Raw genomic sequence first — 72089 nt, forward strand, 5'->3', positions numbered from 1 at the left:
AATTCAAATTTGAAGTCATGTATCTATTTTATTTAAAAATAAAAAGGTCAGATGTTCAGCTTAGCGGTTCAGAAGCGCACATCCCACGGGGGAGTTCTTCCCTTCAGTTCGCAGCCCAGCTCTTGGACCCACCAGGTGGGGTAGCAGTTGTGTCTCTAAAGACTCCATTCAAATTATTTTAATTATCCAAGTAATACTTTTGATATAAACCAATTACTTGCAAAATTAAAAATATAATGCTCAGTCCCAACAGTTTTGAAAACAAATTTTACCTAGATTTAAAAAAATGATTGTTCTGAGTTTTCTCTCACTATTGAAGCACGTTGATGATACATAGTGTGCATTTTTTTCTGTTTTCCTAGATACAATCTTTAAGAAAGTCATTTCAGGGTCTTTTATATATAAAAGGTGTATAAGTCTTGTAAAATTTCCTTATGAGCTAAGTGATCAGCTATTTAAGAAGTCAAAATCAAAATCTTTCCTAAAATATACTTCTAAGAGGCTCTGAGGTGACAAAACACAATAAATTTAAGTTCAATATAAAAGATTTACCCTTTGTTGAGTGGTTTTAACTTGAAGTAATTTTATTCTAAGACGCAAGGTAATTGCTGTATATCTGATTACCTCATATAAATTTCATAACAAATCAGCACAAAAATGTATGAAATCTAATCAAAAATCTTTGTTATGTTTTATTTGTTACATACTTGTATTGTCAACAAATAACTGACTTTGAAATTTATTATAAGTTAACATATTATTCATATCTATATAAAATTTATTGTTAATATCAACACAGAAAGACTACCATATGAAGTGTTCAATGATTTATTACTCTGGTTACAATTCTGAGAAATAAAATATACTTCTATTTGTAACATCGGGTTTATTACACCAATCAGGTAGAACAAACAAAAACACAGAAACAGAAATATTTTAGAAGTCTAGATCAAGTTATTCCTTAGTCAGTAGAAAAATGTTTTAAGCAGAACAAGAATAGTACTTAGACAAATTATAAAATTAAGCCACAGAAATATATTTTGTCTTGGCAGCAGATGTTTAAATAAGTATAAAAATAAAATTTTATGGAATTAAAACACCTTCTACACACTAATGAACGGTCCTTTATTATTCTAAGAAATATAAAATAGATATTTCATTTTGAATATTTCTAAATTACATAGCTACTTTTTTTAACTCAACTCTAAAACACACAATTTCTTATAGACACAACTATTAAATTGAATTAAAAAGCAACATTTGTGTTGCTTCAACTCAATAACTTTTAAGTACAGACAAAATTAAAAATTGATGCCATATTTATAAATTCAGCATCACGAAGACATCGTGTTCTTCTAAAATGTATTTGAGGAGAATTATTGTTAATGTATTAACTCTTCTAAAAGGAGTACTTGGGTATTTATGTACAAATACAAGAGCATAAGAAATTACAAATAGGAAAGTTATAACTCCTGAAAATTTAGAAATTCAGCTTAAAAATTGGGGCAACAAATTTATTAGAGGAAGTTAGCTTTACAAGTGATAAATTTATACATTAAGATTCCATTGTTCAAGGAGAATTGAATAAAGACAAAAATGATATAACATAAGCCAGAAAACAATTGCTGAAATAATTGAGAAATATATTTAAAATATTTGTAAATATGGAGATGAGAGATGACAATTGGTTTAACACAAGAGAAATGTTTCGTAACACTACAAGGCTGATGATGGATAGGATCCCAGAGGGTGGCACCTGGAGAGAGAGAATAAGCATTTCAAGTGGAAGGATACGTCTTGTGATACAAATAGCCTTGTCACTTTTGATTTGCTTCTTCCAGTTGCACATAACAATTTCATGGTTAACCTGTAAGACTACTGAAAAAATCGTAAGAACTGAAATGTCTGTAGACAAATACATTGGACTTTCTATTAAGTCCTAATTTTTTTTAAAGATTTATCTATTTTATTTGCAAAGTCAGATATACAGAGAGGAGGAGACACAGAGAGGAAGATCTTCTGTCTGAGGATTCATTCCCCAAGTGGCCTCAAAGGCCAGAGCTGAGCCAACCTGAAGTCAGGGACTAGAAGTCTCTTCAGGGTCTCCCACGCAGGTGCAGGGTCCCAAGGCTTTGGGCCATCCTCGACTGCTTTCCCAGGTCACAGGCAGGGAGCTGGATGGGAAGCAGGGCTGTTGCGATTAGAACCTTTGTCCATATGGGATCCTGGCACGTGCAAGATGAGGACTTTAGCCATTAGGCTATGACGCTGGGTCTGAAGTCTTAACTTTACAACTTAAATGTTCATTTAACTTGATAATGAATCGTTCAGTGTTTAGAAACACACCATTTAGGTATATTTTATTAATATATTAATAACTAAATTGTAGATTTACCATTATCATGATGATTAAAATCACAATTGTATAATTAAGGAACAAATAAAAATTCTAAAATGAATTTAAAACTCCAATAGCTTTACTTTCTATCAAAAGCTTTAAACATCATTCACTACAAAACTTAGAAAAATTGGCCTTAAATGGTGTCATAGTAATTATCTCCATAAAAACAGAAGCTAATTAAATGTTTCACAATGAAATTCTGTGTCTGGTTCTATTTCATTAGGATCTCTTTTGAACTGAGATAGTTAAGCTACATAAGGAGACAAACAATGTTTCTTTTTCCATTATTTTTATGCCTTTAGATAACAGTAATCCAAAGAGATTACTTTCACTTTAGGAAAACAACATTCACAAATGCCTTATCATTTATGATGATCTTTTGAATTTAATCCCTTCTAGGGAACAATGGATTTGTCAATAGCTTACCGCATTGTTTAATAATTTAATGGGCTGTTAGGCAGGCAAACTTTCATTTCACAAATGACTACTATTCAATTCCATTTATGCGTGTATGTATACTTCCCCTGTTGGATCGGACGTCTTCTTTATCTCTGTGTATTTTACGGAATAGAAGTTTCTATTTTTTCTTCTAGTCGATTTCAAATAGAGCCTACAAATATCTTAGTAGAATAAATAACAACACAGATGCTAAACAGTCTACATATCTTTCCAAGAACAGACTTCTGTATATTTTCCCAAAGATGGGTGACAAATTTGGGAGAGGGAAGAATGAAATGTTGCATGAGAAAAATATGATAAAGGCAAAGAAAAGTGAGTTAATAATGTTTAAAAATTAAAAGCATGTCAAACTTTAAAAATGGAAAAGAAAAGTTGAATCAAAATCTACAAGATGCTGTGGAAAAAAGAGGAAACTAGAAACACTAGGAATCTTCAGCATTATCCTTGTGTTAAAACTATTTACATAGTTTACATATATGTATATGTATATGTATACATACATGTATACATAGCATATACATACACATATATTTTAGTTACTTATGCACTGGCTCAGGAAAGAAGAAGTCAGCTAAAGAAAAACAATATTTTCAATATGATTATATATGTGTTCACTGACAGCCAGGAAGGAAAGGAAAAAGGGAGTAAGGGGGGAAGAGAGAACCAGAGGCAGGAACAGAGAAAAACAGCAGCCAGGCAGGCAGAAGAGACAGAAGACAAACTCCTAATTAAAAACTAATCAAAACCAAATTCAGTCCAGCATTATAATGACAGTTGGTCAAGATGGAGACTAACCAATCTATGCAGGTTCTTGTATTTCTTGGAGCATGATGGAGATACTGCTAGATCCCTTAAAACCTTTTAGATGAAGGGCTAAAAAAAAAAAAAAAAAAAAATAGAACTGAAGCGTAACCTGTTGTTTTCATTACAGGTTTTCCTTTGTGCATCCAGAAACGAATTCTTAATATTTATGGCACACTGAACTCTTTTACCGACACAAAGGGATCAAATCTCATGCCTTTAATGTTTGTAGATAGGGCATATACAAACAGAACTGTGACTCCAATTTCCTCTGCAACCCAAGCTCAGTCAGAAATCATCAGTCTCTGAACACTGGTCTGGTCAGATCTGCATGGCCAGATAGCAAAAGCTCACGTGTGGCTCTGGATAGTTTTAAATTTCTGTAGAAAAGTCACTGTTTGTGTGTAGCACCTGGTCTTGCCTCATCTATACTCTCTGCCCCTGTGTTATAGATGGCCAGTATTCATTCATAGGTCAACAGCAGTTTGTCAAAAAGGCCTAAAAGGTAAGAGGTTCAGGATGTGACACAGTATGTTATCAAGCTATGTATCTATTAAAATAATCAATATTTGCATTAATAGTTACAAGATAGTATGTTCCATGTTCTTCTACAGATTACAAATCCCAAAAGCATTGTTGAAAGATATTTCAATATGTTTAATCTTAAATTCCAATATGCTGACTACACACTACTGAGAACTGTTCATTTATAAGAATCTTTTCTCATTGAGGCCATGATAAATTATCTAAGATTCCCATATAGTTATTTTTGCATTATGAAACTACAGACGTTCTGCTACGTCCCTGATAGCTCATCCTTGATATTGTAATATTTAAGATCTTACCAAAAATCTCATACCAAAAAAATAAATACCAGCTCTCCCTAATTTTCACTAAGTACTGAATACTTTAACATCATTCACAACTTTTCAGAAAGTCATATATCAAATAAAGCTTCCTGTTAAATATGCAAAGTGAAAACAACACTAAGGCAAATCAGAAAATGCCATTAAAATTACGTTGACAACAACACCACATCTCCAGCAGTGTTTTCAGAGTCCTGACTGTGGTTAGAGCTGATACCAGTGTCAGAGTCAGTGTCATTTGTGTAAGTGTTAAGCACTCTTTGAGTGAAGGGAGGGACCTCCCCATCACTGTTAAGAACCTCAGATTCCTTCACTACACTCTCCTTTAACTGACATCCATCCTTGTTGCTCGTGTGTAGTGAATTGAGCTCCTTGGCCAAAAGTTCATATTCCTTTGCTTTCATTTGAAGCAATGAGTCACTGTATTTAATCTCTTTCTGGATGCCGCTCAAATGAGAGTGAATTTTCAAACCAGCTTTCATGCTTTTCTCCAAATCACACTTAACACTTTCCAAATTACAGCTTTCCAGTTCACTTGCAACTGCCCCTTCTGTGTCTTCATTTATTTCAAGGCAAACATTTTTTACCTCTTTCTCTATCTCAGTAGAAAGCTTATCAATGAGCATTTTATAATATTTTAGCCGCTCTTCCAACTGTACCATCCCATCACTTTCATTCAGGTCTTCCAGAAACTGGTTTTCATCATCTTGCAAGTCTAGCTTTTGCTCAACTTCACTGAAACTGGGCATTAAATATGCATCCTGAACGTAATTTTCTCCATCATTTTCTACCCGGTCAAGATGGAACTTAGCTTCACACTTCTCAATTTCCAAATCCAGTTCTTTCATTCTCCTGACTTGTTGATGAATGGTGTGGTCCTGGGAAATAATCAGATGAACTAATGTCTCCATGTTATCTCGATCATGAGAGAGCATATCCTGCTTAATTTTAGCCAGCTTCCGGAATGTTTTCCTGACTATTCTTTTTTGCTTATCTGGTGGCAATGTCTTCATGTAATTTGCTGGGCTGAGCTCCCACACTTTTTCTGTGTTTTGCACTAATTTGGCCTCTGCTGTCCGCCACAAGGGAACGGGAAGAAAAGCATCTGCCTTCACCAAAACAAACTGCATATTGGGCTGCTCGTCTCCCCAGGCTTTCCAAAGTTTCAGGATTCGAGTCAGTGGGGGAAGAACCCGTTCTGAGCCCCTCCACTTCTCCAGGATGCAGTAATCACTGGGATTCCCCAGAAGAAATCGTTTCTCTCCAAATGTTGTCTGGTGTTCTTCAAGCAACGCCTGAATGACATCGGCAGAGGTGGTGCGCTTGGTTAACCCGCAGACAATCTTTTCTTCTTGGCAAACCCAAACCACAATTTCCCTTTCTTCAGAATCCACGTCTTTAGTGGGAGATCTGAAAGAAAAACAAACACACTGAATGTCAGTCATCACTTGTGCAAACTTAGAGTGATTGTGTGCTGTTCATACTCCATCAAGGATTCTAGATACCCTGGAGGGAAGATGCAATTTTAGGTGGTGGTTACATTTAAAAAAGAAGAAGAAAAAGAAGAAAAGAAAAGAAAAACAAGTCCCAAGAAAGGTTTTGAATGTTTTTATCACATTGAAATGGTGTTGAGGAAACAGTTATGTCTACTTGTCTTGGACATCGTATGTTTCCAGATATGAAAAAATCACCATAAATAAGTACATATTTTTAAGTGTGTCAGGTTCAAGCAGGACCTGAAAAATTCAAATTATAAAAGATAAGTAAACCTGTTTTTATTTATTTTCCTGAAGTTAGGATATAACTCCAGTTAGAACTACTGGAGTTAAGAATCAAGGATAAGATGAATCAGAAGTGATGCTATAAAACTATTTTTGTTGTTGTTGTTGTTGTTGTTGTCTAAAGCTTGGAGAAGGACCATGAAAGCACAAGTGGGAAAGATGTGTTAGTGTCAGAGTGAAGGATTGAAAAATAGTTTAGTATTAAAAAATAGTGGCATTTTCATTCAGTATATATTTGTTGTAAACCAAGTGTGTCAAGCTTATCTGAAGATACCAAGAAGGTATTAATAAATAAAGATAAGAATGCACTCAGGAATATTTTACTGATAGCTGTAAGTACAATGAAGAAACTAAAATGGAGTGAGGGGACAGAAAATAAGTTGAAAGAAGGGGAAGTTGAAAGAAAGCTTTCCTGGTGTGGAAACATTTGAATAAAGATATAAAACATCTTAAGGAGATACACAGGGATCTTGGGGGAAAATTCCAAGAAGAGTGAATAAAAATAGAAGTGCCATAATGTGTATTCGAGGAACAGTAACTAGATGTATGTAGTTGAAGGCTAGGGATAGTGAATCCGGGGCTGTTGAGTGAGCAAGAGATCAAATAATCGGCAACTGAAGCCAAAGAGAAATGTAAAACCTTGAAGGCTACAAAAGATTCACTTTTGTTCCAGTTTAGTGGGAAGTCAGAGTAAACATTTAACCAAAGGAGGAATAGAATCTCTATGTATGATCACATCTGACTTCTGTTTGTGGCCTGGGCTATACATAAAGCACAACGGGTAAGCTGGGCACTTACTGCATAGCATTTTTTGAGTAGCAATTGGGTTTATTGTGAAAATCATTTAAAGCTTCATTTATATAATGCCTCACAGCATATAATGCTATGACACACATATCAAAATAATTTGTGCTGATTTCTGTCAGCTTTTAATGCTTAAATTTATGGCATTTAGGAGAAAGACGATTTCTTGATCTAAAGTTTTAGCACTATAGACACAGTATATGAAGGAATTTCGTTTGAGGCACATAGGGACAAGGATAGCAAAGACCAATTTTCTAAAGAAAGTTTTTAAAGATCACATTTTCTGTCATGATGACAAATGAAATTGACAATGTCTTTCGTAACACCTCTTTAAAATAATTCTAAGAAATAAACAGTACAAAGTGACTTATACTCCAATATGATTTACTATGACATAACCTGAAAGATTAGATCCAATTCCTGATCAAAGTATCTGATAAAAACTCAATGTTTAACTGTGGATAGTAAAATTTATGATTACACAAAACATTCTTAGAGTTGTGATGATTCTCTTAATACACTTGATCTTAGCCAAAATGCTGAGAAGTGATGATGATTCTTTTATAAAATGGTTTGTATTTGATGACTCAATATTAAAAATATATATATATTCTTCTAGATTTGTTCATTTTTAATTTATTTTTTAAAATATTTTTTTCTTTTCAGGATTGGCTTATTTCATAATGGTCTCTAGTTGGGACTAACTGGTTGCAAATGGTATAATTTCATTCTTTTAATGGCTGAGTAATATTCCACAGAGAAGATTCTTTATCCACCCCTCTTTTGATGGGAATCTGGATTGTTTCTATGTCTTTGCTATTGTAGATTGTGCTGCTGTAAATATAGGAGTACAGGTCACTTGCTCATATGCAGTTTTCATTTCCTTTGGATATATTCCCAGCGGTGGAATAACTGGGTCACATGGCAGATCAATTTTCAGTTCTTTAGCACTCTCCATACTGACTTTCATAGTGATCGAATCAGTCTGCACTCCCTCCAACAGTGAAGAGAGCTTTTTTACTCACACCCACACTAGCAGGTGTTGTTAGTGGAGTTCTTAGTATAGACCAATCTCACTAGAGTTAAGTAGAACTTCAGTGTGGTTTTCACTTCTATTTCCTTAATAGATAGGGAGTCTGAATATTTTTTTTCATATGTCTATTAGCTATTCGAACAGCAAATTTTCCATTTGCTGGCCCACTTCTAAATACCTACAACAGATAAGACAGGACCAGCATGAAGTCGGGATCTGGAAATTCAGTCCAGGTCTGACAAGTGGGTGACAGGGGCCCTTGCACCTGAATCAGCACCTGCTACCTGTCCAAAGGCTAGACTGACTTAAACTAAAAACACACAGCTTATTTTCACAAAATAAATAAATATTTAAATCAAAAGTATAGGAAAGAGATGAAATATTCATTAAAACAAAACCAATTTACATCTTAAATAATTACAATTTTATGGAAATAATAATTTCCGTGTAAACTTCATCATTTGATATCAATAAAGTAAAATGTAACACCAAAATTGGAACCAATTCAAATGTTCCTTTCCCGATATTTATGCTTTTGCTATCTAGCAGAACTGATGACATCTAAAAATTATATAATAGACAAGCTTAAAGATATAAACATGTACTAGGTAACCTAGACTGTTACATAATACAGCAAACATTTCTTATCTAATAGATTCAAATCCAATGGCTGAGAAACAAAAGCTGCTACTCTAATGCCACAGGGGACTGTCATTACAACATAAAAATGTACATACATATTGCAAACCTGAAAATGTAGTCTGTCTTCTTTTACTTAGCTTTTGTGCATGTTTGCTGGAGGTGAGTAGACACACACTTTACAAGTCTTAAATCGCACACATCAGCAAATTCAAAATCTAGTTACATTATTCCTCTATGAAAATCTCATATTCTAAAATGTTCTAGTTTTAGCTAGTATTTTAATTCCATTTATAAGCAATCATACTGTCAATGTGATAGTTACTGTTGATAATCCATTGAAGTTATTTCTCCTGTAGATACGCCTTGCTGGCTACTAATATTGCATTTTGCAGACGAGGAAATGAAGATAACAAGCAAGGGGGCCAATAACGTACAGTCACAATGCTCGAAATTGTTTCTTTCAACTAACCTGCAACAAATGCCTGAAGATAAGCTGCCATTTTAAAAGAGCCGTGATACAAAGCATGATGGTAGACAGGTTAACACAGTTGGCAGTTTCAGGAAGGGTTCTGTAGAACTCTGGGGAGAAGAAGTACCAGGAAGATGGGCATCCTGACAGGAGTCTGCACAGAAATACTACAGGTGTTTGAAAATTTAGGCTAGTTTTAAATTAACTGAAGACTATCTGGATTATAGGATTCAAAGTTACTTTTTTTGTTATAATATCAAAGTAACATCACACATATTTAATTCATACTGGTTAAACTGGCAACTGTTCATTCCTACAATTAGAAAGTGGATATGCAATTTTGTAAGCAAGAATGCAGTTGCATCACAGCTTCAATCTATCATACTTAGCATTCCTAATATCTTATTGACTGTGAATGTTCTTTGAATAAATTATATCACCAGAAATCTTTCAGTTGTATGTATAACTACATATCATAAGATTATTTACCAAAGACATATCAAGCAGGCAGAAACCATGAATAGATGAAAATTGATAATACTGCCTTTACAGTGTTAAGTAAGGCATTTTACATTTTGGTTCTCATTAAAATATACTATAATCAATAAAACTTAAAGAACTTTACAATTTAAAATAAAATTGCCACTAGCATGAAACTCTCTCACATCTTTTACGGATTCTAACAATAAATTTTACAAAAGCAAACACATTTAAAGACCAGGCTTAATGGCTCAAGGGCTAAATCCTCACCTTGTAAGCACCAGGATCCCATATGGGCACTGATTCATGTCCTAGCCACTTCACTTCCCATTTGGCTCCCTGCTTATGACCTGGGAAAGCAATGGAGGATGGCCAAAAACCTTGGGGCCCTGTATCCAAATGGGAGCCCAGATACAGCTCCTGCCTCCTGGCTTCAGATGAGCTCAGCTCTAGTTGTTGTGACCATTTGGGGAGTGAACCAGCAGATGCAAGATCTTTCTGTCTCGCCTTCTCTCTATAAATCTGATCATCCTTTTCAATAGAAATAAATAAATGTAAAAATGCAAGCAAAATTATTTAATGAAGATGACTTCACCTATCATTATACTCAAAATCATGTTCTATGAGATGCACGTGGAATAATTTTGTTGTTTCATTCAATCTGTAGTCAACAGTTATATTTGATTTTTATTAATCCTGGCCAACAGAAACTCTTTTTGCTAGTTCCTGAATTGGGTCTTAGCAATATTGTGAACTGCACTTAGGTACAGTAAAAACACAAGCATCTAGAATGAGAGGGTTTTTAAAAATTATACTCATAGTCTAATAGCTCATTCTTGATAATGAAGAAACTGAATTTGGACATCTGGCCACTGAATATGGAGAGTTGGCTGTTGGGGGGAAATAATTTGTGTGGAATTAATGATGAGTTCAGTAGGTTGGGAGTCAGCAAGTGGTCAGCTATTTTTCTTTCAATATGTCCTTGAAGTGTATTCTGTCCTGGAAGTAAGGTACAGTCATAAATTAAAATTAGGAAGGGACGTGGTCATGTTCCTAAAGATTAGCAGAGAAAGAATGCATGACAATACTTTGTATCTGTACAAACTGAAGAGGCTCTCCACAGGGACAACTGTGGAAATGAGAGAAAAATATGTTTGTGTTACGTATAAGTGACGGGAAGGTATAGGTAGGGAAAAATGGCCTAAGTAAATCAGTAGCAAAACCTACTCTGAATAGGACAATATTTTCTTTTTGCTCAGAATGCACTTTGAAATCCAACACTATAAATAACATCAGTATTCTCTAGACCTGACAACACTTTAGTAAAAACTGAGTGATTGTTTGTGGTCTTTGATCACTGAATACTAAGATTACTAAAAAGTCCATATTTTATCATCTTTCAGCTAAAGAGACATAGTGTCACTGAATGTCATTCTCAACTTCCATAACACTTTGCAGAAAATCAGATAGGAAGAGAACTGAAAGATAGTTAAATTAGAGTTAGGAGATTGATTTGAATGTTGCCTGTCTGGAAGACCCATTGAACTCAAGGCTTAACGTGATTACTATGGATCTGATAACTAAAGAACCAGTACTTAGCAAAATAGCAAAATACGGGGAGAAAAGAACAGAAGAGGATGTGTAAAAGAAGAACCTTGCAGGGTGGAGAATGGGACTGGTTTGTGGCACAGTAAGTTAAGGTACCAATGTGATTTTTTTATATCTTATTAAAACATTGACTTGAGTGCAAGCCGTGTTGCTTGTGATCCAGCTCCCATCTAATAATGCACCTGGGAAAGCAACAAAATATTGCCTAGATACTTGGGCACCTGCCATGCACACGGGGACTTGGAGTTTCAGGCTGCTTGCTTTGGCCTTGCCAAGCCCCAGCGATTGCAGCCATTGGGGAAGTGAACCAGTAGGTGGAAAATCTCTTTTCTTTTGGTATATGCGGCTTTTAATCACTCTGCCTTTCAAATTAAGAAATCAAGTCTTTTAACAGACTACACTAGATCATAATAGTTGCATTTATTTCATGCTGAGTGTGTATCAGCCATTTTACTAACTGCTTGCTGCTAACAGGAATACTCTTAGAAGCACTTAAAGGGTCAAGGAGTTGTGTTGCTACCACTCACAATGGAGACCTAGATTGGGTTCTTGGCTCCTGATTTTGACCTGGTCGAGCTGTTGTATTTGAGGAGTGAACGAGCAGCTAGAAGATTTCTCTCTTTCTGTCTCTCTTTTTCCCCACTTTTTCATTCAAATAAAAAAAATGAATAAACAACAAATTTGAAATTGCATTAAGTTTTAAAAGAACATATAATGAATTAATATATGTTGAAACAATTTCAGAGAAAATTGCAAGTGTTTTTAAAGATTTAGAGAGTTGGAGATTGGCCCAGTGGCACAGCCAGCTAATCCTCCACCCGTGGAGCCGGCATCCCATATGGACACAAGTTCATGTTTGGCTGTTTCACTTCTAACCCATCTCCTTCTTAATGGCTTCAGAAAGCTGTGTAGCATGGTTCAAGTCCTTGGGCCCCTAAGCCTATGTGGGAGACCCAGAGGAAGCTCCTGACTCCTAAGCTTTGGACCTGCCCAGTACTGGTTGTGGTATCTATTTGGAGAGTGAATCAGCAGATGAAGTTTCTCTTCTCTTACACTCTTTCTTTTTCTCTCTCACTCACTCTTTCTCTTTCTTTCTGTAAGTCTGAATTTCAAGTAAGATAAATATTTTTTTTAAAAAAAGAGAATGGTTCAATTTGTTTGTAGTGAGCTCTAAAACATGAGGCATTCCTACTTGAATTTTTAAAGTTATATTGATTGCTTAATTCTACTTTAAGTTAGGATTTTTCTTTTTCTTTGGACTTAGAAATGATTTCAAGAAAAGTGAAAGCATTTTTTTAAGTAAAGTAAATATGTTGTACACAAAGTAGAAATAGCAATGTTTAGTGACAATTCTGATTCTTTCTTGAAAAGTCACACATCTGGAGCTGGGGTTGTGGTGCGAAAGTCTGAGCCTGCACTTAGGATGCCAGCATCCCACATCAAGGTGCCAGTTTGACACATGCTGATGGCTCTGCTTCCAGTCCAGCTTCTTGCTAGTGTACCAGGTAAGGCGTCAGAACAAGGCCCCTGCGATCCACATGCAGACCAGGAAGAACTCGGCTCCCGGCTTTGGCCTGATCCAGCTGTTGCAGGTCTGACTTGCCCTTTATGTTTTCCTCCTTCTCGTCCCTCTGGTTTCCCTTCCCTTCCCTCCATTCCTTTTCCTTCCGTTCCTTTCTTTTCCCCTCGTTCCCACTTTTCCTTTTGCTTTCTTCCCTTTTGCCCCTCCCTTCCTTTTCCTTTCCTTTTTTTTCTTCCCTTTCTTCTCACTGTTGCCTTCCAGACTAGCAAATACAAGAAAATATTTTTAAAATGCATACATGTATATACATATCAATAAAATAAAGTTTAAGTAAAATTAAAATCAATGCAGGAGCCAAATGGCATTAATGCTCTGGCCCACAAAATAACTCCAGCCAGTCATATCTAGAGCGCAAGCAATGTGCTCTGCACATTTTAGCTCATGGTACTGCACTTCCAGGAGGAGATAAATACAGATCCTTCACCCAGAAATCATACAAATTTTTCTTAGGTCACTAAGAAAACAGAAATGCTATTTTGACACACCAAGAATAAAAAAAAAAACTGTTGTAAAAACATGCCTCCAAATACAAACCACTAGCATTTCTCTTAAAAGAGTTTGAATATAGGAATTCACCAAAAATGTTTTCTAATAATTCAAAGCAATCAATGATTCAGAAATACAAAATTGAAAATTTAATGTGTGTGTTTTATCCTCTTATCATGCCAGTTTAATTTTCTAGGCAGTCATGGCAAAAGCAGTCATGCAGGATTTAAAAAAAAAGAAGAAAGAAAAAAAGCAGACATTCCATAACTGCAGGGAAGTTGTGGTACATAATTTCCATAAACAGACAAAAGGGAAGGGAATGTGTAAAGAATGTGCATTGGAGACTACTTGGGGTTAAGTAAACTAAGCTCATAGCTCGGATTCCGGAAATAGATTTATAATACAAGTGTAAATATTTAACATGTAGCATTAACCAGGTGAAATGCTGAGAAAATATCTAATTGCATTGGAAATTCTGGTTTTTTCTTTCCAGTGTTATTTGTGCCTGGCAAGTACCTAAAATTATTTTCACTGTTTTGTATTTTGTAGAGAATTATTCTGTAACAAAACAGGAATCTACTTATTAAAAGTACAGCTATCTATCTTCAATATTTCATTTAATAGTACTCTAGTTATTTCAACCACTAACATTAGTTTTCCTTTTAGAAGAAAAAAATCCATAATTCATTTTGTCTATGTAATAGCAAATAAATCCTAATGATGCTGAGTTTATGCTCTTGGTTTCTGTGACCACCTACACTTGCTCCACTACATGTAACTTGAGATATGTTGCTATGTTTGAATAGCAATAACAATGCGCAAGAATTCAAATTTTCAAACAGTATGGGTGAAAACATAAGATAATTTCTTGATCCCTTTATCATCAAGGACAATGAAATGTGACTACAAATGGAGGTTTTGTCTAAAATGATTAGTTTTTTACACTAATCAAAAACAAGCTATCTAGACGGCAATTACAAATAGGGGCATATAGGGGTCTGTCACACCATTCCACTAAGTAAAAATAAGAACACTGGAAAGAACTATAAGCAAGGAAAAAAACCAGACATCTACATCAAAAGTAGTTCATGGCATTTTTTCCTCCAAAGTTTTAAACTTTCATCTATTCCGGATATTACTTCCTCTGGTTCTGTTAGGTCTTTGTTTCCTAACTGGTTCCTTACTAACCCTCTGGGTCTTTCTACTCTCTGTCCATTACTGTAACGACTTTGCTGTGCCCACGTATTCTTTTCTTTGACGTAAGTGAATGACCACCAGAACTATCCCTTAACAACAGATTTCTTACTAGAAATATTCAAACTGTTCAAATCAACAGTTATTTTCAGAACTAACTTGATATGATCTTCTGCCAGGAATATATGTGGTTGCTTCTGTCTCCTTTCCATGGAGCTCTTCAGTCTTGATCTCTATGACATCATTCTCGTATAATTTTTTCTTTACTTTCCTAGCTTTTCCTTCCTAGTAGCCACCGGAAATTCCTTCTTCCACTCATTTGACATAGGAAGTTGACACACAGGAAAGATTCACATAATGATAATTTTTTCTGTGGTTTCATCAAAACAAGCAGGCTTTGTAATGAAGGAATCATGACTGGTTATGAACTGTACTACTGCAACAATGTGGAGGAATCCAATATGGGGAGAGGGTTTGGGGAGGGTGTGGTGGAATCCCAGAGCCTATGGAACTATGTCATAAAAAAAAAGCAGGCTATTTCTTCACGCCTGGAATAGACCTTGGTATATGCTAAAATGAATGGAATATTACAAAATCCTCATGGTGCTCTGCCTTCAAAAAGCCTTTCAGTCTGCTTGTTTCCTTCTGGGATGCTCTCCTGAAACTTCTGTGTGAGGAAAAAGCCTGAGATGAAAAGTTACATGTAGAGAGAGTTGGACAGAGGGGAAAGGAGAGCCCCTGATTTCCGCCAGCCAGCTGCTTAGGCGGTAGTGCAAATGTAACCAGGAGAAACACTCCGGCCAACTTGCAGATTCAGCAAAACTAAACTGACATTTTCTTTCAGACCCTAATTTGGGATAATGTTGCATTATGCAAGCTGCATCTGATACAGTGCATCCCTTAGGATTCTGTGACTCAGTTTTTTGTTTTACTATACACGTTTTTCTGAACAGCTGTGACAATATCCACAACACTGGCTATCAATTTTATGACGATGCACTCAAATGTAATTATTTTGCCCTTGAGACCTACACCTATTATTTTCAATTCCCTATCTTGGTACCTTTACATGAAATTTGAGTTTGTAAAACCCAAAGACAATTCAAATCTGTCCCATTAAAACAAACTAGTCTGCCTCTCAATCTAGTATCCCAAACTGTTCTCCCTATTTCCTAAACTTCAATACTGTGTCTCTAAACAACTGACCTAAGTGTCTGCTCTTCTGTTTTACTCTGTTATCATAGTAAGCTACTATATTATTATGAAATCTTGAACCTTCATATTTGTATCCCATGGTATTACCAGACTGCCATTTTTTCTAACTGCACATCTAGTTTTGAAGCTTCCCTGATTAAAGTCTTTAGATGTTTCCTGAGTCCATTTTAAATCACTCCCCTTCCTCCTTCTTCCCACTATCATCATCACTTTCCTTCTCCCTCCCTCCTTCTGGGATTCTTTCCAACACCTCATACCATCCCCAACTCACAAACAAGAAGGCTTTAATACACAGTTCATGCTAGCCATTCCGAACTTGTTTCTGATGTGTAACAGATCTAATAGGAAAACAGCCAGTTGTCACATACATCACCTAGCTGATGGTTAGACTGGATTGAAATGAATCAACTATGCTTAGAGTTTGACTCTGTGCTCTCCTATAATGTGCTCCCTTGTTCTGCAGCACCTTTTCTTCCCATTCTCCACTGGCTTCTTACTCTACTTCAAATATTCTTTCTTTTGGGACAATTCCATGAGCCTCCTAAATAATCCTTCCCACAAGCAGTATAGAAATCAACGCCCATTTTCAATGCTTCTACAGAATCTAGTGTATAGCCAGTAACGCTCTTTCTGTCTTGTGTAATGCTTGTTTGTTGTTTGTCTGTTTGTTTGGGTTTTCAGTTGGTTCTGTGATAGCAGCTTTTACCTATAAAATTTAAAGGTACTTATTAAATGTTGCCTTTTGGGAAGATAAAAGAGAGAGGTTGTGAGAGGAAAACTGAGTGAACTTCTCAACCAGTAATCTAGATCAGGGATCTGAAAATTATGGCCTGTTTATTATTATAACTGTCTTGCCACCTGTTTCCATAAATACAATTTTCTTGAGAAACAGCCATGCCCATTTCATTATGTATTATCTATAACTATTTTCTCACTGCAATGACAGAGTTGTTGAGACAGTAACTAGGGAAATCTAAAGTATTTATTATGTAGCCTGTTTTGATTTGTTTTATTTGAAAGTAAGGGAAGGAGGCAGAGTGAAAGAAAGATTTTCTATCCAGTGATTCACTGGATATGACCACAACATCTAGATCGAGAGCAGGAAGAAGCCAGGAGTCAGGGGTTCACCTCTTCCACAGGATGCCAGATGCCAAAACACTTGAACCATCTTCTGATACTTTCTCAGGCACATCAGCAGCAAGCTTAATTGAAAGTGAAGTAGCTGGGGCTCAAATTACACTCTGACATGAGACAACTGTATCACAATAGGCAGCATAACCCACTGTACCGTGTTACCAGGCCCTATTGATGGACTTTTACTCAAAAGCATCACCTATGACTTATAAATTTTAATCACTTTCATTTTGTTTGAAAAGTAGACATAGAAAAAATTGATACACAACGACAGACAAATTTCCTTTGGTTCACTTGTCAAATCCTTGCAGCAACTAGGGCTGGACCAAGCAAAAGCTACGAGTCTCAAATGCCTTCAGTGTGTCCTATGTAGGTGGCAGACACCTAAGCATTCCAGCTTTTCTCCAAGATATGCATTGGTAGGAAATGGTATTGGAAGTGGTGGAGCAGGGATATGCTAAATCTGACCTATATAATTAATCTACTCCCAAAATTTCTGTAGTGCAGTTCCTCAGGCTCAGTATCTATCCAAGTATTCTGCTCAAGGTTATCTACATTAAAAAGCAACTGTGAAAACAGCACAATTTTTATACAAAAGATACTTACAGTCTAGTTGAGGTAATGGCCATGCTTGGGTGCAATTTCAATCCACATTCATGATTAAATTATCTTTAAAAGGATAGCTGTATCACGTGGACTGATTGGAATTAATATAGGATTAGTCAGAAGGAAGGCCTGGATTTTTTGCCTTCAAAGTCACACTGCAGGTGCACAGTGCTCTGTATTAATCAGCCCCATATCAACATCAGGAAAGGCGAGAGCAGGTTCCATAAAAGGCTGCTTTCACAGTCCTGTCTCAGGTGCAACATATACAAACACCAGGTGTTTGGAGGTGGAATATTTGGAAACAGTCAAATAACACATTGAATTTTTCTCTCATCATCCTGTTCTTCTCTCCCTAAAAAATTAACCTGCTATTTTTTTTCTGTTCTTTATGATGGCATTCCTATGTTCCAGTTACTAATAAACAAAATATCAATGACATTATTTTTCCATGCGGATATTATCCCCACCTATTGACTTTTTGTTTCCTATAATTTCTGCCTGTATAACTCTTGTCTGTATCTTCTTCCCTCTATGTGCAAAACATATCTTTAACTCTTTCCTAACTATCCCACTCTTATTCCTTCTCTACTTTCTCCAATATTTTTTTTCTCAAATAGGCTTATCTCTATGGCACACAACAATCAAATAATCCTGTTGCTGATAGCTCTTCAGTGGCTCCTACCACAAAATGAAATAAATTTCATTATCCGTTTGACCTTCCGCAAACTGCACTGATACTATCACACTGAATACTTTCTCACTCTTGTTTCTTCATCACCTGAAATATTCTTCTCTTCCTTTTTATAGTCAAATCTCACTTCTAATTTCAGGCCTAGCTCAGCTGCTATTCTTTGGAAAACATAAAGTGATACTGCTTTTTCCTTATCTCTGTTGCTCTAGTCATAAGCCCCAGGCACTACTATCATATAAAACGTTTCCTTTGGATATTTAATAGGCATTTGAAACTTAATAAGGCCAAGAAGGAATCATTAATTTTCAATATATTCACTTCAAACCTGCCTTCATACATGTATTTCTTTCTGGGATTGATAAAAGCACACAGTTGTTCAAGTCAAAAACTTCAGTTATTCTACATTATTACATGCTTTTCCTGTTTAACATGTTAATAGGTTCCTCTTTCATTTAACACAACATCAACAGCCTAAATCCACAAAATGCATGCTCAAGAATCACGTCCCCATCTGGCTCCCCAAGTGCATCTCCCATGAATAAACTCCTTTCAAACTGCTTTTCCTTCTTTGCTCCCACAGCTCCAAGCCCTATTTCTACGATGTGACTTTACGTTTTCTATTCCATCCGTCTCCCTTCAGGTCCTTACGTGTCTGATTCCATCCAAGTCTTAAATCAAAAGCTTCTTCTTCATGATTCACATGACAAGCTTCTGATTTCTTTCCTCCTGTTTGAAATTTCATAGTCACAATTATTGCATTGCTTAACACTGTACCATATACTGAAGGAGATAACCAACTTTGAATATTGTTATTACTACTTTATCTCTAGCTCACAGAATAGCATGTGTGTGACACATATTACACAATAATGCAAGTATTTTTGGTAGAATACAATGGATTTTTATTAGGACTCTTTAAAATTTCAGGTTTTGATTTTAACAATTTATACATAAATAATATATAATATAGAATTATATGATATTTATTTTATATATATATATATATGTATGTATAATGTGTCTGTTCAGCAAGATCCTTAAATTGTGACCCATATCTGGTTGAAACTTTCATAATGTGTCTAAAATGAGGAATTAATTTAATATTCATTTCATTTTAGTATTTTAAAGCATCAAGCAATCATTAACTTGCATTAAAACAGGTGCAAGTTAGTGAATGTTTTTTATTTCTCCTTAAAATTTTTTAATTATTTTTTTTATTGGAAAGTCAGATTTACAAAGAGGAGGCTGCTTCATTCCCAAAGTGGCTGCAACAGCCAGAACTGAGCCAATCTGAAGCCAAGAGCTTCTTCCGGGTCTCCCAGGCAGATGGCTTTGGGCCGTCCTCTATTGCTTTCCCAAGACACAAGCAGGGAGCTGGAAGGGAAGTGGCGCAGCCAGAATATAACCGATGCACATGCATGGTGAAGACTTTAGCCACTAGGCTACCCCTCCAGGCCCACTCCTTAAATTTAAAAGATTTATTTTATTTCAGAGTTAGATAAAGTTAAAGATGAAAGACTCAGAGAGGTCTCCCCTCCAATGGTTCATTCACTAAATGCTCTCAACAGCTGGAGCTGGGCTCGTTGACAACAGGGAGCAAAGAACTCAACCCAGCTCTACCATGTGAGTACTGAAGACCTAGCCTGGGGCCCTGAGCAATGGCTCAATGGCTAAATCCTTGCCTTGCAGATGCCAGGATCCCATTTGGATGCTGGTTTGTGTCCTGCCTGCTCCACTTCCCTTCCAGCTCCCCACATGTTGCCTGCGAGAGCATTAGACGATGGCCCAAACCCTGCAATAACATGGGTGGGAGACCTGGAAGAAGTTCCTGGCCCCCAGCTTTGGATCAGCTTAGTTCCAGCCATTGTGGCCATCTCTAATGGATGAAAGATCTTTCCTTCTCCATAAATCTGATCTGCATCTGCCTTTCTATTAACAATAAATCTCTTTCCCTCTCTCTTTAAGAAAAGCCCCAGCCTGCAGTGTCTCAGGACATATTTTAGCTGGAAATTGGAATCATCACCAGGGCTGAGAATTGAACGAGGCATCCTGAAGTGACACGTAGGTAGCCCATGAAATGTCTTAATTGTTTGGCCAAACATCTGCTCCATGTTTTCCTTCCAAATGGCAAAATAAATTTAAAAACCAGTGCTACATAAGGTAGTATGTTCTGGACATGTGAAATATTATTTTTTATAAGTTGTCATTTTACTTAACCATTTCTTCTGATTTAAAGTAGAACCACTAAAACCAATGAGCGTTTGAAGTAAAATAATCTTTTTATATCTCATGGCTATTGTTAACAATTCCAGGAAAAAACAACAACAAAATCTTGAGTTACTCTGCTAGAGTACACAAGTCAAAAAACAAAGGCAATATCTTCCCATTTACCCCAGATACAGAAAAAGAAGAGAATGTGGAAATAATAGTCTTACCCACTTTCCTGCAGCCCTTGAACCTTTGTGCCTTAATTAACCATGTACACATTGTCAAAAATAAAGAAAAAAAAACCCAAAGGCAAATACTGTTTGGTTTATTCTGTAAATTGCCTAGCTTCCTGTACTGTTAATAAAGAGGGAACGCCCATGGTCTACCCTAGCTTCTTACGTGTTTTTTTTTTAATTGTGATTAAACGCTTTCATTCGCACAAGACTGTGACTGTCTTGTGTCTATCCTATGAAAATAACCATATTTTTTCAATAACATCTCTCAGAGCTTTCAATTAAATATAAGACCTCATACACAAAACTAAACATAAGTTCTCTGGGCTCTGCCAAGGGGATTGTTGTCTGTTAAGAATATAATGGTCTTCAATTGAATGCTAAGTTCCTGTAGTTAACCATAACTATGGGAAGTTTCACTGGGATTGCATGTGATTAGAGCAATAGAGTAACTGAGGTATTTCAGGTGGTTATGAAATGTACTAGTAATTGAATGAGAACTAACACATCCCATGGGGTACATCGTTAGACCTCAGACACAAAGCTTCTATCAGACACCATAATTAGTGAGCATGGAAATTTGTACAAGTTGGGCCACTGTCTGCATGAATGGAAATAAAATTTAAAAGACCTATAAGGCCAACTCCATGATCCAATAAGCTGACTAATCTGATTATTAGAATAAACAGTAGTCAGTTACAGCTGACTATAAGCCTGACACATACACATACATTCTTAAATTTTTTTTCCTAACACTTACAATATAATTCCAGTTGTAAATGTTGTTTTCTACCAATCCTGTGAGGATTATGGACTCTTTTTCCAAACTGGCCACGTTATTGCCTGCTTCTGGTGTCCCCCTTTTGATTACCTTATCTGAGTCAGCCTTAGTTTCCTGTGATTCAGCCCCCTCCTACATCTTCTTGTACATCTTATTGTGTTCATTCTCTTGTCCAAGCCTGTTACCTGTGGGAGTTTAATAAATGCTGCCTAATTATAATGTTCTTTTTGCTTTACCTCTGTTCACTCACTCCTATCTTACATATTCTAAAGAGTCAATCATCAGCATTTATATTTCTGTAAATATTATATATATACAGATATATACATAATATATATATATATATATATATATATATATGCAGAGAAATAACTTTCCACAACTCCTGGACATGACACCCTCATTTTCTAAAACTTAGTGCAAAAACATCTTATTTACCCTGTCAAATACAGTTTCCCATGGAAGAATATCTTTTTTAAGTTCATGCATGAGTTGTTTAACTATAATGCTGTTTTCTCCAATTAGAAATTTAATCTGTTAAGAATGAGGTTGTGTCTTTGCATGCCTGGAACAGTAAAAAACTATGTTTATTAGAGCTACAGAGAGATAATTAAAATAGAACTACTTGTAACATTCACGTATCTGTACTGTTAGAAATAGATTTAGCAAACACTAAAACTTAAGATATTTTCATTTGTAAACTAATTTCTCTCTCTTTTTTTTTTACAAACATACTGTCATTCTTTGTGAGATCACATGGCAATGCATCACATTTGAGGTGAAATGTGATATATAATACACATGCTTGTAATTTTGTTTTGTTAAGGTTAACTTACAAAAATAAGCAAGATGTACAATAAACAAAATTATACTAGGAATATATAAGCATCCTAGAGGGTTAAAACTGAATACTATTTTAAAAATCTAATCTAAGTTCTCAGGTTTTTTTAACAAAAATGAAAATATTTTTAAACTATGTGTCCTCCTTTTTGTCAAAATTATGAAAAGTCCACATAAGGAAACAACCCTTAATTGTACTCTTCTGTGTATTTAAAAATTATTAATGGCTCAAAATAAGTATCAAAATCCAAATCTTTCATTAAGATTCAAGTATAATTCTGTGTAACATTGTAGACTCATGTCTGGCTATGTCTTGTAAATTATAATCTCTCTTTATACACATCGGGTGGGATAAGATAATTGGTAATACAGAAATTCTGGTTAGTGAAGGTTAGGATTTAGATGACCCCAAATTCCGCCATAATTAAACATTTAAAAAGCCCTGAATGTAAGGCTTATTATTTTGAGTTTAACAGGCTTGAACAGTAAGTGAATATATATTGTACTAAGTACTAATATTGTACTAAGTCTTTAATACACAATAGATTTAATCTAACTATTGATTATTTAGAAGTAACTCTATTTTAAAGATGAGAAAATGAAGTTCTAAACAGATCATCAGATTCATGGCTTGAAGAATGGATATGGATTCTCTCTGCCACTTACTCCCTCTTCGTCTTAGTTGCCCTATATGCAAAATAGAGAATAAAGTAATTCCTTTTTCACATCATTATTTTTGAAAGAGTGCTAGGCAAACAAAAGGATATACGGAGTGTGACAATGGTGCATTTATACTGATATTAATAATGCTTGAACATCAGGTCTCCCTCACTTACACATAACTTCTCACAGTTCCAGAATGACTTTAGCAATTTATCTTTAATTCATACTTGAATAATCTTTTCCTTAAAGACCACTCTCCCTTATATTGTAAAGTGTGGATTTTCCCTTGTGTTCACTGGTTTTCCTATATTAAAAAGAGTAAACGCTTTCCCCAGGACACACAACAACTGGCAATGACAAATCTAAGCTACGTGATTAGGCTGAGGTGACTACACAGTGAAAACTCTATTTTTCACTTGTTTCACTTAAGTTGAAAAACAGATTTTCCATCTGCTGTTGACTTCCCATTTTCCTGCAACAAAAGAGCTGAGCTAGGTTGAAGCCTGGAGCCTAGAACTCAATCTGGATCTTCCATGTGGGAGGCAGGATCTCAAACAACTTGAGTCATCAAGCTGTGGCCCAGAAGCAAAGCAGCAGGTGTTTGAACCAGACACTCAGGTGTAGATGCAGGAGTTCCAAGGGAGAGAGGCTTCTCACAGCTGTGACAGAGGGAGAGCTGGAAGCCTTAAAGAAAACCTTTTTTTCTTCTATTTTCAGGACTTTGCCTCCGTCTCATACACTGATTAGAAATCTGACACAAAAAGGCACACATCCTCCTTTCATATGGGAAAACAAATATCAAAAAAAAGGGAGAAATGCTCCCTCTTTGGCAATGGAGTCTGTGGTAGTTAGCCCCTATCAGTAGGCAAACCTCACTCAGGCACATACACAAGTGATGTTAAGGTTCCTTGGGGAGGTGACAACAATCCTGAAGAACGAGTAACTCTGCCTGGGAAAGTCTCAAGGCACCTGTTTGCCAGACATGGCCCTTTACCATTTGAAAACAAGGAGGGGTTGAGCATGCGCGCAAGGGTGATGATAGGTTAATCTTGGATTTGTAGATTCATTATTTTTAAGTTACCACCCACGCATTCAATCAAAATGTACTGATCTAATATTCTGATCCAGGTAACGACAATATGTTAAATCTCTTCATCCAAGAAGAAATATTTATTGAACTCCCACTCATTGGTTATTTAGAAAGAAATGGTACAAATAAGTTCTCTCCTCTCAGGGGACCCATATTGAACAAGAATTTTATTGCAGAAATCCTAAATCATTTAATAAAATCAGAGGGCATTGCAGTCAGCAGATATAAACCTTCAGGAAGAGTGGGTAATTACCCTTATTTGTAAGCCCACTTAAAATTCATAGATGTTTGTTATTCTTGAAATACCTTGCTTAAAAATGTGCTAAACATTGCCCCAAGGCTATACTTGGGTGATTATTTGTATTAGTGATTAATTTCAGTTTCATCCAACAAATGTATTAACTTTCTCTGAAAGGTATAGTATTACAACAAGCTCCACAGGAAGAGAAACAATTTACAAAGTAGTAAATAATTAACTTTAAGGAAATTAATGTTGCATTTACCAGGGCTGTGCTGAGGTGTCTTTAAAAATCCCTTAAGCAAATATATAGTGAAGAATATTAGTATACACATGCAATCTAACCTTGTATATGTGTATATATATATATATATATATATATCACATATACATATATATTATAGATATATATCTATAATATATATATTATAGATACGATAATATCTACAATATATATATATTATAGATACAAGAAGCCTCATTTTAGAAAGGCAATATGTTTCCTTGTCAAGAACTGGTATCTGTGCATACTTGTAAGAGATAAAGACATACTATACCTTCAACCTTCTCCCAACATCATTAGTAAGATAAAAAGAACAAGCCAACACTTCTAACTCTACAGAACTATTTAGTGCTATCATTTGATCTCCTGGAAGCACATATCACTGAAGTAAAACAAAATGTATTTAGTTATCCAGTCCAGCAAATCAAAACATTAACTAAATAAAGAGTGCTAGCCAGCCTCAAATTTTCAGAATTTTTGTTTAATTCATTTAAGAGCTATTCAGCTTGTGGTATACGTTGGCTTAACATCCACAATATCTTCTGCAGTAGATTTAAGTTGGATTAGATTTTAATCATTCAAGTATTTACTGAGAGCTCAATTTAAACTGTGCCAATGCTTCTGGGATATTTTTGCCATGAACAAAGCATACCAATCATTGTTCCTAATCACTTGTCTGCTGCCAGGTAAACTGGTTGTGCTTCTGAGTACTATTAGGGGAAATCACCTTAAAGAACTCCTGAAAATTAGGATCATTTATATACTTGGATATTTAGCATTTCCCAATGCAATTTTAACAGCACCTTAAATTTTCAATTTAGGAGTACAAAATATGCTATGCAATAATTTCCTCTTTTGCTAATCTGACAAATCACCATCCTTCTAATTATGGTATCTAATAAGAGACATTCGTGACAACAACTTTTACCATAGCCACAAAAAAATTCTTTCTTTTGAAGAACAGTCATGTCATGATTTATTTACAGCAGTAATAGAATGTTCCTTTTTTAATGGAAGACTACATATGCTCTAATACATCCCAAAGCAAATGTACTGTAAATTTTATATACCAATTACACAGTAAGAGGGCTTCAACACTTGCTTTTAATGTATTCATTGCAAGTGCATTTTGAAGCCTCTTAATTTTAGGTTGATATGATGAGGTTACATAGTATCACCTGTGATATGATCTAAACTGGTTTAAAAGACCTCTATAATTATCTTCAGGTACTATTTTACACTCTATTCACCATCTTCAGGTTTTCCCTTTGCCTTCCTAGATATATAAATACATAGATACACGGGTAGATATAAAAACTGCAGTAAATTTTGCATCCCATTTGTCTATACAAGTCTTAAATGTCCATTTATTATGTGAACAATAAAAGAACTATCTCATGAGGTTCAATCATGGATGAATAAATACCACTATAAGAGTAAACAAGAACTGAAAGACAAGTACATGTTCACATGCAAAGAAAAGTCACTAAAACCTTTCTCAAAGTTTTATAATCTCATGCTGCCAATATTCTTTCCAGCAATTCATCAGTTTCCTGCTTATAAACATGAACTTAGACCCAAACACTTCTTCTCATTGTTCAAGTTGTCTGTTACAAGCTCTACCAATATACTATTCAAATCCTTCCTTTACCTTTCTGAAGGAATGTTGAAGAATTCAATAGCTTTTATCAATGACATTTTCTATAAAAGGATGAATCATTAGTCATTTTAAAGAAAGATATTTGATTTCTGTATATTGGGTTGTGATTATTCAAATCATTGTGGAACCTAATAAACAAAATGGTAAATGAAATCATATAACTAATTGTCACCTGTACTTTCACTGCAAAACGGCAGAATGAAATGAAAGAGCTCACATATAATAAAATAATCCTCAATACACTACTTCTATTTAGATATACCATGTGATTGATTTACTAATTAATTCGTGACACCCACTTTGTCTTTTAACCGATCACTGCAGTCATTTGATTATTTTTTCCCTTTAGGTTTAGAAACTACAAATCTGTAAAAGGAAGTACTGAATAATAGAATGGTGTATGCACCTCCTAAGCTATTTACACCTCCAGCAAAGCACTTCACTGATAAGAAAATATCACCCGAGGAAAGATCATTTCAATTTCTCACAGAAACTAGGAACACTACTACATTCTATCTTTACTCAACATTTCAGCTTTTTCAGCATTTCCCATAGAAAATGTCACATTAAAAGAATATGGACTCACCTCCTTGGACAACTGCTAGTTTTCTGGTAGAGGAGAAGGTGCAATAGTGAAACTGAAGAAAGTGGTGAACATAGTTCCCCAAGCGAAACTCACAGGAGATTGCAAAGTTTTATTGGCCTGTTATCTGGCACACTGATGATAAATCTTACATTGAAAAAAAGTCTCCAAGTAGTCTCAACTGGACAGGTATGTTAGAAACATAACTTGTTTTATAAAACTTGTACTTTTCCAAAGTACAAATGTCAACACACTGTTTCAGAATAGCACTTTTTAGGGGGGGGTGTTGGTGGGGAACTTTTCCAAATAAACACACATTAAAATGTGCCTCTTCTCATCAATATCATAAAAATATGAAATACTAAAATAACCTTAATATACACCTACTTTGACTAGTGTTCATAGATCACCATTCATGATATATCACTAAGTTCCCAGAAAATAAAACCTTAAGAAAGTTTTACAGTATGTGTCATTGATGTGCTTCAAATAAAGTTAAATTAATTGTGAATAGATATAGCATGAGTGAAAAGCAATGTTTGAAGTAGACATTTATGCACACAGTAAGGTATGGAGAGATAAGCTCTCATTCTATATTGTCATGCCAACACTCTAAAATAATTATATCATTTCCTACCATGTACATTTATACTAAGCGAATTATGACAAGTACAAACAGGCAGGTTGGAGAGAAGCGTAGTGAAAAAGCCCCTACACCAAAACAAACACAGTCAGCAACGAAACTCCATTTCTAAAATTCCCCTCACATTCTGTTTTTGGCATAAAAGTATGTAACACTTGAAGTGCAACTAAATCGTTGAAAGAGCTGAAGCACACACATTGGCTGAAAAAAAATTTGTGTGTATGATAAGTATTTTTATTTATGTATTTATCCAATGGGTCTTGCAGACTTGAAATGATCAAATCCAACCAACGTGAATTGGCATTAACCGAGGATTAGGAGAACAGCTGCCTGAATTCTCCTTAAGCGTCTCCAACTACTTAAAGTTCTCATTTTCACAAACGGTGGTTCACATAAAGTTTCTGTGGGGAGTGTTTGCACTTTGGGGGCTTTCCAGGTTCCAGGAATGTCTCAGTCTCCAGGGAGCCAAGACACAGCTCCTAGACTGTATCAGTACCTGTGCTTTATTGGAATGAGTGGCTCTCACGTCTAGTGATATCTATAGCCAAAGCTGAAATGTTTCTGGAAGCAACAGGAAGCCTGCCAGCCTACTTCCTTCAGATGCCCAGGGCATCCAGAACAGCAACCATCGGCAGTCCCAGCTTGGATACAAGACTGGATACAGGTGGAGTGGGGGAAAGTAGTTAGACACAACCTTTCTTACTGCTCTGCCCTCTTTCCACCTCTTAGTGCTGTCCATATCAGACTGGGCCTAATTCCCTTAGGCTTTTGTCCCCCCAAAACACTCCTCTTCAGTAAATGAACACGTTCACAAATAGACATACCAGCTCTCTCTCTCGCGCACACACACACACACACACACACACACACACACACATACTTTACCTGTTTTTATGCCGAGTCTTTAGCAAGTTTTTTCCAAAGGGAGCCATGGTCTACCAGGCAAGCCCACAGCAGGTATGGAATCTCCAACGTGGTCTGGGATGGGGAGCTGGGTTATCTGGATTTCTTAAGCAAAGGGAGCAGGCCTGGACGTTTCCTCTTCACCTCCTCTGGTGTGCCTGGCTTTCAGCTCATTAGTAGCCGGCCGAGAGAGTTGCTGGAAGTTGTGCAACTGCTGTTTAACTTTGAACTGCGGGATTGTTGTGGCTGCTGCACCTTTGGAGACCTGCCCAGCTTCAGCCTCAAAGAAGGCGTTTGGAAGCAGGAAAAAAAAAAAAGAGAGAGAGAGAGAGAGGAAGGGAGGGGGTACTCTATTGTGTTCCTGAGTTATTTGCAGACTAACTAAACTTTAAGAACTGCCAACCCCAGAGGCACGGTAATACCCATGGAATGAGAATTGCACTCGTTTTGGACCCCACCCCCACCCCCTACTTTCCACACCCAACCACACAAGGTGAGCTGAACACACATAAAAGGACTGAAAAAATAAATAAATAATACCCCCTCCCACCCCTAGCCAGCTCCAGTCTGGGAAAAGTAACCTGATCCTGAGGGCCAACAACACTTTTGTCTATCGATTCCACAGAAGAATATCCTTCCCCAGGTGCCCGAACTTTCCAACTCTTCCAGGGAGGCCCAAGTAAATTTAGAAACCACTTGAGATTTTAAGCCCCAGAGCTCAGGATGTTAAGAGCTGCTCTCAGTTCCCCCTCCTCCACATTTCCAAGGTGCTTAGTGGAGGAGCCGAAGGACTCCTCGGTCGACGGATCACAACAGATCCCACAACGACCTCCGGGGCTTGTGTCTGACTCTCCGGCCTGGACACCCTCACCCCTGCTTCGTCTTTGCCACTTACGGAGACTGCCTCTGGGACCCAGGAGTGTGGGACAGAAGTCGATTGTTAGCTCCCGCCCCTCAGCTAGTAAAGTGAGATGGGAGGCGCCCAGAGGAGTTCCTGGGAGTGGAGGGTGCATTGGAGGTCGAGGGGTGGGCGGGCTTCCCGGGCTTCCCAGCGGAGCAGGAACCCCACACCGCGGGCAGTCGGGCGGCGCCGAGTGGGAAACCTTATGCAGGGAGAGGGGAGGGGATTTAGGGACATTTTCCAGGGTGCATTTTCCAGAATTTCGTGCCCCTAACACAGTTCCCATCCACACCAGCCCAGATGCTTCCGAGGCAGGAGATGAGGAGGGTAGAGAGGGTGTTGGGCTCTGGGCTGTGGCAAAGAACCGAACCCAAGAAACTCACCCAGTCTTTAAGGGCCTGCCCTAAACTCAGAAACTGCAAACGGAAGTAACCTCAAAGGTGTTCTAACGCGTTTCCAAGTACTGGCATATGCAGGTTTCTGTGCAACACACACACAAAAAATCGGTTTTTTTGGCCACTGCTTATTAGGAGAATTCTCTATTATTCGCTCCTCTGCACACTTTATGGATCATTATATTATTTAAAGTCCGACATTTTGTTTTTATAATTTTAAATTATATCTTATTTACATTCGCTCAAATCTTAATCGGTTAAAAATATGATAGCCAATATTTCAATTCAGTGACCCTGTCATAGTTGTGGATGTCAGCATGATTAAAAATATAAAATATCCTAAAATGGACTTATGGTTAGTGGTTCCAGAGAAATCTTGAAAACACAAAACTTAAAATGGCATGTTTCATTAAAAAACATACATGTTTATAAGCCTATATGAACATGCATGTATACTTCTATATTCACAAATATATACACATCAATACAACATCAATTAAACTTTAATGCACTTATACTACAGTTTTGGTTTTATTTTGCTAGCATATCACCGTAAAACTACTTATAGAATTTGTCCCAGATATTCTAGGTTGTTTAATGTAATCCTCTAAACCTATGCTATTTACTTATTAATACAATGATTGAAATCAGTTTGCAAAGAATCCTACTTTTACAAACATCTGTATTTTCTTTAGTGTCAGTTCTCTTAAAACTATATGTGCTTGTGTACTGAATTTCTCAATAAAAGAGTTTAATAGAGAAAGAGGAAACAACATTTTGTCTTTACTAGCATAATCTTGTGTTGAGTTTCAAGCTATCACAAATGAGTTTCATTTAGGTTGTTATTATTACTCATATGAAATAACCTATTAGGTTTCATGCCAAGCTCTTTGATGTGTAAGAACTAAATACAAAGAGGTTGTCCACATTAAACATGTCCAGTTTTTATTTGTTAATTATGTCTCGGTAAAGCTGGGGAAAAGCCCAAATGGTTAGTGTTCCTCAGGTATTAAAAAATGAAAGGAATAAAAATATGGGTGGTAAACATCAATACAAAAATAAGCAAGCAACAATTTTTGTGAAAAAATATGAAACTATTCAGAAAGTCATCATCACTGAGAATCAGATACTATGTGGGTAAACTGAAGTGAGATTTTTATCTTGCATCTACAAGTTGGCTGAATTTTAAGATGATGGTACTAAATTCTGACACTATCGTGGCCAGGGAATTCTATTCGATGTGAACAGTGCCCATTAGCATGTTATTTCTAAGAACTGTAGCTGACTGAGTGTAGTAATGGCCTTCAAAGTACTCACATTGTTATTAAAGTTTTTTCCTAATGAGAATTCTTGCAATAAAACAACAAGGTTAATAAAAGAGCTTATACTCATTGATTTTGAGAACAAAATGAAATAATGCATACAAAGTACAAAGACATACTATTAGTCTAAGTATTAACCATTTTTACTATGGGTAGAGGGTATCAAGAAATATCATCTCAAACTCGTGAACAAGGCAAGCGAATAGCTGCATGCCCTTTAGATGACATATTGGAAAATTGCCTAATATTCTGCTTTAAAGACTATCCAAGCATTACATTTTTAACTTCTTTATAAATTAGAATGAAATTCTAAAATTACATATCATATTTTGAATTAAAAAATGGGGTCTGGGGCATGATTTCTGTACGGATATAATGCAAATAAAATTATAAATATTATTTATTTATTTATGTTTATTTACTTGAGAGTCAGAACCAGAGAAGCAGCAAGAGTGGCAGCAAGATTCAGAATGTATCCATATTCCAGTGGAACAGTGGTATTTTTATTTTTTATTTGTTCAACATTATGGTTGGAGTGCATTAGGCACCCCTATTACAGAGTGAATTGAAGGTATGTTACTGTAAAAATTAAAGGAAACACAAAGTGTTGCAGGATGTGAGAGGGGTCATGCCAGACAAGCCTAGGGTATTAAGGAGTCTTTATTAACCAAGCTTGGTGATGGCAGTGCCCACTAGAAATTAGCAAATGACAAGTCCCAGTAGTAATCCAGTCTGAATCAAAACCCAAAGAGGAATAAATGGTCATTACCGTGAAACCCATCCATTAAACTGAAGACCTATGCCCCAGCTTCTTCAACAATAGAATTATCCTAAGAGAGTTGCAGTGAGCAACCTGGACACACTTATGAAGCTGCAAACATTCACCTTTTCCTGGCTGTCCATATTCCATGACTGGGACACTTCATCTCTCCTGGAACTCTTAAAAGGACACAAATTAGGAATGCAAAGCATCTTAGCATTTGCATCCTTACTGGCTTACAGGAGCAAGGAACAGAGGGTACGAATGCAGACATACAGGGGTCTTGCTGCCTGTCCTCAGAGTCTGGCCACAGGAAGCCAGACAGCAAACAGGTACTTGGAAGGCCAAGAATTGGAGTGCCAGAACAACAGAAGCGCCTGACCAAGAGAGTGAGCCCCTCCTTACCATGGGCCTTTATGGTTATGCAACAATGCAATCTCCCTCCTTCTCAGGTTCGAGGTGATGACAGGCTAGCATCACAGGTGGGCAGAAAGAACGATTTAGTTGAGAAGGTCTGGATTTCAAGCTCATGACCCTGAACTAGCTGCCTAAGACCACACTGGAAACAAAGGACAAAATGGAGGGAGGGAGAAAAGTATGATTGTCTTCTTAGAATTGCAACTGTGAAATGCATGGAATCTGTTCTCTTTATATTAATAAATGAACCAGAATGAATGAGAGAGAGAAGAGGGAGAAAGATCTTTTAGTTGGTGGTTTACTTAAAAATGCCTGCAGTAGCCGGGGCTGGGGCCAGCACAGTAAGGAGCAAGGAACTTCAGTGGTTGAGACATCATCTGTTTCCTGCCAGGACTGATCGAAAGGAAACTGGATTGCAAATGGATCACAGGCACTCCAATGGGGGATGCAGGTGTTCCAAACCTACCATGCCACAGCATCCACTTTGACAGATGACTCTGTGTACTATGAAAGATAATCCAAAAGTTATAGTTTTATTGCTTCCATTGATATTAGCCAACTTTATACTACTTTAATTTTATCTCACTTTGTTATCTTCAAGTCATTACACAGAACAGTGCTTGCTCTCTTAGATTAACTTTATAATGCTGCTGGCATCTTCATTAATGAGTTAGTCTTTGGCTTTTGCCCATTATATATTTGTATGAAATCAGTAAATTTTACTTTTTTTTAAGATTTATTTGCTTTTATTGGAAAGGTGGATGTACAGAGAGGAGGAGAAACAGAGAAGAAGATCTTCTGTCCAATGGTATACTCCCCAAGTGGCCGCAACGGCTGGAGCTGAGCCAATCCAAAGCCAGGAGCCAGGAGCTTCCTGCAGGTCTCCCACGCAGGTGCAGGGTCCCAAAGCTTTGGGCCATCCTTGACTTTTTCCCCAGGCCACAAACAGGGAGCTGGATGGGAAGCGGGGCCGCCAGGATTAGAATTGGTGTCCATATGGGATCCCAGCGCTTTCAAGGCGAGGACTTTAACCGCTACGCTATCGTGCTGGGTCCAATTTTAATGTTTTGATAATTATACCTAGAAGAACTATGAGAATGAATCAGCTCTTTACTGAATCAGTGGAATTCATAGAAGAAGGATAATTACTTGCCTGAATGATTCTCTCTTTTCTTAAAACAATATGTATAGAAAGATATTTGGTGATAGAAGATGGAATATTCTTTTCATACTAAGAGTATGAAGCTCTGGAAAAATAGACAAGATCAATTTCCTTATGTATTTATGTGAACATAGGAAAAAATAAAAAGTGAATGCTGGCACAGTTCACTAAACAACCATGAATGAGCATTAATTTCAGTTAAATAAAGATTATTTAATCTTCGGTTCAGTTAACATAAAAATAAAGTTCATGTTAAAATATATGTTTTCACATAGAAAAGTCTATTTTTGAAGGAAGTATAACCAAGAAAATAAACAGAAATTCTAAAGCTAGCTCATTTTCGAAGCATGGAACCCAACTCTCCTCATACTAATTAAGGAGTCTTAATTTTCTTTTTTTGACTGCTTTTATGCCTAGAATGGAGAGAAAATTCCTGGTAGAATCCACTGATTTTTATACCAATATGTCAATACCTTTCTTTTCCATTTCATCTTTTTAAAAAGATATATGTATTTATTTGAAAGACAGAGTTGGAGAGAAAAGAGAGAGAAAAAAAGGAAAGAGAGGTGGCAAGAGACAGAAAGAAAGATATCTCCCATCTGCTAGTGCATTCTGCAGTGGCCGCAATGGACAGGACTGGACCAGGCCAAAGCTAGGAGCCAGAAGCATCTATGGGTCTCCTGGGAGGATGATACGGGCCCAGTGTCTTAGGCCACCTTCTGTTGCTTGTCCAGGCACATTAGTATGGAGTTGGATTAGAAATGGATCAGCTAGGACCTCAACAGATGCCCATTTAAGATGTTGGAATCACTGGCAGCAGTTTAAACAGTTACATCACAGCAGCAATCTCCAAAATTAATCTTTTTAAAAATATAATTATTGGGCGTGCTGTGATGACTCAGTGGCTAAAACCTCTGCTTGCGAATGCCAGGGCACGGGTTAATGTGTGAGATGCTCCACTTCCCATCCAGCATCCTGCTTTTGCATAAGATGACCCTAAGCTTTGGGACGCTTGCACCCATGTGAGACCTGAAAGAAGTTCCTTGCTCCTCGCTTTGGATCAGCTCAGCTCTCGCAGTAGTAGAGTGAACCAACAGGCAGAGAATATTTCTCTCTGTATCTCCTTTCTGTAAATCTGCCTTTCCAATAAAAATAAATACATAAATCTTTACAAATACATATCATTCTTGGATGCCAGGTAAAAGTTGGAGAAAGCAAATGGGAAAATGTGAGATAGGTTTAAAAACTGAAAATATTTAGGTTGTACGATTCAAAGATTTAATCAATATACATCTTGAGGGCTATATGCAATACTGTAATCAATATTTGTTATTATTAAGTATGTCAGAGGCTCTGTTTCCACAGGAGGTGAAAAATGAGCTAACATGGGAGAAGACAAATAGGTTAGGCTAAGTATAGTAATCATTTCTCTATTTATCTTGTGATTTCGTGTTATATACCTTAAATATATACAACTAAACATTTTAAAAATGAAAATATTAATCTCTTTCTGAGTGTAAATCCTTTATTGGTGCTTAATAAATTAAGTACAAGCTCTAGCTTGACTGGCTTCAAGGCTGTCTATTATATAAGAGGCTTTTCTTAAATTTAATTTTTTAAATTTACTTATTTTTAAGGCGGAGAGAGAAAGAAGGCAAGAGGGATCTTTTTAATTTTTATTGGAAAGTCTGATATTTACAGCAAGAAAAAGAAAAAAATTTTAATTTTCCCCACATGGGATCCTGGTGTGCAAGATGGACTTTAGCCAGTAGGCTTACCACATCAGGCCCCAGACAGAACTTTTAAGAATATATTGACTATTATCCCTGATCATTTATGTTTAGTTTATGCTTAAAAGACATTTTAGCATAAAACTGATTTTTTATTTGCTATAATAAATGTTTGCTTGTTATCTAAGATGCATAGGTCTTTGAATTAAAAGCCTGCTATGCCCTAGCTATAGGCAACTGCCTAGGTTGCCTTATACCTAAGCAAATGTTACATTTCTGGGAGAAAAGTAGGCAGCAGCTGTGGACATTCTGGCCCTGGCTAATGCCATATTTGTGTTAACTCTACTAGTATGCTAACATAATTGCTTATTGTGATTGTTATTATTTTAAAATAAATGGGTAAGGCAGGGAATGCCAGGATGAGACACACCACCCCAGCCCCAAGTCAGTGTCAGGACTGAGAGCTGGCCATGTCAATCTGGGTAGCAGTACCCACCAATACATGCGAGAGTCATTGCTGAGGGTAGACCTGGAAGGAAACTTGAGGAGCTCCCCTGCTAGGCCCAGCTCCTACTGGTGAGGATGAAAACTGGGGCTGGGAGCAGGCAAGATCAAGCTGAGGCACCTGTTAGCATATATGTGAGCCAGGATTGGGGGTGGGCCAAGAAGGGTCAGGCCACAACACACACTGGCATGAGTGAGAGCCAGGACAGGGTGAAGGGCAGGCCAAGCTGGACCACAACATCCAACAGTTCAGATGAGGTCTGAGGGTAGGCCAAGCTGGGCTAAGCTATTGCACTTGCTGGCAAGAGCTGAGACTGGGGGAGGGCCAAATTGAGTCAGGCTGTAGCAGTTGCTGGCAAATGCTGAGACTGGCAGTGGGCCATCTTAGACTGGGCCACAGTACCTGCCAGTGCACAAAAGATCCTGCACTGAGAGAAGGTCTCGTAGGGGACCTTTGGGACTCCCTCACTGAGCTGATTCTTCCACTGCTGAGTGTAAAAGCTGGGACTTGGGGTGACCCAGTCTGTGGGCACTTCAGACTGCGTTAAGTTACTGCACCTGTGCATGAGAGCCAGAATAGCTGCTGGCCAGCTGGGATATGCTACAGCACCAGCTAGCAGGTGCCAGAACTGGGTGCAAGTCTTGGAAAATCCTAAAAACAGGGATCATGGATTTGCAGACTGCTAAATGTGCAAGTTTCTTAACGTTGATTAGGAAGAAATGGCCATTCTGTCATATGAAGCTTATCTCTTTTGCAGGGATTGGCAGGGTAGGGGTCACATATCTGACTTTTGGCAACCACTTGAGATTGAATCCTGTGGGAGTAATAGCAGCTGAAAAGTGAAAACTACGAGTGAACTGTTCTCATTTTCCATTTTCCTTTCCAGTGATTTTTGTAAACAAGCCTGCTTTGTCGTTACAGGAACGGAGGAGGTATGCAAAGGAGAGAATACGTGGTATTAGATTTCCTGATGAACTAAGTGGTCACTCCAGTGATTGAAGTAGAAAATACAGAAAACAAAGCAAGACAAAAAGGTGTGCTTAGTTCCTCAAACCACCGGCTTATAGTTTAACACGGCAGTAAGATTCCAATGTGCAGCAGATTCCTAACAACTGCAATGTTAAAAATGTGATGCAAAAGCAGACCTCACAGAATGATTATGGAAGTTCAGTGTTGACATGTTAAACATATGCCTGCATTTTCTGTGATGCTCCTTCCGGATTCTCCTGTTCTCAGCATAGCCAGATCTTATTAGCACACTTTTAATGAATGCAAGTGGCTTACACCTAGTGTCTTGCTTCTAACAAATGATGGCAAAGTGATATCAGGTCATTGTCAACATCAAATTGGGAAAAGACTGCAACATCTGCTTTTTGGTTTTTTTTTTTTTTTTTTTTTTTTTTTTTTTTTTTTGCAAAAAAGTCATATTCTTAACAGCCCAGTGGGCAGGTGCATAGAACAGATGGAAGCCTCTAAACGCACTCACATGTCAGCAGCCATGTACAAAGTGCAGAACATGGTCTGGCTCCCTCAGAGGTTGGAACCCCAACCTACAGCTTAATGAAATCTCATAAAAGCCCTTGGGACAGAATCATGGAATAAAACTCCCAGATTGACTTTTACGAATTGCCATGCCTAATAAATGCAATCTACGGGTTTGTGGTGAACTGTTAGAGTTAAATAACTATTACACTTAGATTCACTATTTATGAGAGAAAAGAAAACACATGATAAAAGCATATAACGACTTAAACATTGGATTGGCCAAGTGTTAGCAATAATAACCCCCACTAACTAAAAGGGTATACTGTTGATGGGCATTTGATTGGTATTCCCTATTCAGGAAGCAATTTTCTGGCATGTAAATCTATGAAAATTTGAAGCACACATATATTTAACATATTCTGTTGGTATGAATGTAACCTACAGTAGTACTATCAATGTCCTCAGAGGTGAGCTTTTAAACCACTGTATATCATAATAAACTGTATAACTACTTATGATACGATAAGTTTATCTTTTTATTTAAAAAATATTTGTGTATTTTTATTTGAAAAGCAAATTTACAAAGAGAAGGAAAGACAGAGAGAGAGACAGAGAGAGATCTTCTATCCACTGGTTCTCTCTGTCCTTTTGTTTTCAGCAACTCTGCATTTCAAATAAATAACAAAGTCTTTCAAAAATTAGTATAAAAAAAGGTCTGCTTATTTAATAGGCACAGTGATAAGGAAAGAGCAAGAAAGAGAGAGAGGTCTTCCATCTGCTAGTTTACTCCCCAGGTGGCTTCCACAATTGGAGCTGAGCTGATCTGAAGCAGGTAACCAAGAGTCTTATTTTTTTCCCCCCGGATACCCGATATGGATGTAGGGACTCAAGGCCTTAGCCATCCTCTTCTGATTTCCCAGGTCATAAGCAAAGACTTGGATAGGAAGTAGAGCAGCTGGGACGTGAACTGATGCCCATATGGAAAGCCAGAATGAAGGCAGAGCAGTAACCATGCTGGCCCTGGTCAGTATGTCTTTAGGATTCATTTTTGTATCACCAGTTTATGGAAGAAGGGAAACAGGGAACAGAAAAGTGAAATGACTTCCTTGAGGTCACAAAGTGGCAGAGCGTCATGCACAATTACAGAAGGCTACTTCTTAAGTAAAGAAATAGTTTGAATGAACATAAATAAAATGTTTAAATAACTAACATTCCAATTTTAGACTATTTGAAGTGAATACTTGAGAGAATAAGGTGGATCTATTCACAATTTTATAAAACAAAATAGATGATTATTGTCCTTTAATGGAATTACTTATCAAGAATTGCTAAATACATATTCTGAAAGTATTAAACAGGTGACACTAATGAATATAACCTCTGGTAGAATATCCCTATGTGAAGCAAGAATTCATTAAAGTTTCTGATGTTTCCAGAGAAATTGAGGATTTTTTTAATGTATTAGATGTTTGTCAATAAATTATATATTTTTAAATATGCATTTTTAAAAATGACATTTCTGAGCAGACTAGCTCTGCAATATCTCTGTAAATGCATCATAATTAAGGAGATACACTCAAAGTCTCCTGATAAATTTCACTAAGTTGTAATGGAATGCAACATTATATCAGATTATGAACTAGACAAATATCAGCCAGCCACTGAAGCATAAATAAGCAGATAGAAAAAATCAAGCCACCAAGCAACCCCAATAAAATAATTGTTAGTATGAATAATCAGTGTTTCAATACTAACGCGAATATAATCGATTCTGCTTATGCTCATAGTAGAATTTTGAAAGGTAAAAGCTTGAGTCAGACTCCACATGCTTGAATGCCAGCTCTGCCACTTCTTAGTCACACAACTCTGTGTTTCTGCGTGTTGTCTGTTTTTGCAAAATCATTAGATATCATGAAGATATTGTGAGAAAATAATGACTCAATAAATATTAGCTATCACTGCTATGCAGGTTGAGAGTTAAGATTACCAACACGTGGTGTCAGAAGCGATTCTTACCACTTCTTTGAACTGACTTACTGTCACAAGACAGTTTTTTATTACAATAGATACATGTTGTAATAAAATAATGTTGTGGTCTGGGACTGTGAGAACAGATATTGCGGTGAAGATCTCAGTGTAAATTTTAAAAAACATGCTATTCTTTCATTTCAATTCTTAAATTGACGGATATAATTGTATGTATTTGTTGCATGTAACACTTTGCTTTGAAGTGTATATACTCTGTGCAGTGACTGAATGTATTTAAGGAGCATGTGTATTACCACACGTAGTTGCCATTTTGTGTTGAGAACCTCACATTAGCCTCTTTAAAGAATTCAATATATTGCTAAACACAGTTACCGTGCTGTAAAATTAATAGTTCTTTTGAATCAATTCCCACTAACTGTAATAGAGCCTTTATCCAAGATCTCCCAACACTCTAGGCCTCCATAATCACCATTCTACTCTCATCTTACAACTTCATTTTTAATTAAACTTAATTATTTTATGAAACTTCAAAGGTGAGTGAGATGCATGGTATTTGATACAGGTTTTGCCATGTTTCATTAATTTCTGTTATATGAAGATGTGGTTCATGAAATCATGGAGATGTTTAACTGTTGAATCATAAGTTGATGATATTAACATGGCACAAACAATGTAATTCTGATGACTGGTCCTTGGATCATTGGGTTTGTCCTGTCAGAATGCAGTTCTTGGGAAGTGCTTGGTTATAAAGGCTTGCTAAGAGTCCAGCTACTCTCTCTGCTTCCTTCAGACGAACTCTGCCTTTTCCATCTCCTGGTCTTACTAAGCGGATGACCAATCTGTGGTGCCACATAAGCTTTGATTTGAACGTTTGAAATCATAAACCAGAATGAACCTTTATTTTCCATAAATAGCCTGTGTCAAGTATCTCAATGTAGTAACAAAAATCTGACTTACACAAAGACTTTTTTCTTGAAAATTCCACCGCATTATTTGTAATTAGTCTGTTCTGTGCTACCACCTGATGTAGTGCTATAGGTTATAGATGTAGACCTGTGCTTCTTTTTGCTTATAAAATTTTTCCTACTTTCTCTCTCGATCCTATTTGTATTGTATCATGTGTAGTATCTTCTTTCATTTCCTTTTTTTGTGTACTCTTTTTTGTAATCAGTCTAGTAAATGTTGTTTTTCTAGTTCTTTCAGGTGTATTATTGGAATTTTGGTTTTTTTCTTCTTTTATGTTTTCTTTTTAAAACTATTTTTGCTATATCACCTAAGTTTTGTATGTTATGTTTCTATTAATGTTTGTCTCAAAATATTTTTGTTTTCCTTTTAACTTTTTCTTTAATCCATTATTTGTTTAGGATTATATCACTTAGCATTCACATATTTGTGAATATTCCCAATTTCATCATGTTGTTGATTTCTTACTTCATAGCATTATGATCCTTGATACAATTTAATCTAGAATATATTTTAAAATAAATTAGTAATAAAAGTCAAAATTTGCAGGATAAAGATCTAAACATAATCCAATGAAAATTTAGATTTAGATGTTTATGTTAGGAGAGAGAAAAGGTTTGAAATTAATATTTTAATCATGACCCAAAAAGATAGGGAAGGAAAACAAATTTAAAATAATTGACTTATATTCATTTGAGCATCAATGAGATTCTCACTGAGGCAACATCTCAAGTAGAAAAATGAGAATTATAATAATGAAAATAGATACTTCAGGGAGCTGTGATGCAGAAAATCAACCAACGTCAGAAGTCACCCTTCATAAGCAGTCACAGGTCATCCTGCTATTTAAGTGTGTCCTGACATTGAAGGTTCAGACACTAGCGGGGAACCAGCATCCCATTGTCAAGACATATCCAATAGTAAAACTAATACATTCTTAGCAAAACTGATGCAAAAGAAAACCAAAAAACAATATCAATAAAAAGAGGACATTGCTAGAAATATCCTATAGAATATAAATACATAATAAGAAAGTGTTAGAAACAAATGTAAATTGAGAAGTTTTATCATGTAGAACATAAAGGAAAATCAAGGAAATATACACACAATTAAAGGAAGACTCGTCCAGTCCAGTCATAGCTATGCATTTAAAAATTCATGAGTTTTGTTTTTAACTGAGAGACAGCATTTCAAATCAATCATGTTCATCCTACTCCAGGATAAGAGAAGATGTAGAAAATAAGATGTGACATTACCTAGTAAAATAAAAAGTCATTTCAATAGAGTATTGTGGACTAGGAACCAAAGGATACTTACTTATCAGAAGATAACAGATGATTATATCCAAGGCGAGGCTTTATTTAGAAATTATATAAAAAGCTTTCATGGCTACATGAGATGGCTGAGTGACTAAACCCTCCCACATGGGCGACAGTTTGTGTACCAACTCCTCAACTTCCCTCCAGTCTCCTGCTTGTGGCCTGGGAAAGCAGTAGGGGACAGCTCGAAGTCTTGGAACCCCACAACTGATGTTGGAGACTTGGAAGAAACTCCTGGCTCCTGGCTCCTGGCTTCAGATCAGATCAGCTCCACCATTACAACACTTGGGAAGTGAACCAATGGACAGAAGTTGTTTCTATCTCTCCCAATGAAAATAAGTAAATCTTAAAAAAAAAAAAGCAAGATATCATAAAGGAAAATTATTTTATAGCCTTGAATGCTGTTCACACATGCTTGAGCTTGTTAGAATATTAGTACAACAATAGAGAAACTCATGAAAAATTACTTTCTGCAAATAGATTGGGAAGAATCTTCTCCTGAAAGAATTGAGATCAGACTTTGAGCAGTCAGCAGAAGTGATTTAAGAGTTGGAAGGTGAAGGGAATTGAGAATCCATTTGGAGTGTGTGGGCCTGTGCATTCTCTCTCAGCACAATGAAAGTTTAAAACTTACCTCATCAGCTTCTTCTCATTTTATGTTCTTTGAGTGAAAGAAATCTGTTGACATTCATACATGGGCTGGAACTGCAGCTCTGGTCTGGTGTTTTCATCCTATGCTTGTGCGTGGCTCCACCTAGAGTACAAAGTGGGAAATGTTCTCCTGGCCACCACTTAGACTTCCCTAGGGATGAAACTTCATTTGCCTTTAATTTTTCTTCCTACAGATTGTAATCTTCCACACTAGTTAAGGATTCAATGCAAGTGGAGCCCATTTAGGTTCCCTTTATTAGGAAGAAAGATTTTGAGATAAAGGGTTTGTGCATTTGTTTAAGATATGGAGACAAACATGGTTGAACCGAAGAACTGTAATCAAAATTCAAAATCGTATTTGATTTTTTTTTAAGAGTAAATGCTCTTTTAGGTTAAAGTCTTAGCTTGTCTTATTTGGCATGCTGTTTCAACAGCATGTTAATGCAAGATTTTCCTGTTGCTTAGATCTGGTACTCACGTAATAAAGATTAGTTGTTGCTTTGGAATGAAACTATTTTGTCCCATCCACACTCTATTTACTAAGACTTATCCTTACTTAAACCCTCTGTAGCTCTGTTCTATTTTTTTAAACCTACACAATGAGAACAATATCATCCTCTGAACTCTGAATCACACTCTGCTATGTTTCATGAAGTTAAATTAACCTGGCATCAGGCCTGTCAAAGCACAGGTTTTCAATAAGTGAATTTTTTATTTAATTTTTGGATTGCTATTAGAGCTTGTTATTTGTTATAGCAGCTGTTTCTATGCTCAGCTTGCTTGCCTATTCCTAGTCACTCTACTCTTTGGCCTCTGCCAGGTTACTGGGGCCTACTGTCTAGGTGCAAATTTGACATGCAAACTGCAGGTACTTATCCACACTCTATTTGGGGAATTGCAGGTGGCTCAGGACTATTTTTAGACTTTTGTAGCATGGGGGATAGGGATTAAGGATAAACAGCATTTCTTTAAATAAAATAGGTTATTACACTCATTTGTAAAACTGGAAAACATCATTGAAGGATAGCATTGGGATTTTTTTTTTTTTTGCTCGTGATTTTATTTTGGTCTTACTTTAAAAAAGAGAGATTTATTAGGACAGTTTCTGATTACCACACACAGTGGGTAGTGACTCTGTGAGTACTCTAGTATTTTCTTAGGTATCACAAAGAAGATTATAGTAAACCCAGTTATAAGCACCGTATGGGACTTCAATAGTAGAATATGGTGGCTGACTAACATGTGGGTTTCAATAAAGCATATATTGCAATCAGAGTTTGAATTGCAGAATATACTGTCATTACAGAGATCTACCATCAATGGCTCTAAGTTAATTACCCATAAGAAGGCAAGAAAAGAGATAGGAAGAGCCAAATGGGAAATGAGCTGGAAATCTGTAGACTATGGGCCAAGCACAATTAGATACAGATTTTGATTGACATTTACACAAATCTTCAAAGACTCGGTTCTATGCATTTTCTATATAAGGGCATGTGGCTGTGGCTCTGTACAAGTATATCCTTATCTCCATGTTTAGAAAATGGACTTTAATTGAACAGGAAAATCAATTGGGTTTAAAAAGAGTTTAACATCATTGTTTGTTCAGATGAATCAGAGTTACAGCTCCAAACTAGAGACTCGTTTAGATAAATGAAGTAAATCCACATATGTCCCAGCCACTCATCCTGAGTACACATGAGCTCAGCCACGTGAATTTTGAAAGCTGGTTTTGCTGATCGTGGGGGAGATGCCTGACTCTCTAGTCAGGTTGAGAAATGTTGAGACGGTTGAAAAAACTATCACAAAGATTCACATTGAGTGTCAAGATTAATGATAATGAAGAGGTTATGGATGGTGACTGAAAAGAATATTAAACATGGAAACAAGTAAGAAACTTAAAATAGTATTCCAGTTTAATTCAGTAAGAACATTTTGAGTACTCAGTGGTTGTAAGTATAGGAAGAACAAACACAGCAATGAATGACAGTGCTATTTTTAAGCAATTTACAGTTTACCCTGAACTGTACAAATCGCTGATGAACACTTAACAGACGCTGACAAGGGTACATAGATGAGATCACACTCAGAATTCAAACTTGGAAACATTTATGTTTGACCAGTTTATAACATTGAGTCTTCTAAAAATGACAGACAAAGAGAAAGACAGAAATTCAGATGCGTGTTGGGACACTGAGGTCCTATGGAAGACAATAACGCTAATTTAAGTTTTTGAGTGTTGGCCACCCACGTGGGAGACCCAGGCTGGCTGCTTGGTTTGCGGTTTGTCCCACTGAGGTCCTGTGACTGCTGTGGACACCTGGAGAGTGAGCTAGCCTGTGGGAGCTGCTTCTGTACCTTACTCCTGCCACCGTATTCTGTGTGTTTGTGGCTTTGTATGTGGGAGTTACCTGGGTCTCTGTCTCTTTGCTCTCAAAGAAATAAAATCTAAAATGAGAAATTGAAGAGTACAAGGATGGACAAAGGAAGGTGGAGGGCAGATTCTAGTTGGTGGAAACACCCAAGGCTATTCCAGGACAGGAATGCTGGCAAGTCCAAGAAGACCCCAAAATTACAGCAAGGAAGATGTCCTATGGAAATATAGGTACAATAATAACGTAATATATATAGCAATAAAACAATGCTGTTCATCAGACCGTTGTCTAGTGTGGCCATCTCCAACTTGAGATTATAAACCACTCCAACAGTTGCCATCTCTGTGAGCTGTTTTGAGCTGTTTTCTATTACAGACTAAGTTACATCACTGCAGAAGCTCAAAAGTCCCGTATTGTGGAGATGTTACAAACAATCCCAACAAGTAACATCCACTTCATGTTTGTGAGTTTTACCTAGCAGGTCAGCACAGTATCAAAGAAGGCAGTTCGGACTGATTGTCAGTTAACCTTCAGAACTTGGTATTTGTTGGAAGTAGCTCAGATAAAAATGCTTGAAAGAAAAAAAAAGGCACACTCATCTCCTTATAAGTGTGCCTAAAGAGTGGCATTTCTTCAGCAACACATTAGTCATTTAAGTAGCATGTCATTTAACTTCATAACACTATAAATTTTAATTATCCTTCCTTTTGCTGATTTTGTTTTGTAGCTTTTCATATAAGGGGATGTATAGTAATTGTGTAATGGAGATTATTATATCCAGACGTGAGGATACAATGTAGTATGCATCTCTACTTCCAGATCGAAGATGGACTCCCAATGAAATCGTGATATATATATATATATATCCTTGACAATAGGATGCTGGATTGTCTGCATTGTCCATGCCCACAATGGTGGACTTATGACAGCTCTTGAAGAACTTTACTGTTGTAATAATATAGGGAAGCTCAGTGTGTTGGGGAAGGGCATTTGGGGGGGAGTGCAGAAGAAATCTAAGAGCATATTGGAACTGTGTCACTAAATGATAGCAATAAAATGGAAATTTAAAAAAACATATAGGCACATCCTAGGATAGGTTTTAAATGTAAACACATACATTCAACCATTGTTCCTAAGGCAAAGTCTTTGATTTTTCTCTTTTTTAATAAGTCTTTTTTTAAAAGATTTATTTTATTTTTATTACAAAGTCAGATATACAAAGAGGAGGAGAGATAGAGAGGAAGTGGAGCTGCCGGGATTAGAACCGGTGACCATAATGGATCCTGGCACGTTCAAGGTGAGGACCTTACCCACTAGGCGATGCCACCAGGCCCTCTTTGATTTTTCTATAGCTGGAAGGCAGCAGCACAAAAAAGGAAAGGATTCCAACATTTAAAGGGATCAAATAAGATTAATTTACAGAATATTCTTACTGGGGAATAAAATCACACTTCTTTCATTCCCTAAATCAAAACTGTTCATAGCATATGTTTGTTTTTGTACCATTTGACAGTGGTTAGCACAGGATTTCCCCTAGCTCACATTCATCATGCTGTATCTAAAACAATTTGCACATTAACGTCTAATAATCATGTGATGCAATATAATTAAGATGAATTTTCTTTATTTCTCCTACTTCCATTTCTTCTAGTTAATTAGTAATAAATGTTGTCAACGTTTCCAGGAATTTCACTTCTTGAAGGAGTTAATTGTAGATAATAGGATCCACTGTTCATTCTGGGGGTTTTCCGCTCAAGAGCAAGGGATGCTATTTAAATGTCATGCAAAAATATGTGACTTTTTTCTATATTGAAGTGTCTTTTAAAAAGTTTTGTCACAAAGTTGCTTTGGAAATGAGGAAGATCGCTTCGATTTGTCACCTTAACAACTACATTCTTTTATACTTCCATTGCGCCCCCTGGTGGTAGAAAAGCAAAATCTATACTTGAATGTGTTTCATGTTTTTCCTATTTTCCCTTCATAGGAAAGTTTCCCTGAGTAGTGCTCAGTATTGTGCTATATGCAAGTCCACAAAACAAACTGAAGGAAATAAAATAGTCCATTCTACTCAATTCTGGAAAATTAAATTACATAAATGATTCCTTAAATTTAAAATGATTATAGTTTGAAATTACTTCGTTGTCCTAAATTTATGATAAAACAATTAAAGCTCATAAACATATAATGTAAAGTGTAAATTGATTTTATATAAAGATACATGAAATGCTTTAATTGTCACTACTTGATTATTAAAAATAAACAAAGCCTCAAACTGTTTTATCCTTAAGCATTAACACTGTTAATAATATTGCTTTTTAGATTACTCCAAGTGTCCTGAAGTAACTAATGTAAGAATGGAACTTCATTCCAAAAGGGATTTTGAGCAATTTTCTTTTGAGAACACAAAGAATGAGTGTAATTGAATTATGATATTGTATGAAGACTTTGCTTTAGAAAAAAAATTTCTCATTTTTTTATGGCAAAAGATAACAGGAAAGATAGTTGATGCAGTCGTGAACAGAGTGAGAAGAAAATTTTGTTAAGAATGGGGTATTACATAAGCGTGAATTCAGAAAGAGCAAAGCCATATGGACAGAAAAACAAAAAGTCAATGATAAGTGAATACACGTTAACCTGCTAGCATGTCAGTAGTGCATAACTTAAAGTTACACACAAAAGTTTTTTTCTAAGGTGTTCAACTAAAAGTCAGCACACGTATTTTAATTATCCTCTCAGTTGCTTATAACAAAATCTTTTATGTGTTAAGAAAATATCCAATTCTTTGGAATTCTCTGCAGTATAACTGATTCACTTCTTATATTCATCTGTATTGTTTTATCTAAAATATGCATTAGTTCTGAAGCCAACAAAGATTGCTTGGACAATTGAGTTACTAGAAAAATATCCTAAGTCTTTAAGGAGTTGCAAGCCAACAGGATCAGAATGTACTACATTCATCCTGAAGACTTGACCTAAGTGTTAGAAATAACTGGTCTCATGTTTCTGAAAATCAGAATGACAACCTCTTGGAGTAGAGAAATGAGAGGCAACGGGGAATGAATGGTACTGGGGGTTCTCTGCCAGCATATAGTGTATGACAGTGCTTTTGTATGAGTTGTTCTGTGCGTCAGAAATCTTCAGTCGCAGCAGCAATTAGGGAAGATCGTCACATTCTTTCAAGCTTTGGAAGTGGGGGAGGTGAGTGGGGACAAAGGAAAAGAGGAAATGGGGAGAGGGGGCAGGGGTAAAGATGATGGCAGGGCACATCCTGAAAAGATAATCCCTGTACAATCATGACATCATCCTGCTTATGTGTATATATGAGGGATGGTCAGAGCATCTCTCCGAGTTCACTCACTTTCAAAGCCAGCTGAAGGCAAGAGGCTGTGAAAAGCAGAGAGCCCTCCTCAGTGTGTGCCTGACTTCTATGGACTTGGCTTGCTAGCAGGCTGAAAGCGATGATGGCAGCAATGAAAATCCAGCTGGTATGCATGATGCTTCTGGCTGTTAGCTCCTGGGGTCTGTGCTCAGGTAAGTCCAGCTGCACCTCACAACTCCGTGAAATGATTTCTTTCTCCTCTCTGAGATGTGCTGCTACTTCCATGACTGTATCCAGGGAGGAGAATCTCCCCCCACCCCGTTTTCAGAGGATGCTTTTAGTGTTAGAAATGTTTTGTCTTGTTCTGTCTCTATCATTGCAAAAACTGAGTTTTTATTTCCCTTTTTAAAATTGCAAAGCAGTGAGCGTGTTTCAAGGAAAGGATGCTCGCTCCCTTTGACAGCGCAATCACTAAAAGAAAGGCAAGCGCGCGCGCACACACACACACACACACACACACACAAACTTTAACTTAGCGTGGTCATTATCTAACAAGTACAGAGGCAGTGGCTGTCAGTGTTCAGACTCATCATTAAAATTCATTCTCTTCACAGTGTTTTACTCTCATTCTCAACCATTCCCTGGGAAGGCAGTGGTTTCTGCTCTTGTCCCTACATTATTTTTTTTTTAACTTTATGTATTTTGATACAAGATGTAATTGGAAAATTAGTAGCCTTATATTAACAGAAATGATTAAACCTTCTTGTGTTTTCTGAGAGATAATGACGCGCTAAGCATTGTTAGAAATCTATGTATAACTCATTTTGAAAATAAGATTTCAACATCAAGGGGTAACATGAAATATGATGACCCGATATACTTCATTAATTCATAAAAAAGAGTTGAATGATCACAGCTAAGTGAAAAATATCTTAGAAGCTAAACATAGTCATTTAACTTGCTGTATGCTTTTATAGTACATGAATATGACCATTAAATGTTCAATTCAAACCCATGCTTTTTAAAAAAAATATTATGCAAGTTAAATCTAGTAGAAGACATATGATTTGTGGAAACCTGTTTATTTGTATAATCATTAGAAAGGAACTTTGATTAATTTGCAAATCTCTTACAAAAATAACTTTTTAGTATTATGATTTTACTTATTGTGGGGATTTTGGTGTACATTGTTCATCAATGACAGATGAAATTTGTCATTTGTTTTGAAAAGCAAATTGCATCGCAAGCAAATAAAGAAAACATATCAGGTGTGACATGAATCTGACATGAATCTAAAATCTGTAAATTACAATGTAGTTACTTGATGACTTTATAGTAAACATGTGGTTTTGATTTTACTCAGATTCCGAAGAGGAAATGAAAGCGTTAGAAGCAGATTTACTGACCAATATGCAAACATCAAAGGTAACTCTTCCTTTTCTCTAACCTAGGGTTGAAGAACATTTGAACTTTAATTATAAATATGGTGTCCTTTCCTTATGGTAAAGGATTTATCACCAAGACTGAGGAGTTCCTTGGGAGTCACTTTGTTTATGAGATGACTTTTCGAAATTCCGAGAAGTTTAAGGGTATTGATATGGGGGGAAAAAGTGTAGTGACTATCATTAATGAAGTAGATACATATACTTCATATGGACATAAATGTATTTAAATAAATGTCTTTCGATTCCTGTTACATTGTGTATGTCTGAAGCTATATTGGCTTAAGTTAAACACTAAGTGAAAACTAAGATGAACCATCCTGCCAGTATAGGCAGAGTGATACATTTATTTTTTTCCTAATGCATCCAGTTGGGTCTATGTCTCTAAAGCAGATGAGGGAAAAACTTAATTTTCTTTGTTGTAATGATTAACATAAGTGAGATGTAGACTTTGATAAGTAGTTTTTCTGAAGTGCAGTTATTCCAAGCTTTCCTGTGGCCAACGAAATGTCCTCATTACTACAGAGTTCAGTAAATGGTTTTGAACTAACAAGTGGAATTTAGAACTAATTATTAAATATCACATTTTGCGTTTAAAATCATCAAACACTATATACCACAATTTGTCATTTTTAATTTAGAGAATTCTTGGACTAGTCACACCATTTGCTACTTTCATATGAGTGTAGTGAATGCTGGTTATTTAGCTTGGGTCATATTTTAAAAATTAGTTCTTTTTAGCATTAGCTAAAAAGACAGCCTTGGGCAAGAATTCTGTCTCTGACACTTCACAGCCATAATGGAATCTTGTGATATTGAATAGTAATGCTGCATGAAATAGTCACTATTTTAATCAATAAAAGAGAACAAGATTATTGGCCTAGTTTCCTCATCTACTAAAACCAATGTTTAGTACTAGTGACAGATGCTCTATAAACAATGATTTCTATTAGTGTGGGAATATTGAATAGTGCATCTGGCATCCACGAATAGCTGGATGTCGAAAGCATACAGGATACCGAAATTCAGGAAAACAATAGATTTATTTCAAACTCATTTTCAATTTTACTTAACAGTGAATTTTTTTTAAGTAAATGAGTGTAGAACCAATGTTTTCACAACAAATTTTGGAGACCATAAAATAGGTTATCTGTTAAGGGTTTTTCAAAGGAAAATTGATAGTATCTTATTAATTATCAGATTATAAATTGCTGCTACAAAATGGAGCATGGTGCCTTACACTATACTTCAATAACGGAAGAGTTCAAACTGATTAGATAATCATATTCAAAGGTGTAATAAAAGGATTTCTGAACCAACTGATAATATTATAGTGAATATTTTTATAATCACAGGTTCACATGAGCTTATGATAAAATACTACTCAAAAGTTATGCAGATTACACAAAGTGTATATATATATGTATATATATATATTCCACACAACCTTTCTTTCTCTTTTTAATGATATATTTATTTGAAATTTAGAACTAGAAAGACAGGGAAAGTGAGAAAGAGAGAAAGGGAGAGAGAGAGAGGATGAGTGATCCTCCATTTGCTAGCTCATTCGTCAAATGGCTACAGTTTTCATCGCTATGCCAGGCTACAGTCAGGAGCCAGGAGCTTTTTTCCAAGTGGCTGGCAGGACCCAAGCACTTAAGCTGTCTTCTGTTGCTTTTCCTAGGCCACTCACAGGGAGAGAGACCAGAAGTGGATCAGCCCGAACTTAAACCTGTCCCCATGTGGGATTTCAGAGTGGTGGCTTTTATCCACCATAGCACAATGCTGGCCCCCCAAAACAGCTTTCAAAAAGTCTGACCAATACACTGAGCAATAGATACTTGGCAGAGTAGTACTTTGTTCCACATGTCCTCATTACATCTGGGTGTCTTGTAGATTTTAAGTCTTCTAATCTGAGGGCAACCAGGCTAAAATCATTCCACATATTTCTCTTACATTTGTGTTTCTGATGAGTGATTGCATGATTTTTTTTTTTTGCTTCTGTCACTTATATAGTGTTTTCATTTTTAAAGCTTTTTCCTTTTTCTTAAATTGGATTACTCATTGGAATTTTAATATTTGTGTTCAATATACTAACATTTCATGTCAGTGTTTTCTTACTTTTGATTTTAGCTCAGGATGATGTATGTTTCCTTAGATATGGGTGATTTTTGTAAAGATAATTAAAAATTATCTTTGTCTTGATAGGTTCTGTTTTAGGTATCTGCTTAACTGATATCATGCCAGGCAGTCTTTTAATTCATATTTAGCCTCATTGGATATTGCTTGAATATAACACATCAAAAAAAGTTTATGACTATGGGCTGACATTATGTCATAGTATATTAAGCCACTGCTTGCAATACTGGTATCCTATATTGGAATACCAGCTCAAGTCCTATTTTTGATCCAGTCTCTTAGTAATATGCCTGGGAAGGTAAAAAAAAAAAATGACACAGGTACCCATGCCATCCATGGGCCTGCCCACAACCTCTACGCACCTGGGTAGTTACTGGCTCCAGGTTTTAGACTTGCAAAGCCTTGACTTTGTGGGTGTCTAAAGAATGAATCAACAGATGAAACCTCTCTCTTTGTCTCTGTCTTTCCTGTTTGTTTGTTTTTGCCACTCTGCCTTTGAATAAATAAATAAATAAACAGTCATTAGAATGTGATAGCTGTATCTAAATGCAGACTGCTCCAAAATCTTTGGTTTTTTCTTTCTTTCTTTTTTTTAATACTCAAAATATTTTAAATGAAACATTTACTATATGCTGTACATATGTGTGCACTTGGGACAATTTTTAAACACTTTATTCTCTTCCTTTGGGTTTTGTGCTTATAGCTGCACTGTTAATTCACGCCTTTGATTACTGCAGCTTTAAAATGCATTTTAACACTTGATAGAACAAGATTTTCCTTTTAGCTTTTTGTTTTCTATATCTCCTTGGTTTTTCTCCCTCCCTCAATTCCTTAATAATTATTCTGCCAAATCCTTTTCTGCAACTGTCAGTGTCACCATGTTTTTCAAATTGAGACATTAATTTGTAATTACATTGTTTTTGAAGAGCAAATCAGAAAAAAATACAGGTTGATATTATAATTAGGTGTGTCCATTATGCCTTGGTGGTCATTTAAATCTTGCTTTTACGTCTTCCTTGGGGGAAATGATGTTTTTATTCCTTTGAATACTTTGAATTTTTTGTTCGTTTAATTGTTTCATAGCTTGGCTTTCCTACTCCATGCTTTCTGTTGATTATTTTTGATATGCAAACACATTGATGATCATGGCAAATATAATCTCAAAGTATTATCAAGAAAAGAAAATCACTCCACAAAATATTACAATTTTCAACTAAGTAAGCTGGTCCGCTCTAATGCTTCCCTGACTGGTATTAACTTGTGGAATATGTTAACATCTTCACACTGTTGTAATTATCCAAATATATTAATATCATTATAGTTCTGTATATGAGACACTAAGCTGAAATACATACAAAAAAGGGAATTGGGTTTCTTGAAATTTTTTGATCTCTGATATATATTCAGATATATTTCTGTATTTACCCTGATTATCATTCCTGCTGTCTCATTTTCATAGTTTGTATTGTGTGTGCATTTTACGTTCAGTTCAACAGAGATTACTAGTTATTTGACTCTGTGAGACAAAGTTATTGTATTAGCAACATTGTATTTATTAACCTAGAGTACAATGAAACTCAAAAATGCAATGAGTTCACAGACCAGAAATGCATTCATGTAGACAAGTTATTTCAAGTAGCTGGTTTTTTTTCCTTCTGTATTTCAGATCACTAAAGCAATTGTTCCCTCTTGGAAAATGACCCTGCTCAATGTTTGCAGTTTTGTAAACAGCCTGAACAGTCAAGCTGAAGAAATAGGAGAAAATCATGAAGAGGAGCTTGTTACAAGAAGGAAATTTCCTACCAGTTTAGACGGTTTTAGCTTGGAAGCCATGCTGACAATATATCAACTCCAAAAAATCTGTCACAGCAGAGCCTTTCAACACTGGGAGGTAAAACAAAAAATTGAATATGAATATAATTACATCTAAACTAGTTATCTCTCATTTGTATTGACTTTTTATCCTGGTCATATCATAACAGGAAAAATTACAAATATTTAAGAAGAATAAACCATGTGTTGAGGTCAACATTCTTTCAGATCTTCAAAGTACCCTTTAAATATTTGGGGCTTAGAAAAATATTTTTCCTTAAATCTTAAAAGGGGAATATATTTTAAGGCAGATTTGATCCATATGTTATGTTGTGCTTAAATGGATGACATGTTTAGGCAATTTTTGTTGTTGGTAGTGTTTGTGACATGTCTAAGAAATTTAAGAACCTCAAAACTCCTGTGTATACTTATTTATAAATAAATGCAAGATGCAAAGGGTTCCAAATAAAACCAGAATAAAACACAAAAATTGCATTCAAACATATTCTCATGTATATATGCATATATTTATTTATATAGAATATATATAATGGGGAGATATATTCGTCTTCAATTTTATTTTTAATTTGGAACATACTGCATTTGAGTACAATAGGCAAATAAAATGATTTTGATATTTGTATTCATGCATAAATGATATTTATTTTTATCATTTCATTTTTAGCCAGAACTTCCTTAGCTTAAGTTTAATTATAAAGAAACACAAAAAAGTTATTTGCATGTGTTTTCAGTCTTATTTTTAAATGTTCATGAATTTTAGATAATCTTAGCAACTATACAGGTCCACTACAGCTAAGACAGCTAAATTTCACAATACAGAACTATAATGGAAAACCAGATGAATAGTTATATTAAATGCTGTGCTGTACTCTCAACATTTTGTTGACAATGTTTATGTGTTTGGAAAATTTTTAAAATTTTTGGATGCTGATATGTGACTTGCCCTTGTTGATACCCAGAGCCAGTCACCAAAACCAGGTTACTTGAAAACAGTTCATTGTTGATCCATGAATTTACACAGTTTAAGTGTACAGCATTGATCTATGGATAAACACAATGATAGATTAAATAGAACATTCTATTCTTACCTGAAAAATACCTTGTGAAGATAAAAAATAATTTCTGCAAAAGATAAGTTGCATGTTCACTAATAGCAAAACATGAGTGACTTAAGGAGATTCAGAATTGATGATTTTTTCATGTATATTGGGAAGTGTGCAAATTGATCACATTCTGGAGAGGACATACCTATATGTTGCTCATGATAGTAAATTTTTTTTTTAAAAAAAGATTTATTCATTTTATTACAGCCAAATATACACAGAGGAGGAGAGACAGAGAGGAAGATCTTCTGTCCGATGTTTCACTCCCCAAGTGAGCCACAACGGGCCAATGCGCGCCGATCCGAAGCCGGGAACCTGGAACCTCTTCCGGGTCTCCCACGTGGGTGCAGAGTCCCAATGCATTAGGCCGTCCTCGACTGCTTTCCCAGGCCACAAGCAGGGAGCTGGATGGGAAGTGGAGCTGCCGGGATTAGAACCGGTGCCCATATGGGATCCTGGGGCTTTCAAGGCGAGGACTTTAGCCGCTAGGCCACCATGCCGGGCCCATGATAGTAAATTTTATCATGATAGTAAATTGCTAGGTTGAAAGGGAGCTTCTTGTTTTATTTTGTTTTGCTTTTTGTAAGAAGTGACAAATTTCTCAAGCTGTATTATTCTAGCTTTCAACATAACTGGCTACAAACATCTGACAATTTCAATAGTTTCCATCTTTACACACACAAGTTCGTGTTCAGTTCTCCAAATACTGCTTCTGCTTCTGGCTCATGCTCTTCTCTCCAAGTAGAGACATAACGAAGCATGACATTGCTAAAGATAGGCTTTTAAAGGGATGACTTCAAAACGGCAAGATAGTTGCCCAGTTTAGTAGTTTAATAATTACTAAAAATAAAAATCTTGCAAAACACTGCAATTGACATCTCAGTATGCACAGCTCTAAAAGTTAAGCTAGTGCATTGAAAAAAAAAGAAAAAAAGTTAAAACTAGAGAAAAAGAAAGACGAATGCTTTAACAAACACAATAAATTTTTTCAAAAGGGGAAGGCTTTTTTTTTTTTTTAGAATAACCTCAAAGGGAAATTTGCTTAATGTTTCTATATTCTGGGTTTACACCAACGCTGAGGATCTGAGGGTGACTTTCCTGCTGGTATAACAGACTAGTTCCTAACTAACATAAAGATATCCTGTGGAAAAGCGGAAATGCAAGCAAAACTCCTAGTGTTTATTCTAAATGGTAAACAAAAAGATGTTTTCCAGATGAAAAATCAAAAAGGCTGGTTTTAATTTTGCTTGTTGTGCCATTCATCCTTTAATTTCAATTCCAGCTAAATGATTTAATCTTAAAATATTGCTTAGGTCAATAAAACTTTTAAAAATATAATTCTTGTCGTAGGGAAGTCTTAATTATGGGCTATTAAAAAAAAAAAGACCCTCAACACATATAAGCAGACAAACCAAGTGTACATAAGATTGGAACTTTTGCTATTCTAAATGTTATTGAGTGATTTAAAAATAAAACAATAATATTATTCTGAGCATAGTACAAGTAATTACAGACTGTGCACAGAGAAACTAAAGATTAAGAAAATAGGCTGTCTGACAGTAGCTGTTTTTCCTTCTCTGAAATTGAATAGCTGTGGGCTGAAATAAAATACTTGGTGTCACGATTTTATGTGCACGCATTATAATTTAAATGCCAGTATTAATTGGAGCGACCCCAAGGGTTAGATGACAACCACAATTCAAAGAGATCTTAACAGTTTAAACATAGATTCTGTATATGTTGATTTCTGTAACAAATGAGTAGTTAGGCAGAAGAACTCTAAGAATGAGGACAAATCATTAGAACAGCTTTCAAAGTCAAATCAATATTTAACTTAATTACATACAAAATCCCATTGTTTTTGCAGCCAAACTTGCTTTGTTAAAATCAAAACTGTATTTGCTGTTATCTATATATCTATAGATACATACGTATATCTATATATGGATAGATATATACACAAATCCATATGAGAATATCTACATATATCTATACAAACACACATACATATTTCTTACCATTTAGTCTCTTTACACAACAAATTCAGCCTGAAAAATACTCAGATGCTCCTACAGTGTGTTCTTTCAACTGGAGAGATTAGTGTTAGGTCTTTAAATATGTGTAGGTTTTTGAAAAGAACTAGCTTGGTGAACCAGGAAGAATCCTGAACGGAGGTCCAGGTACACCATGTTCTGGTGCTATCACAGTTCTCAAATTCTTTGTCAAACTTGATAACTGTCTATCTTCAGCAAAGCAGCTTCTTTAAGCTTCATGTATCCTATCCATATATGCCTTGCCATCTAAACAGGAAATGTGATGCAAAACAGAAAAAAAAGGCCTTAAATAAAAGTTTCATACACGTAACTTGTATTTATGTTCTCTATCTTATAGCTAATTCAGGAAGATATTCTTGATAATGGAAATGACAAAAATGAAAAGGAAGAAGTCATAAAGAGAAAAATTCCTTATATTCTGAAGCGACAGCTGTATGACAATAAACCCAGAAGACCCTATATCCTGAAGAGAGCTTCTTACTACTACTGAAAAGCTCAGTTATGTCACTTAAGTGTGATTGTGATTTATCATTCTTAAATATCAAATTATGTTTGTGTGACATTGTGACAGAATACAGTTATTTGTCTCTTCTATAATTTTTTGGTTGTGACTTTTCTGTATTAATATAAATTGAACTAAATGTTTTCAAATAAATGTGAATCTTGAGCATGATGCATTGTCTATACTTGGAGCAGCTATTAGTTGAGTCATATATAGAATGCTTTGAGATTTTGCAAAACACATTATAAATTGTTTAAACAGTCAAACTGTTTGACATTTTACGTCAAGTTATAAAAGATATAACAAAATGCTACAGGAGAGTCTAGCCCACATGTCATCAACCAAAAACAAAGAAACAGTACCTCTTTTCGGAATTTGATGTTTTATTGGATTGGTAGAAATACTCTTTTCAAAACTTACCCATGCATCTGTCAGATACAAAAATGTAGTTGTCATACAACAGAACCCTCTGAAAGAATTATTGAACTACTATGAGTTATGTTTATCTTAAAAATGAATTTTAACTGAAATTGTTAAGTGAATTTGATAGCCAATAAAAAGACAATAAACCATTAGAATCCTCAATTTCTTTGAAGATTTGCTTTCATTGGAAAAGATATTTTTAGACCTTTTCGCATTGAGCCCATAAATGAAAGCTTTATTTTTAACCTCATTGAGGTGTTATGTAACTAATATTATTTTCCAAAGTAGGAGGGTATATTTGTGGCAAAAAGCTCTTCTTGAAGCTGCTCTTTCTACATTTCGCTCAACATAACATGAACACTCACAGCATCCTACATCTGCCCGTAAGTGACTTTCTGGGCTTCCTCTTAGTCGATCCACTACTACAACCCTAGGTCATGGTCATCGTTGAGAATGAGATCCAAATTTCAGGTTTTTTGGAATTAAGGAATCTTCAGTATACCATGAAATTACCCCTCTTCTAGGTTTAATCCCATTCATGACAGCATTTAAAAGAAGTCCATGCATATTTCATTTTTTTCCTTATAAATCTGCAATTTCTCAATACATCAGTCCATTGACATTTACCATTGCATCACCCTTAATATTAAAGTGTCTGAGAGATAGATCACTAAGAAGGAAAATATCACACACTGATCAAGAATATGTCCTCTGGGGTTAGAATGACCAAAATCAACTCCATTACTGCCTAATAATGTTGAGTAATTTATTTAATTTCTGTTATCTCATCTATAAAATGTGGATGTTAATAGAGTTTGAGAGATCACTTCTTGGCCTTTTGACTAAATGTAGAATTTGAGAGAAGATGAGATGGTCTGATTTATATAAAATATTTAGAGAGTTGTCTACATCATAGTAATAACACCAACTTTAATAGTTACCATTAGGAAAATTTTCCATGAGGAAACACCTATGATACACTCCATCACTTAAATTTTTGCCAACAAAAATTCATCACACCTGCTTATATTACATATTATCACTCGAACTCTATTCTAAGGTAATGTCCATCCTTTTCCATTTTCATAAACAATTGTATTGTCTTTTGCTAATACTTCTTGTCATTACTTTCCCAAGATGTTATTCAATGATTTTGCAATACATTTTTCAACCTTTACTTCACACTTTATAATACATATTCCCAAAGGGAGGTAGTTATGGCCATTTCCTTGTAATTGTCTTTTTTCCTACAAAAAAATATCCTGCAAGTTATTTGAAACACCTAGCATAATTCAATTGCATCTAGTATCATTCTTTGTTTTAAATAGCAATATTTTTCCTGGTAATAGCTACTATTATCCTTGAGGATGTCTATACAGTTACAGCATTCATCGAATAATCTCCTTTATCAGCTTGACACTTCAGTTTCAATAATAAACATTTATATATTTTATCTCAACCAATCACTCCATGTTTATACTGTCGAAATTTTTTTTTACTACTAGTGAAGTCAGTTATTTTAATTTGAAGCGCTCTATTCCAAAGATTATCTTTTCTATATGGGTCAAATATTACAGCTTCTGGTACAAAATTTATGATCCTGTCTAATTCATTAACCACATTTCTCTGTAAACTCCACTCTCTAATTATGCCTTTATTTTCCTAGTCACTTGGACTTGACTCTAGGGCTCAAAAGTGAAACCACTCGCTTATTTCCCGAGTAGCCTAATTTGAATGAACCTATCAAAGCACTAAGAAATAAATTCAAATTTTACCTGATTTTTTTCTCACCTGAGATGCTTAATATTGCTGAAGAAAAACATACAACCTTGCTGAAATCACATTGAAAATTTTATGTCACGATTTTGAAGTGGGCCATCAGGTTTGCTCAGAATTTCTTCCGTATTCATCTAATAAATTTTATCTCTGATACTTATGATTTTTTCATACCCTCACTGCTTCCTTGAACTGTATTATCCTTAATTCCATACCTGATATTTTAATTATTTGACTAGAATTTAAAAACAAACATCGTATTATTCTTCCCCTCTATTAATTGTAACAGCTATCCTGAAACTGTCTCCCCATTCCACACCCTTCCTTACCATTTCAATGAAATAAAGTGTTTTCCTTTTCTTTTAATTTTGCCTTACTTAAAAGAAATTGAAGATCTTTTTATTGTTGTTGTTGTTGTTGTTAAATTTGAAAGGCATATTTGGCAGAGAGGCGGAGGCATAGAGAAAAAAATCTTGCATCTGCTGGCTTATTACCCAAATGGCCTCTACAGCCAAAGCCAAGCTGATCTGAAGCTGAGAGCCCAGGGCTTCCTGCTGGTTCCAAAGACTTGGGCCATTTTCTGCTGCATTTCCAGGCTATAAGCAGAGAACTGGGAGTGGAACATTTAGGACACAGAACGAAGTCCTTACAGGATACCAGCACCCCAAGGTAGAGGATTAGCATGCTAACTTACCTGGCTGGCCTTCAAAGACTCTTTTCTTAACAGTGTCCAGTCTACTAATACGTTTATGAAAATCCTATTCGTTTTTGCTATGATGATTTTAGCTTTCAGCATTTCATTTTAATTTTTATAATTTTTACCTCTCTGCTAATTAACAATGCAGGTGAAAAATTAACTATAATCAACTTTAATGATTTTAATAACCAATACTTTTATTTTAAATAAATATAATTAACTTAAATATTTTAATAATTAATAACAGTTAGGGAAAAATTCACCTCTCTGTTACATTGTCCATTTGTTCTTGCATGACATCTGCTTCCATTGAAATTCTGGTACATTAAATTCAACAGTTAGGCCATATTTGAACCAGATTCTGACAGTTTATGTATGTCTTAAAACCATACCTTAAGTATGGCTTATAATTTGTACCCTGGTAGCTCCACATGACGCACTGTGCAGGCTTTCTTCTGTGTGGTGCTATGGTGTGAGGGGCATGGTAGGACTGATTAGACCTCAGTCTTTGGAAGAGCCTGCATCTCTGAAACAGGAAACTCACACCTGCTTCTCGCTGTAGCACCGTGGCCACCACCCCCTTAGGTAGGTCAGGTTGCCCACTGGGAGCCAACCTGGCGTGTTTTCTTCTCTCCAGGATCTCATGAATGGCCCAATGATTAGGATGTGCTTGAACAGTTTTTCCTGAGGATGGACCTTCTGAAGAATGAGAGAATGGTCTCATATACGTAAAGATGATTCCCTTTCTTCTACTGCTACCAGAAGCAGAGAGGAGTTTTCTTCAATATTATCCCTGAAAACGAAGTTGAATTCCCAGGAATAACACAAAAGTTCAGTTTTTTGACACCTTCACCTGGGCTTTATTCTCTCAGACTTCACAATGAGCTTCTGGTTATTTATTAATTATATTTCAGAGTTTTGCCCTGCTCCTGGTTCCCATAAAAATTTCTATTTGTGGATTATTAATCCATTAAATTGATACTTTCCTTGACATAGTAACTGTACTCTGCCTGTTCTACTCTTCTTTTAATTTCACCCCAGGCAAAACAAAAAAAGAATCTTTTGCATTGTCTTCATAGTTTTTTTTAATCTTACACAATGTCATATAACAGGAATCATATGATATTCAGGCTTTTAAAATTGGCATCTTTCACTTACCAGTAAGCATTTAAGTTTCCTTCATACCTTCTCCTGACTTATGATTTATTTATTTTTATTGTTAAATACTATTCAGTTTACATTTTGTTTCATTGGTCTATGTGTCTGTATATCATTACCATAATTACCATAACATTTTGTTTTACTAGAGTTCTGCGATATTTCTGTGTCTGGGAATCAGCAATTGTGATATCTCAACCTCCATTGTTTTCACTCACGCTTCTACCTTAAAGTTCCTTTTTCCCTTTTCTAACTGATCAGAAGTTGATTTCTAATTGGTCTCATTGCTTTGAGACTGAGATGCTATGTCACACCTTGGATGTATTTTCTAACATTCAGTTCACCATCCAAAGCCCTGTCTCTTCTGTGTTTCTCCTGGACCATGCTGTAATAACTTATGTAAGTCGCTCTTAACAAAGCTATCACATTATAGAATAACATAGTGTTGTTCTGCAGAGATTTCGAATATCTGTAAATTATGCACTCCATAAAATGGGAGATAAACCAAAAGCATTGTTTAGCTGAGATGAGGAATGGTTATAGTCATGCCCTCTTATTCTCTTCCTTTGTGGATAACAATGTTAAAATGATCTCTGTAAAGAACCAGTTCTACCCTATGGAAGATGTAACCGTATGATCCTTTCTAGATATCAGGATTCTTCACAAACCAGAGCTCAGGTTGTTATCTCACAGTGGTGGCAGGCTTTTCTTCAAATTCTAGTGCCATGAGTGTATTATGGCATGAGTGACTTCAGGAATTCACTGATTCAGCTCATTCGTCTTGAATGGCATGTGTGATTAAGTTTTAAGAAGAGAGCTTCTGTAGCTGTAGAATATTAATCCAGGAGGCAATTTTTGCTTAAACTCTTGTATTACAGTCCAGCTCATCAGCTGAGTAAATCGACTCCCTTTGCTACTCCATTGCTGGTTTGATTTAAAACAACCCAAGTCAGTTTTTTCTCCGACTGAAAACCTTTCAGTGCTCCCAAGCTTTCTGTGAATGATTGCTTTGGGTTTCACCTTGTCCCAATTTACAATGCTTTAGACTTTTATAGTACATTTAATGTATAAGCTCTCACTTTTGCAGAAGAATTCATATGAGAACTGAAATACCAGCAGCCAGAAATATGCACAAACGAATCTAAATAAGACTTTGGAGTGCTCTCAGCAGAATCCTGGGGGAGAAATGAATTAGAGAATTTGAAGCATTTCTTGTGATTTTGTTATTGGGTGCTTTGAAAGGATGTGTGACGCACTGTGATATGTGGCTGTATGTACCAGGGTGCAGCTAATATAAGACAAAGAATCTGATATTTACTGGAAAAGGCTTTTTATATCTGTGGCTTTAAATGTGATGAGTACTAAATTATCCTACCTTCACGCTTGTCAGTTAATTCCTATGCATTTAAGAACTTAAACCTTCCTTGTAGATAGAAGCCTGCTGTTTGAAGTCTTCAGAGAGGCAATCTGACTCACTTGGTCTTCTTAACCAACTCTTCATCAGGGTCAACTGCCTACAGACAAAAAATGTCTTAGAGATACTCAATTCATGTCTTTCTGAAATGTTTTCTTGATTCAAAAAAAAGTACACCAGTGAAATCAAGGATGGGCTGCCAAAATATTTTCACAAAATTCTGGAAGATGATCGCAAAGATAGGGTGAGTTCCAAGACCAGGTTATCTTACTGAGAACAACATGGTTTTGCGTTGAAAACCTTGAGGTTTTTGCTTGATTTTCAGATTTTTTTTCCTAAGGAATTCTGATTTCTTTTCCATTAGGGCAAGATTTCTTGTATAGCTATTTATTTACCATTTTAAACAGCAAGTGTTTCATAAATAATTTCCCAGACACTGTGAAGACCATTGTGCACATCAAAATAAGCATACTTCCTATTGCGTACAAACTACACCTTCCTAACTCACAGTCTGTGTTTTGTGATTAAATCATAGCGAAGGACCTATAAAACTGAGTTTATTTGGGCCCGGCATGGTGGCCTAGTGGTTAAAGTCCTCACTTTGAATGTACTGGGATCCCATATGGGCGCCAGTTCTAATCCTGGCAGCTCCACTTCCCATCCAGCTCCCTGCTTGTGGCCTGGGAAAGCAGTTGAGGATGGTCCAAGGCCTTGGGACCATGCACCTGCACGGGAGACCCAGAAGAAGCTCCTGGCTCCTGGCTTCGGATAGGCACAGGACCAGCCATTGCGCTCACTTGGGGAGTGAATCATCGGACGGAAGATCTTCCTCTCTCTCTCTCCTCCTCTCTGTATATCCAACTTTGTAATATAAATAAGTAAATCTTTTTTTTTTTTTTTTAAAAAAAGATTGAGTATATTTGAAAACTGGTTTCCATTGAGGAACAGTTGACACAAGAGCTTTTACCTTGTGCTTGATTTTTCCTCCATCCTGCCTCCCAAAACACAGGTGCCATTTGGGGCCACAATGCCTAGGGACACAGAAGAGGCAAGATGTAACTGTGGTTTGCAAAAAGCTTGAGTCCCTGAGAGGCATGGCCTATATTTATCATGTTTTATGTGGAAAAGAAATAAACGTAGAACTTTCATTAAGCAATTGATACATTTTATGTTCCTTTAGGTAAAACCATGCTCAGATCAACTTCCAGTTGGGTTTACCGTATGAATCCTTTACCATGTGTATCAGAAGTCAGTTTGGGGCCCGGCGGCGTGGCCTAGCGGCTTAAGTCCTCGCCTTGAACGCACCGGGATCCCATATGGGCGCCGGTTCTAATCCCGGCAGCTCCACTTCCCATCCAGCTCCCTCCTTGTGGCCTGGGAAAGCAGTCGAGGACGGCCCAATGCATTGGGACACTGCACCCGCTTGGGAGACCTGGAAGAGGTTCCGGGTTCCCTGCTTCGGATCGGCGGATCGGCGCGCACCGACCCGTTGTGGCTCACTTGGGGAGTGAATCATCGGATGGAAGATCTTCCTCTCTGTCTCTCCTCCTCTCTGTATATCTGACTTTGTAATAAAAATTAAAAAAAAATCTTTAAAAAAAAAAAAAAGAAGTCAGTTTGAAAGAGACTTAATCCTGATAAGGGTAAACAAAAACCAGAAAATCATAAAGACAATGAATTACCTTTGTCTGTCATACACAGAAAATACAAAGAGAATTTAAGAAACATAGAACATTGAGAAAATGGAGAACAAAAACATCTGAAGAGATTTCAAACAATTTATAGAACATTTAATAATTTCCTAGCAAAATAAAAAATATATATTCAGATAATTATTAATGAAATTTCGAAAACAAGACTTTATAGAAGTAACAACAACAACAACAAAAAACATTTACTTTCTTTTTTTTATTATTAATTATTTTGTATTATGTGACAGTTTCACAGGCTCTGGGAATCCCTCCACCCCTCCCCACGCCCCTCACCCTGGTGGATTCCTCCACCTTGATGCAGTATTACAGTTCAAATTCAAAAAACCCATTTACTTTCACAAACCAAATCACCTAGAAAGAGATAACAAACATACTGGATTGAATTCTAAATAACAAAAGTTACAAGCTCTACTTCCTATCCAGTCCCTGTTTCTGCTCTGAGAAAGTAGTGGAAGATTGTCCAAAGCCTCGGGACCCTGCACCTGACTTGGCAGAACCAGAAGATGCTCCTGACTCCTGGGTTCCGATTGGCTCAGCTCTAGCCATCACAGCCGTTTGTGGAGTGAATCAGCAGATGTCATAGCTTTCTCTGCATCTCTTCTTCTCCCTGTAAATCTGCCTTTCCAACAAAAACAAATAAAATCTTCAAGAAAATTAGTAAGGAAAAAATGTGAATAAAATAAAGGGAAATTTTAGCTGTGTAAATTCTGAAGATTGTCTTCAAAGGAAGAAAAGAAAAAGAAATGGGAAATGTAAAATAAATTTAACATCAGAAATGGGACTTTTGGAATGAGGATGAGAGGTGGGAAAGTAATCAAAATCTGTTCAAACAAGTTTTTTGAACTATAAATGGATGAAAGTGATACAGGCAAGAAGGAGGTGAGGTCACCAGTTCCACTCAATGAGTCTAACCATCCTGCTCAAACCATCTTCCCATCCACACTTTTGTTTAAGATTTATTTAGTTTTATTGGAAAGGCAGATAAACAGAGAGAAGGAGAGAGAGGAAGATTTCCGTCCGATGATTCACTCCCCAAGTGAGCGCAATGGCCGGTCCTGTGCCTATCCGAAGCCAGGAGCCAGGAGCTTCTTCTGGGTCTCCCATGCAGGTGCAGGGTCCCAAGGCTTTGGGCCGTCCTCGACTGCTTTCCCAGGCCACAAGCAGGGAGCTGGATGGGAAGTGGAGCTGCCAGGATTAGAACTGGCGCCCATATGGGATCCTGGCGTGTGCAAGGCAAGGACTTTAACCACTACATTATCGCGCTGGACCCAGATCCATAGCTTTTACAAAATGAAGTTGTAAGCCAGGCAGAAGGTATTTCAAATGTGTGAAAGATTTCAGGAAGAAGAGTAGTTTGCAGTTGTCTTATGTTTTCCCAGTGAGCATAATCAGAAAAAATGTGCTAGGAATTATAGTAAGTTCAAGTTACTTTTAATGGATATAATAATGTTAATAATGTGATGAACTAGCATTTGAGAAACATGATGGATCATTATTGGCAACATATAAGATCATATGAAAATTTCAGATAAATAGTAGGACAAAATTAATTCTATTTTTTTTTAAGATCAATTTATACTTATTGAAAAGCTTGATATACAGAGAGGAAGAGAGACCGAATGGAAGATCTTCTGTTTGTTGATTTACTCCTTGAGTGGTCACTGTGACTGGAGCTGAGCCAATTCAAAGCCAGGAGCCAGGAGCTTCTTCTGGGTCTCCCACACAGGTGCAGGGTCCCAAGCCTTTGGGCCATCCTTGGCTGCTTTCCCAGACCACAAGCAGGGAGCTGCATGGGAAGCATGGGTGCCAGGACAGGAACTAGAGCTCATTTGGGAACCAGGTGTATGCAAGGCCAGGACATTAGCTACTAGGTTACCACACCGGGCCTGGACAAGGTTACTTCTAAACTCAAATCAGAGTTTAATGACTTCCTTCTTAGGGATGAAATATTGTTTAATTAAGTAATCAACTTATCAGTAGATATTTTGAGTAAAGTATAATACTGATCGTTCAGAATATGTAGGTAAAAGAAATCATCAAGGCTGCTGCTAGCCAATTTAGTCTAACTAGAAGAATTAGAACCAACTAATGGATAAAAAAAATGTGCAATACTGTCAAAAGATGTGGACAGCATCCCAAATATTCTCAGAGAGCACCTTATTTAGGTTAGTGTTGTCTTCCAAGATGAATTAGAGATCACATAAAAAGAAAAACATTAGATCTTCCATAGTTCTGAACCTACAGGAAGTAGCACAGTGCGGTAGGATGGCTGTAGAAGTCAAGTGACAAAAATTCTTTTTGGAAAAGATAAAGTTTTGTTCTTTTTAAACGTGTTATTTCAAGAGTAATGTGATGCTAAGAAATGAGTTTAAGTACAAATCAGCAAATCTGCATTTTAAAATAACTCCTCTGTCTGCTGACAGAACTGATTCGAAAAAGTCAATGGAGAAAGACGACACGGGGCTTTTGCTGTGATGCACATCTGAGATGGTGCATCTTGGGCTGAGCGACAGACTGGAGGTGGGAAACCAAGGCCGGAAGCAGTTCTGGAGTTTCGGCCTGCGTGATTGGATCATGCAAGTCCACTTTGTGTTCAGAATGACTCCTGGGGTTCCCACTTGTACAACTACACTGTTCTCTAGGGAGTTAAGGAATGAACTGATCATGTTTTGTGATTTTTAAATTTGCTTTATGTATGGTTATAGTTGCTTCTTCCTTGGGTGGATGTATTGATGCATGCATTTCTTGGGGCTGATGGAAGGAAGTATCACAAACTGAGAAATTTACTCCCTTATGGTCCAGGAGGCTTGAGGGCTAATATCAAGGTTTCAGGCAGATTGGGTCCCTCTGAAGGTTATAAATGTGTGTGTGTGTGTGTGTGCGCGTGCGCGTGCGCAATCCAAATTCCCCCTTAGAAATTATCAGTCTTATTTGATTAAGGGGTTCACCCTACCCCAGCATGAATTTACACTAATTAATGACATCTATAATGACCTTCCCTCCAAACAGGTTCATGTTCTGCCATTATCAAACTGAGATTAGACCTTGAGTTAGCAATGGCTTACATAGCCTGTCATGTATGTTTGAGACATATTTTAATATTTTTGCATATATACTATTTGGTAGGTTGTAGGGTATAGAACACAGTGCTTCAAGAAGACATCAACCTGGACGGTCAAATTATAAAAATAAAAATCATCAGCATACAGATTTTAGTAGCAAACGCATTGTTCCTATTAGTTCGGAAAACATAAAAAGGAAAAAAATATTTTTGGGTTATCTGTACAATGAACTTGATTGAAAAAAATGATGAGAATCACAATTATTCATAAAGTAGTCTCACTTCTTTGGTTATGTGAAAAGACTTATGAAAGACTGAAACTTAAAATTAATGATTGGAAATAGTAGAGATCATCACTTTTCAAAAGGGAGGCAATATAAATTAAACTTTATAATAATGTCATAAGCATTCTTTGGCAATAATACCTTAATTTAAGTACAGTAACAATAGAATTAAAATCTAATCCCATATAGCAGTCTTGTATATAACTGTATCAAATGCTTATATTTATGGAGATAAAGTTTCTGAATAAGAATCTTTTGAATGGAAATTTTAAAAAATACCATTATCATAGTGATTTGATGTTTATTCCAAACTATTTTTCCATGGTGACCAATAAACTTTTTAGTTCATTTTTTTCATCCTACATTGAAAAGAATATAATACGTGCACATGATGAGATCAGAGTTAGACTATTTTTTATGAGTAAAGAATGAAACTGCATTTGTGGCATTTATATAAACTACAAAGAAGACTGCCAACTCTAAGAAATCTGTGATCTGATGCCAAGACACTACTGTGAATCCTATCTCTCCCTCTGCTCAGAAAATAGTCTTTGAAATTGCACTGCCCTGTTTGGCTCTTTCAGCAATATGTGAAGATGAAAAGTGTCCAGAGTATTATTGTCTACCTTTTCAAAAAGATACCTTCATCTCTTTTTGGTTGACTAAATCACGGCCTAGTCGTCCCTGCTCATTCTGCAATAGGTCATCTCTAAGTATTTTTCTATTATTGTCCATTCAGAGTGGTGATTGGCAATGATGCAAAAATCAGTTGCCTTCATTATTTGTGGGTAACATTCAGGAGAAATGTTCGTAGAAGCATTCTGTCCCTGCATTGAGGTCACATTAACCAGGAAAGGTATTGAATCACACTTTTATCGAAATACACCTGGGTCACAGAAAATTGCTGTAAATCTGTATGGGAAAGGTTTCAGTTTGAGAATGAAAAAGACTATTTTTTCTGTAGGTCAGCGACAAAAATGATACAAATTTCAGTTATTGCAAAATCAAAAGGAGCATTGAATGAAGTGTATAATTTGGTATTTCAAGAACTTTCGCAAGATAATATATGTTGACTCAAATTTTAACATCTAGGTTAGAGTAGTCTATAAAAATTATGTTATGCATTATTGATTATATTTATATAACAAAGTATAATATTGTTACTTATATTTTTGCATGATACATGAATAGAATAAATTTAGTAAAAATACTATTAAGATATATTTGTTATATTGCCTAACCCAATGTTTCCAAAGTATTTATAATTCACACTGTTTATTTTGAATATAAATATTTTTTATTAAAGATTTATTTATTTTTTATTACAAAGTCAGATATACAGAGAGGAGGAGAGACAGAGAGGAAGATCTTCCATCCGATGTTTCACTCCCCAAGTGAACGCGATGGCCAGTGCTCGCCGATCCAAAGCCAGGAGCCAGGAACCTCTTCCGGGTCTCCCATGCAGGTGCAGGGTCCCAAGGCCTTGGGCCATCCTCGACTGCTTTCCCAGGCCACAAGCAGGGAGCTGGATGGGAAGTGGAGTTGCCAGGATTAGAACTGGCACCCATATGGGATCCCGGTACGTTCAAGTCTAGGACTTTAGCTGCTAGGCCATGCCGCCGGGTCCTGAATCTCAATATTTTTATCTAAATTTAAAAAAATATCCATTCTTGATAGAGTGGGTTACATTAGGCCTGTCCTTACTCTTCAAAATATTAACCACAAAGGTTATCATTGTGGTACAGTGCTTTGAATTGCCTTCGGCAGCACGAGCATCCCATATGGGAGCAGGAGCCAGTCTGTTATTTCACTTCTAATCCAGCTCTGCTCAATTACCTGGAAAAGTAGCAGAAGAGCTTGGACTGCTGTGCCCATGTGAGACACTAGGATGGGGTTCAAGGTTCCTAGCTCCTAGCTTTGGCCCAGCCTATTCCTGGAATTTGTGGCCTCTTGGGGAATGAAACAGTGGATCAAAGATTCTCTCTTTCTCTCTCTCTCTCTCTTTCACTCAGACTCTCAAGTGTGTAAACAAAACATTTTTAAAAAGACATAAAACACAAAGAACTGCACATGTCCTGGTAGAGCTCATCATATTGGAGGTTTAATGTAGTCACACAATTATAAGCAATATTCCATTTCCAGATGTAAGATTGAACAGGCACAGCTGGAGAAGGTAGTTCCCCTCAAAGATGATTATGCTGTAGATTCACAGTGACATTTTCAGAAGTTCAAGAGAGTGTAAAACCAGCACGGTGTTTCTATTGATTCTGGAGCCTTTCCAGGGCAGGAAGTGCATGTCTCTGACACAATATATAGAGTCATCATTTACCATGGAGGCAACTCCACCTTGCTAATAGTTTTGTAGTAAAGGAAGCACATTTAAATGAATGATTGTAAAGAGTTTTAAGGAAATAATATACTCATTAAAGGTAGTTTGATTATTTTGTAAAACTACAGGAAGTTATCCAAATACCCCTACTTTATAGTTTAAGGAGCTGAATGTAAGTACATTTACCAACACTGAGTTCCTCGGACTATAGAATCCATCCTTGCTCCTGAATTGGCTGTTGCTCTAAGGCTTTGTGCATTCTACAGTTCATATGAATTTTGGAGTATAAGGTACTTACTCAGAAAAATCAAGATGAATTAAAGGTAGTGTACACATGTAGCTTTCATATTATATTGTGAAAGAACCTTATATGATATCAATAATAAACAACATAATTAAATTTCCTGATTTTTTATCAAATAAAAGAACTAATAACGTATGCACATTCTAATGCTCTTACATAACCTTTTGTTCCACTTAGAAATTTCCATCAGTGCCACGCTGTACTTACTATGAATGCATATTGGACAATTAATTTCATTTTCAGTTATATAAGGCAGATGGTTTTTCTTGTACATTTCACAGTCCAAGGACAATAGGCAGAGGAGAATACGATACAAAATGCATGCTTAGATTCTAGAATCTTATCCTTGAGTTGAAAATAAATTTAAAAAAATGCAAAGATCATTTATAAGACTGAGGATAAAAGGATCTTCAGGGAGAGCCCTGCTGAGGTTAATTTTATTTTTTGTAGTATACTGCCATCTAATGGTGACAACTGGTATAGAAAACCAGTTATAACACTGATGCCCAAAAAGGCCTCTGAGCTAAAACTGTTGAAGAGAAAGGAGAGATGAGAGTAATATGAATATTCCTTTTTGTTCTTAAAACTCATCAAACAATTGTTTTGATTGCTAATATTCTGTCAAAGCAAATTAAGCCACCACATGTAACACTGACATCACATACTAGTGAACTAGTTTGAGTTCCAACCACGTGACACAACTCTCCTCTAAAGCATTTTGGAAACCAATGGAGGGTGGCCCAAGTACTTGCACTCACTATGGCCCTGTCACACATGGGGGAGACCATGATTGAGTTCTGGTTCTTATGGTGCTTAATTAAACATTTGTATATGTATATTTATTAATGCTAAGGTTCTATTTTGTGCTCGCTTCAGAACGGTAAATCATAACAGTACATCCTTAGACTCAACTAAGTACACTACAGGAGCTTGTAATTATAGTGATGCCATATTAGAGCTTTAAGGCTGTCATAATCCTTCCAGAAAACCAACTTTACTGAAAAATCAGTGAATTCCTATGAACTCTTTCATATTTTAGAAGAGAATGTATTGTCCCTAAGGATAATCTCAAGCATTCTGGCTGGAGAGTCTGGTATTATCAACAAAGCTTGACTCATTTTCAATTGGGTTGACTAATTGCAAATTTTCTTACTTTCAATCCTTCAACTAGGCACACGTTTTAAAAAATAATTCCTTGGAATTAAAATTAAAAATTCTAAAATCATTCCTTGCAAAGGCAGAGTGACACAGAGAGAGGAAGAGGTAGAGAGAAAGTGATAAGCCGTGTGTTTGGTTCACTCCTTGGGTGATTGCAGCAGCCCGGCGGGGACAGGAGCCTGAACTCCAGCTCCATCTCCCAGCTAGGAAGAAAGGACCTCAGCCATCTTTGGCTGCTTTCCAGGGTATTATTAACAGGAAGCAGGAATGGAAGCAGAGTACCAGGGCCTCAGTCTAGAATTGATTTTGGCATTTTTAATGTGAGCTGACTCTTTTGTTTAAATGTCATGCATGCATTTCATTTATAGTGTCCAACAGGAGACAGAAGGGAACATTAAGAAACGGGGCTTAAAGTTTACCAGTGTGTGATTTCCCTTGAGTTCCATTGCAAAGGGTCTAGCAGCAGTGTTCTAACAAGTGATGAAGGTGACATTCATTCTGACCCCAAGAGCCTCATTCTTTGCATACATTGAATCTGAGTTAAGGTCCTAAGAATTCCTTAATGGAGAGTCAGGTGAGTACTCAAAGTCATCAAAGAGTAAAAGCGGCCATCAAATTCAGATACCTTATGCTTTTGGATTATATAGCATGGATGAAGGGATATAGCAAGCAGGAACATGGGGCAGCATGTGGCATATTGGGTAAAACCATGGCTTGCCGTCCCAGCGTGCCTTATGAGCACCCGTCAATGTCCTGGTTGCTTCACTTTTTTTTTTAAGATTTTGTTACTATTGGAAAGCCGGACATACAGAGAGGAGAAGAGACAGAGAGGAAGATCTTCCATCCAATGATTCACTCCCCAAATGAGCCGCAACGGGCCGGTGCTGCGTCGATCCGATGCAGGGAACCAGGAACCTCTTCCGGGTCTCCCACGCGGGTGCAGGGTCCCAAAGCTTTGGCCCATCCTCAACTGCTTTCCCAGGCCACAAGCAGGGAGCTGGGTGGGAAGTGGAGCTGCCGGGATTAGAACCGT

General features: G+C 36.4%; 2 protein-coding genes across 2 annotated transcripts; one reads left to right on the plus strand and one right to left on the minus strand.

Annotated features, from left to right (window-relative positions):
- Positions 1 to 4529: 4529 nt before the first annotated feature.
- On the minus strand, positions 4530 to 28849 carry RASSF9 (Ras association domain family member 9). Its single transcript, XM_004583072.3, has 2 exons — positions 28360 to 28849; positions 4530 to 5937 (listed from the first exon to the last, which is right to left on the minus strand). The coding sequence occupies exons 1-2, from the start codon at positions 28404 to 28406 to the stop codon at positions 4677 to 4679; spliced, it is 1308 nt and encodes a 435-aa protein (XP_004583129.2). The 5' UTR covers positions 28407 to 28849; the 3' UTR covers positions 4530 to 4676.
- An 18846-nt stretch (positions 28850 to 47695) lies between these two features.
- NTS (neurotensin) lies at positions 47696 to 56728 on the plus strand. Its single transcript, XM_004583073.3, has 4 exons — positions 47696 to 47879; positions 49031 to 49092; positions 52915 to 53139; positions 56576 to 56728. Exons 1-4 carry the CDS (start codon positions 47807 to 47809, stop codon positions 56726 to 56728), a joined length of 513 nt encoding a protein of 170 aa, XP_004583130.1. The 5' UTR covers positions 47696 to 47806.
- Positions 56729 to 72089: the final 15361 nt, after the last annotated feature.

This window comes from Ochotona princeps, chromosome 15 (genome assembly GCF_030435755.1).
Source record: "Ochotona princeps isolate mOchPri1 chromosome 15, mOchPri1.hap1, whole genome shotgun sequence".
Lineage (NCBI taxonomy): Eukaryota > Metazoa > Chordata > Mammalia > Lagomorpha > Ochotonidae > Ochotona > Ochotona princeps.

Bases quoted from the DNA above. Each gene is read 5' to 3' on its own strand.
- RASSF9 (XM_004583072.3), bottom strand. From the start codon at position 28,406: ATGGCTCCCTTTGGAAAAAACTTGCTAAAGACTCGGCATAAAAACAG. The intron at 5,938-28,359 runs GTAAAGTATGTG...TTTTTCTTTCAG, and splicing joins AAGACTCGGCATAAAAACAG to ATCTCCCACTAAAGACGTGG.
- NTS (XM_004583073.3), top strand. From the start codon at position 47,807: ATGATGGCAGCAATGAAAATCCAGCTGGTATGCATGATGCTTCTGGCT. The intron at 47,880-49,030 runs GTAAGTCCAGCT...GATTTTACTCAG, and splicing joins CTCCTGGGGTCTGTGCTCAG to ATTCCGAAGAGGAAATGAAA. The intron at 53,140-56,575 runs GTAAAACAAAAA...TCTATCTTATAG, and splicing joins GAGCCTTTCAACACTGGGAG to CTAATTCAGGAAGATATTCT.